The sequence below is a fragment of the Lycium barbarum genome, chromosome 1 (genome assembly GCF_019175385.1).
Source record: "Lycium barbarum isolate Lr01 chromosome 1, ASM1917538v2, whole genome shotgun sequence".
NCBI classification, from domain to species: Eukaryota; Viridiplantae; Streptophyta; class Magnoliopsida; order Solanales; family Solanaceae; genus Lycium; species Lycium barbarum.
Window position 1 is genome coordinate 133708458 of NC_083337.1, and position 66956 is coordinate 133775413.

Sequence of the window (66956 nt, forward strand, 5' to 3'; positions counted from 1 at the left end):
ATAATTTTCTAAATTCCTCAACCAACCAAATTTGCGATATAACTATTTAATAATTTTATTTCCGTAAGGGAGTCGAAATTAATACTAACAATATCAATAACGACATCCTCCACATTCTACAAGTTGAATACATTTATTTTCATTCAAAATTCTCTTCAAATCTCATTCCATAATTCACAACGCCAACAAACGAATTTATCACATTATTTTCTCCGTTCTAGTTCGGTAGAACTCTAAATAAACTTATTAGCAATGAAAAGGAACCTTAATCTTACCACAAGTGTGCAGCTACCACGTCCACCCCCTTCTTTTAGGTTGAATTTTAGCTCAAATTGGAGGCAACGCAACGTAGAACACTTTTCTCTTCACGGGCTTCGGGATTCGGGGCTTAGATTTTGGTCAAAATTGATCTTTTCTCTCTAAGCTCTCTTCTCTCTTTTTCTCCAGAATTTTCCGGGTGTTTTTTTCTGAAAAATGAGGAGAAAAGGCTGATATATCACTTAAATAAACATGGGTCATGGGCCTAACCCGGTTGGGCCCGGATTGGGCCTAGCCCACCTCCATATCTCCTTATCCCGACGTCTCCTGTGGACCCACAACCTATGGTTGGAAAGCTAATTCAATTATCTACAACTTCTATTTCTCGGTAGTTTTCCAAATTCCAAACTTATAATACCGTGCTTTCTCCTCGAAGTCAGATCACCCGAAAACGTTACTTAAAAATATTTGTTTGGAGGACTTCCACTTTGATTTGGCTCAAGGGTCCTTCTTTAGTTGTGTTTAACTTCACATATGTGATTCATATAACTTGTCACGTGTTCCTAAAAAATCTCGATGTGTGGGCCCCACCTCCGCTTACGAATAATCCGACGTACAACAAAAATACGAAATATAATACTATCAATGTGAGTTTAAATTATGTAGTAACAACGTGATTGTCAATGTTTGAGGAAGCACGTGTCACGCTCAGGCTCTGAAAATGCGGGGTATAACACCCACAGTCATGGGAATAAGGTTTAGGATAAAAGGAAACCTCAGGGTCCTGAAAGAGAAACAGGGTAGGGTGAGGTCATCACCTCCCCATCCCTCTCTTGAATCTTGCTTTCAGTAAAAAGGGAACAAAGGCCCCACTGGTCACTACCTCCAATTCATGCGTAAGCTCACCTTTTACTCTCCTAAGGAAACCTCAACTCTCTACCTCATCCTTATGCCTAGTGGTAGCCACCAAGACCTTGTGGTTAGGGCTAGTTTGACACTGCCTTTAAATTAAATTCCATCTAAACACCTAGTTGACCACAAAAGTTAACAATTTCAATCAATTCAGTCTAGGGTCTCAACTATGCAAACTATTTTGAATTCCTTCTAGACATTACCACTTTGAAAAAATTGAACATCTTAATCATTATAAGCTTAAGTTAGACTAAACACCAATACTTAGACTCAAATAGCTCCTTTTACTGGTTGATTAATCATTTTTAACAGTGAAAGATAATATTAGGGTTCAATTACATATTTCAATGTCACTGGACCCCTTTAAAGACTCAAACCTGGATCATATACTGAAAGGGAAAAGTCTGATGACATAAAAGTCAAGACTAGACTCTGTTTAAATGAACAACCATGACACACAATCATCCTGGTTGTATCTAGGTGTCCTAACTTATTTTAAATGGTTTTACAAACTTAATGAACCTACATTGGCCTCTAATGGACCTCTTGGGAACATGCTACCAAATAAATAAACCTTAATCCCAACCTTCATTTTTTAGAACTTCTATGTCATATTCTAGAGTTCCATTTGTTATATACCTACATTCAATATATAAGGTACAACTAGTCAAGGTCATTTTTAAAGCCAATACAAGCATACATAAACAGACTATGGTATACTTAGGCCCATTCAAATGTAATGAGACACCATTTAATCTTACTCTAGTGCCTTGACCACATCATGAGACTCCTACAAGTACCTAGACTCTTTAAGCTTTATTTTAGTCCAATCATGATCCTTTATTTATCCTAATCATTGGCTTGTACCACTAACCATGACATTTAATTGATATAGACAAAGTATATAGACTTAAGAAAGCAGATTGAAGATTCAGATTTTGCACATTCTCATCAAGAAAGCTAGCTACCACCTTAAACTATTCAAGATGGATCACCACAGTACCTTAGCTATCTCTCACATTCAAATTGGATTAGTATTAGTCTGAAAGTTCACTAAAGTTACTATTATTAACCCTGTAACCAGATTTTGTCATGTTTAAGGAATGAACAGCCAAACTGGAACTTCAACATCTAATAAAGAATACAACAATCTGTACATCTCTATCTATAGAGTAACATTAATAAAATTATCTAGGCTCACACATTCAGTCTATAATAACAACCATTATTAAGGTTAAACATGTCCTTTATGAGGATAAGAAAGTAATCCCTATTTCCAAACATCTAATGAACATTGAGCCTCATTTAGAGCAACACATTACTACTTAATTGAACCCAAGACAATCTAGCCACAAACTAACATCAAACAGATCATTATCACATAACAAAACTACTGAAAATTAACAAACATAAGCAAAAAGGATAAAATGTTACCTTTTTAAAGTGCAGTCGTGGTCAAGATTGAACTTGAAAGCCTTTTGTGCTTCCAAAACCCACACTCAGCCACAACAAACTCAAAACAAGTAAGAAACAATTTTTTAGAACTAAGAAAAACATCAATTTAAGTCAAAGTTTTAAAAATTTTATACTGAGAGGCCTGAATTCGAAGTTTCTAGCCTCTTTTAGTTTTTTCCAATTTTTCAGACCTTATTTCTTCACGGTGAGGGTGGGGTTTTATTTATAGAACATCAAAAATTGTTCAAACCCTCAAAATACCGATGTGGGACAACTGATCCTTCCCAGAAAATAACCTTGCAAAGCAAATCTATGGCTCAAAATGACTTAACAACAAATGAATGGCCAGATCTGAGCTTTATTCGACTCAATCCAAACCATTTACCCCCAACCAATGGAAATCGATTAAAATGAACACAATATAACAAAATAAGATAGTAATAATCAACTTTTACTAGATAATTTCAAAGAAAAAGCAAAAGAAAAAAGGGTCTATTACCGATTTTGAAAAGATCTAGGCGAAACAAGTCTTGGAATTAACTTGTTTCACGCAAATGATGCTGTAAAAGCTGTGTAGATTATACTTGCTCTGTGATTGTACCATTTTTGGGACGAGAGAGAGAAGGAGAGATAGCCGGCGGCTAGGGTTTTTGCAAGAAAAAGGGAAGAGAGAGAGGGGCAAAGGAAAAGGGTCGTTTGGAATGAATAATAAAAGGGGATATACCCCTTTATCTGCATCAAGATTGGGCCGGGTCTTAGCCTGTTTTGGGCTGGACTCGGTCCAAGTCTTAAAAATAAGACTGGCCCTCCTTTTTTTTGTATATGATGCTTATATATATGTGTATACCTAATGTATACACATGTATATAGAGAAAGTAGGCAATTTGATTATTGGTAATAATATTTTATTTATAAATAAATTAGGACATAATTGACTTCTTAAAATAATTTAAAAGCGGTCAACTGTGTAAATGGGCTTAAAATTGCGAATATGGCCCCAAATGATTTTAATCTAGTTGGTTATTTTAATTATGGCCACATTTGGCCTCAATTGATTTTAATCTAACTGGTTATTTCACTTATGGTCATATTTGGCCTAATTAACATATTTTACAATTAAATTGCATTAATGACCTTACTAAATTTGAACCAATGAATTTGGTTATTTAAATTAAGGCCATTAAGATGCTAATTTTATAAAAATGACCCCAATTTCCTTAACCCATGAATTGGTTAAATTAATTGTGGCCATAAGAAAATAATCAAATAATTTAAAAATCAATTTGCAATAATGACCACCTAATTGATTAATTAAAACATTTATAGATAATTATAAATAATTTTGACAAATTCCATTTATACAAAATTAGGGATTAAGGGATGAAATGGTTAATTATTTAAATTACTCAAACTCCTCGAATTGAAGGGAATAAAGTATTTGCTAATTTTGATTTTTGACAATTTAAACAATTAAATAAATGATTATTATTTTTAAACAAAATGCCTTTTTTCTTTTATTAAATCTAACAAGTATCTCATAAATGTCATAAAAAGTACCAATTAATTTCTAAATAAATTTGATGTCATAAAAATCTTTTACCAATTTAAAGGGGTTAAATTTTGACTTAAACAATTTATATAAAAATCATTTAAACACTTCAAGGTGCATCGCTCATTTTATTCATCATCCAAGGACTCTGAGTAATGAAAATAAATTACGGGAGGTCAAAAATTAGGTGTCAACAATTTCCCCTTCGGTGTTCGGGGATGACGGGACCATCCCTGAGCAACGAAATTTGACTCACCCTAATTTTTGACTGACCCGACTCATTCCACTCTTCATCTTCATGCAATTTTCACATACGTGGCCGGACCCTAGTTTTTAGATTTCCTACATATCTCAGGTTATATGAGAATTCAGGCCACTTGTAGTTCGACTCAACAAAAGACTTTTAATGTGATTCGGAAGGAAAGTCCTGAGGTCCCCAGTGTTGTGAATGGGGTTCCTCCGGACGACTGTTTGAATGTGACTGACTCTCTGGTCTTGAGCCTGCCTACATATCCCTGGTCTCTGGGAATCAGGTCACATGTAGTTCGACTTTTCGGAGAAGAGTATGTCCCTTATGCAGGAATACCTTTAGATTTCCCAGTGTGTGTCTGACCGGTCACAGTTTTTAGTAAAGAAAAATAAAAACAAGACAAATTGTGGCTGAATCTGAGATTGGATGGTCTCCAAATCCTGACCGGAGAGCTTGACTCTCATGGGCACCCTATCTTGACCGGCTGTGTAAGAAAAATTTCACATTTGCTCCACAATTTGTCTGGATCTGGTTTAGTAAGTTGGCTCCTTGCTAGCGGCTATGCGCCTTTTTCCTGGATTTGACAATATGCAGATATTCTTCATGGAATTTTAGATGAAATGGCCTTCTCAGCTGTTTGAATGAATGTCCCTTTTGGCTTGTTTGAATGAATGGCCCTTTTGGCTATTTTATGAATGGACCTCTCGGCAATTTGATATGAATGGCCCTCTCGGCAATTTGTTATGAATGACCCTCTCGGCAGTTTGTTATGAATTACCCTCTCGGCAGTTTGTATGAATAGCCCTCTCGGCAATTTGATATGAATAGCCCTCTCGGCAATTTAATATGAATGGCCCTCTTGGCAATTTGATATGAATGGCCCTCTCAGCAGTTTGTATGAATGGCCCTCTCGGCAGTTTGTATGAATAATCCTCTCGGCAGTTTGATATGAATGGCCCTCTTGACAGTTTGTCTGAATGGCCCTCTCATCAGTTTATATGAATGGCCCTCTCGGCAGTTTGTATGAATGGCCCTCTCGGAAATTAAATAAATGAATGGCCCTCTTGGCTGCAGATGACATATATGGCCCTTGTGGCTGGATAAGCTTTCTTTCGTCCATTGTATTGGCTATTGACCCTTGTGGTTGGATATGCCCTTTTGTCCTTGTCATGAACCTTTCGGTTGTATATATTTTTATGCTCATTCATTGTGACCCTCTTGGTCTGATATATCTTCGTTATTCGCTCTTTGTGTGACCCTTTTGGCCAAATGTGACTTTACGCTCATTCATTCTTCGCATGACCCTTTTGGTCGAGTATGTCTTTATGCTTATTTGGTTTGTGACCCTCTTGGTCTGATATATCCTCGTTATTCGCACTTTGTGTGACCCTTTTGGTCAGATTTGTCTTTACGCTCATTTATTCTTTGCATGACCCTTTTTGGTCCTTTTCTGCTGGGCTGAGTTTTGCCTTTCGCCTTTGCTGTGAGTAAATCGGTTTGTGGCGTGCCTACTGTCCTGTTAAAAAAGAAAAACCTGCATCCACAGAAAATTGTGAGTTTCCTTGAAAGTTGATTAGCATCGTTTTCCTCCTCTCTAGTGTCTCCTCTTGAAGCTCCTTCGAACCCTCTTGGGCTCGGTATTTCGAGAGCTGTTTTTGGGATGTAATTATGCTATTTTTTTGAAAATCTAGAGTAAAAGTGTTATAAAATGCACGCTGTTTTTTTTCTTTAGATAAATGTTTGTTTCGTTTTTATGTGTCATGACGTGTGTTTTCTTCGAACGATGTTTTTCGATTCTTCCTGAAGATATGATTGCTGACTTTCGCACTAGCAGAATTTTTGAGATCTTACTCAAAAATTCTGCCCCGGTTTCAGGATTTGCTCTGAGTAACCCTTTCTTTTTCTTGTTATGTAAGAGTTTTTGAGGATTCCTCAAAAATTCTGCCCTAGTGTATTGCTTTACTTTGTCTCTTTCCTTGTTGACTATTTCTGATAGGAATATTTTAGGTTCCCTAAAAAATTTCTGCCCCAGTGTAGGATTGATGCTAGCTGATTCTTGTGCTGACCCTTACAAGCTTGGCCTTGCTGATTTTTCTGCCTTATTGTGTCCGAGGTTTCCTACGGGTTTCTTGGTTTTTTTCTTTCTTTTATGACGACCGAGCTAGAAAGCGCCTATGTATCCTGTCGCAGTAGGAATTCAGGTTGAACGTAGTTCAAAATAAAATAACTGAGTTTGGTTTTTACTAATAATATGACTGAGTTCGATATGGACTGCCTATGTATCCCATTATGGGGAAGTCAGGTCATTGCGGAGTTCATTACATAGACGATTTGTTTTTTCCTATTCTATTATAAAGTACGATTACAAGGAAATAATAATGCGATTACAAGCAAATGGAATCCTAAATGTAGTATCTCTTGAGCGCGTCTGCATTGATGGTTGTAGGCCACTCTTGTCCGTCCATCTCGGCTAGGACTACGGCTCCTCCTGAGAGTACTTTCCTAAACATCTATGGTCCTTGCCAATTTGGCGCAAATTTTCCTTTATATTCCTCTTGGTGAGGGAAGACTCGCTTGGGCACGAGTTGTCCGATCTAGAAAAGTTAGGCTCTAACTCGCTTATTGAAAGCACGAGACATCCTTTGTCTGTATAGCTACCTGTGGCATACCGCCACCATTCTCTTTTCTTCTATTATGGCCAATTCTTCGTAGTGGTTTCTGACTTAATTTGCATCATTTAGTTCCGCCTTTTGGATGATCCTAAGTGAAGGGATTTCCACTTTCGCAGGTATGACCACTTCTGTACAATAGACAAGGAGGTATGGGGTTGCTCTAGTAGAAGTTCGGGCTGTCATTATGTACCCCAACAAAGCATAAGACAACTGCTCGTGCCACCTCTTGTAGTTATCAACCATTTTTCTCAGGATTCTTTTGATATTTTTGTTGGCAGCCTCTACGGCTCTATTCATCTGTGGCCGCTAAGCGGTAAAGTTTCTGCGAGTGACCTTGACTTGCCCACAGATGTCCTTCATCAAATGGCTATTCAGATTGGCACCATTATCTGTGATGATGGATTCCGGCACACCAAAACGACGTATCAGATTTTTTTTTTACGAAGTCGGCCACGACTTTCTTGATCACTAATTTGTAAGAAGTCGCCTCAACCCATTTAGTGAAGTAGTCGATGGCGACTAAGATAAAGCGATGTCCATAGGAGGCCAGAGGCTCAATGGGTCCCATGACATCCATTCCCCATGCCACAAATGGCCACGACGAGCTTATCACATGTAATTCTGTGAGGGGAACCTTGATCAGGTCCGTGTATCTGACACTGATGACACTTTTGCATGAATTTGTAGGAGTTGTGCTCCATGGTCATCCAGTAATATCCTGTCCAAAAGATTTTCTTAGCAAGGATGAATCCATTCATGTGGGGTCCGTATGCCCTGGCGTCTACACATCTGAGTAACCCAAGGTCAGGGGTCCTTTTGTACAATACTTCTTCGTTTAAGAAGAACCCATTAGCCAACCTCCAGATGGTCTTCTTTTGATTTGTTGAACTCTCTGGGGGATACTCTCCTTTCTCCAGGTAGTCCTTGATGTCAGCATACCATGGTTGGCCATCTGGCTTGGCCTCGACATGGGCATAGTGAGCCTGTTCTTTCCTCAATATGATCTCTAGCGGATCCATGTGAGTACTCTCAGGGTACTGGATCATAGACGCTATCGTAGCCAATGTGTCCATAAACTCATTTTGAGCCCTTGGAGTATGCCTGAAGTCGATACTTTGAATCTCCCGCACAATCTCTGTACCAGATTCACATATGGGAGTATCTTATCATTTTTGGTTGCCCGATTTCATTTCACTTAATTTATAAGCAAATCGGAGTCCCCGATTACCAACAGCTCTTAAATGCTCATGTCTAACGCTATCTTGAGGCCAGGATACACGCTTCATATTCCGCCATGTTGTTGGTACATCTGAAGTTAAGCTTTTGCAGTCATCGGATAGTGTTATCCTGTTTCTGATATTAACATCGCCTCAATGCCTGATCCTTTGTAATTGACTGCTCCATCAAAAAACAGTCTCCAGCTCGAGTATGGTTCTTCCACCTCTTCTTCCATAGCCATCATTTCATCATCTAGGAAGAAAGTCCATAATGGTTCGAGTTCGTCATCGACGGGACTTTCTGTCCGCAGGTCAGCTAGGGCTTGTCCTTTGATTTCCATCTGTGCCACGTATATGATGTCAAATTCGCTCAGTAACATCTGCTGTTTAGCCAATTTTTCTACGGGCATCAGTTTCCAGAAAATGTATCTTAGTGGATCCATTTTGGATATGAGGTGAGTGGTGAACACCGATAGGTAGTGCCTCAGCTTTTGAGCAATTCAGGTCAAAGCACAACAAGTTTTCTCCACGAGCATATATTGTGCCTAGCAAGATGTGAACTTCTTGCTCAAATAGTAGATGGCATGTTCTTTTTTTGCCTCTTTATCATGCTGGGGGAGTATGCACCCGAACTCATTTTCTGATACCGATAAGTACAGTAACAGAGGACACCCTTGCCTGGGCGGCACCAAGACGGGAGGGCTGGAAAGATATCTCTTGATTTTGTCAAATGCCTCTTGGCATTCTTCCGTCAAATCTGTGGGAGCGTCTTTCTTGAGCAATTTAAGGATTGGCTCTATAATCACAGTTGACTAGGCTATGAACAGCCCAATATAGTTTAACCTTCCCAATGTAACGACCTGTTTGGTTGTTATAGTGTTTTCGACATTTCCGCCCCTTTCCAAGCTTGGTTAGCTCATTTTTTATCCAAAGGGATTGTTGACACGCTTCTCGAGGTTTCTAGATTTGATTCGGGTGACTTTTTGAGAAATTTAATCTTTAAAAGAAAAAGAGTTGACTCAAAGTTGACTTTTAGATAAACAGGCCTTTTTCAGAAATCCGTCGATTCCAAGAGGTCTGAAAGGTTTTGGAACTTGTGTGTATATCTGGTCCATTTCTCAATGCACTCGGATGTATTTTGGGACATGAGTTAGGAAGTTGGATATGAGGTATCCGGGATTGACTCGGTTAACGAGGCCTCCGTTGGAAATTCTGAGGCCATGAGTGCGTTCGTAGCGTGTTTTTATGTGGGTCTGTGTATGTGGTTTGTGAGCAGATGGCCTCGGGAGTTGGTCGAGATTTCAGTTGGAACTTAGGAAAATAATTGGGATTCTGGTACCTGGTGTTCGCCAGAGCGGTGGGACGGCACCGCCGTGGTGGTAGGATGGCCGTTGGGGCGGCCAAGTATGTTTTGCCCAGACCGTCCCGATGGTCTGGGAAGACGCCGAGGTTGTGGCAACGTGGCGGTATCGGGCCTGTTATTTCATTAAGTGTGTGTTAAACAGCCCTTAGTATATCATTTATCACCATTACAAAATTTGATTTCTTGGGGTCTGTGCTAGAAGACTCTTGGGGGAAATTCTTGGTGGTAAGTCCTGCTAATCTCCTTACTAATTCATTACTGCTAATCATCTTAGAATTCCTCTCTTTATTAGTTCCTTAGTAATGGAAGATAAAAAGTCGATTTAATGGATATTCTACTTAGGCTTTTAAATGATGAAATTGATTGGGTTTATGCTATATTATGATGTATCTAAGGTTATTAATCATATATCTTCCATTATTAGTGTTGAATCCGATGTTTGTCTCGAAATCGTGGATTGAGTGAGTGCATGGACTCCGCGGGTCCCCCAGGGTGGTGCTGGTGAAAACCCTCTGTGGGCAAAGATTCGGAGTCCCGTCTGTCTGTTGGGCAAACATCCGGGACGAGTAGCACTTAGACTTTGCGAGTCACCTTGGGTTGTGCTATCGAGACGTGGAGGTATTCCGTCTCGAGTACATGTGTACACAACATTGCATGGCATTGCATTTGCATTCATACATTATTGCATCATATTGCATCATGGCTTATATTGTGATGATCTGTTGTTGCATTTATTGCTTTGATGAATGGCGTCTTTAGGCTATTCCTTGATTCCTTAGTGATTATGTTTATTGATAATATCTTGGTGTATTCCAAGAATAGAGAGGAGCATGAGAGACATCTTCGTACTGTTCTTAGGTTGTTGAAGAAGCATAGCCTGTTTGCTAAGTTTTCTAATGTGAGTTCTAGTTGGAGTCTGTGGCATTCTTGGGCCACGTGGTGTCAAAAGATAGGATTATAGTTGACCTATAGAAGATTGAGGCGGTGAAGGGTTGGGCGAGGCCCACTACCGTTACTAAGGTTCGTAGTTTTGTGGGTTTGGCCAGCTATTACCGTCGCTTTGTGAAGGGTTTTGCTGCCATTGCTCCATTTTTTACCAGATTGACTAAGAAGGATGTTCCCTTCCAGTGTCAGATGATTGTGATGAGAGCTTTCAAAAGCTCAAGCTTCTTTTGACTTCAGTCCCGATCTTAGCATTACCCGTGGAGGGTAAGGATTTTGTGGTCTATTGTGATGCCTCCCGTATGGGTTTGGGTGTTGTGTTGATGCAGGAGGGTAGAGTGATAACTTATGCTTCCCATCAGTTGAAGATTTATGAGAAGAATTACCCTACCCATCAGTTGGAGTGGTTGGCCGTGGTCTTCGCCTTGAAGATTTGGAGGCACTATTTGTACGGTTTCCATTGTGATATTTTCACCAATCACCGTAGTCTTCAGCATGTGTTCACCCAGAGGGATCTTAATTCCAGGCAGCGCCGATGAATGGAGCTCCTGAAGGACTATGACATCTCAATTCTTTACCACCCTAGGAAAATCAATGTTGTGGCCGATGCCTTGAGTCGCAAGGCAGTGAGTATGGGGAGTTTAGCTCGTTTGATTGTTTCTGAGAGTCCGTTGTCCATGGAGGTTCAGACTTTGGCCAACAATTTCATTCGCCTTGATATTTTAGCCCCAGGCAGGATCTTGGCTTGTGTAGAGGCAAGGTCATCTTTATTAGATCGGATCAGGACCCATCAGTTTGAAGATGCTCAGTTGAGCAAGATTCGAGATAGAGTTTTGAGGGGTGAGGCCAACGAGGTCGTGATTGATTCTAAGAGCATTTTGAGGATTAAGGGACGCGTGTGCGTTCCTCGTGTTGGTGATTTAATTTAGTTGATCTTGTCTGAGGCTCGTAGCTCTCGATATTCCATTCATCCGGGGGCAACTAAGATGTATCGTTATTTGAGGAAGCACTATTGGTAGCGTCGGATGAAGAGGGATATAGTGGATTTCATGGCTAAGTGTGGGAATTGTCAGCAGGTAAAGTATGAGCACCAGCGATCGGCCGGTGTACTTTAGAGGATGCCCATTCCCGATTGGAAGTGGGAGAGGATTGCCATGGATTTTCATGTGGGTCTTTCGAAGACCCTAGGCAAGTTTGACTCTATTTGGGTGATAGTTGATCGGTTGACCAAGTCCCCTCACTTTGTTCTGGTTCAGATTTCTTATACCGCGGAGAAGTTAGCCAAGTTGTACATTCGGGATATTATGAGATTGCATAGGGTTCCTATTTCTGTTGTATCTGTTCGGGGTAATATTTTCACTTCCCGATTCTGGAGGGCTTTTCATGAGAAGTTGGGTACCCGATTGGATTTCAGTACAGCTTTTCATCTCTAGACCGATGGCCAGTCCGAGCGGACCATTTAGGTGCTCGAGGATAAGTTGAGAGCGTGTGTTATTTATTTTGGTGGTCATTGGGATCAGCACTTACTATTGGCAGAGTTTACGTACAACAACAATTATCATTCGAGTATTGGCATGGAGCCTTTTGAGGCTTTATATGGTAGGAGGTATAGATCTCCGGTTGGATGCTTTGATGGGTTCGAGGTTTGATCTTGGGGTACGGATCTGTTGAGAGAGTCACTTGATAGGGTGAGAGTTATTCAGGCCAAGCTTTTGGCAGCTCAGAGTCGACATAAGATGTATGCGGACTGGAAGGTTCGAGATTTAGAGTTTGCTGTTGGTGAACAGGTTCTATTAAAGGTTTCACCCACGAAAGGTGTTTTGAGGTTTGGGAAGAGGGGCAAATTGAGCCCCCGGTATATTGGCCCATTTGAGATTGTTGACCGTGTGGGCGATGTTGATTATGAGTTAGCCTTTCCGCCAGGCTTGGCGAGAGTTCATTCGATTTTTCATGTTTCTAAGAAGTACCACACCGACGGTACTTACATTTTTCGTTGGGATTCGATATCACTTGATGAGAATTTGACCTATGAGGAGGAGCCTACTGCGATTTGGAGGTTTGAAAGTTGAGGTCAAAGGAGATTGCTTCTGTGGAGGTGCAATGGAAGCACCGTCCTGTTGAGGAGGCTACTTGGGAGACCGAGTTCGACATACGTAGCCGATATTTCGCTGATTCAAATATTTCCCCGCTCCTTTCTCTTCTTCGCTCGAGGACAAGCGATGGTTCAATTGGTATATGATGTAACCACACGTTTGGTCGTTATAGTCTTTTCAGCATTTTCATCACTTTCCGAGCTTAGTTAGCTCATTTTTTACTCGAGGGGACCACTGACACACTTCCTGAGGTGTCTAGATTTGATTCGAGTGACTTTTTATGAAATCTGGGCTTTAAGCGAAAATGAGTTGACTCAAAATTGACTTTTGGGTAAACGAACCTTTTTTGAAAATTTGTTGATTCTGAGAGGTCCGGAAGGTCATTCGGAACTTGTGTGTATATCTGCTCCGGTTCCCAATGCACTCGAATGCATTTTGGGACTTAGGTTGGGAAGTTGGATATGAGGTATCAGGGGTTGACTCGGTCAACGAGGCCTCCGTTGGAAATTCTAAGGCCACGAGTGCGTTTGTAACGTGTTTTTATGTGGGTCTATGTATGTGGTTTGTGAGCAGATGGCCTCGGGAGTTGGTCTGGATTTCGGTTGGAACTTGGGAAAATAACTAGGATTCTAGTACCTGGTGTCCGCCAGAGCGGTATTAAATGAAGCAAGAGAGAGAATATGCAGGTATTCACCCCTATTCCTCCTTTCCTCATCGTGCATTTCAAATTAGTAGTAGTAAATTAATCATGATAATATAACGTGATAGTAAGCTGAAGCAAACCGAAAGGATATACTCCCCCGTTCACCTTTGCTTGTCCACTATGAACTTTACACACCCTTTAAGAATAATAAATGAAATGCGTAATTTACCATGATGCCCATATTAATTTGTGCATAATTTTTAATGAATTTGAAAAATGATTTGAAATGAGTAATTAATACTATGGGTAAAACAGAAAAAACAATTGTTGTCTTAATATGCTAAAAGTGACAAATAAAAATAAAAATGTACTTTTAGAATATTGGACAAATAAAAATGAACGGAGGGAGTATTATTTTCGTCACTAGCAATATGTTGTGTCTACAACCATATATATATATATATATATATATATATATATATATATATATATATTTATACAAGTATATTAATACAAGTTATATGTGACTTAGGAGATCCAATTATACTATAACCAAACTATCCCTAATCTGTAGGAGACGAATTCTTCAAAGGAGTAATGTTTCAATACATGAAAACAAAACCATGAAAAAACAAAGGGGATATTTATGAGCTTTTACTTCATTGAATGATACAAAGGGACAAAATTCAATTCAATAGTTACAAGCCATTAGGAACAATCAAGAAAACTCTTAATGTCTCAAAGTGAAAATCACCAAATATCCCTATGTCAACCCATATTCAAACCATTCAAGTCAAAAGATGTCATATTCGAAACCACACCTTCAAGAGAAAAATCATCTGCTATTATAGGAGAAGACGACATGATATCCTGCCAATCCAGTGCAGAAGGCATCTCACTATATAATTTTGAGTCTTCTCCTGAAGTGATCTGATGAAGTGGCTCCCTTAGTGGACATGATGTAAAAATGTGATGGTCAAAGTATGTAGTTCGGTGAATTATTGGGTCCTCTTTGATTCTTTGAACTTGTTTAGTGGCCCGACACACTTGATCAAACTTGTGACTGCACCTATAGTCGCACCTTTCCTCACAAAAAGGCACCACAAAAAGAACCAGACTCACACATCAAACGTGTTGAATGCATAAATAATAATAAAAGTAATTTTTTTTTTAGATATATATAGATTATGTAATCACACAATTTAATACGTAACTAGTACCTATTTACTTTAGTTGACATATCTCTCATAGTACTCTATGCTGTGAAACAAGAAAAAGGTTTTATACCTTGAATATTTTGAATTAAGTATAACCTTCTGCCCGCATTTCCTCCATGCATGTCCATCTTCCGTTGTTTTAGACTCTCTCGTGCATGAATCTGATGTCTTTCTGCACAGTGCAATAGTGAAATTAGTTAAGATTTTCACTTATGAGATTTTGTTCGGTTTGTAACCAAGTTATTCTAAGATTATAATCAGGATTATCTATAGCACATTCTATACGGAATAGATACTCCTATAACTATGGTATAAAATTTATCCTGGTTTAGGAAATACCCACAACCAAACATATACTAATATATAGATTTAATCCCAAATTAAATAAAGTACCAATATAACCTACATAATTCTTCCAACCAAATGATCCTTAAAGGAAGTCAAAATATAATGAAGTAAACATAAATATAATGAAGAAAACATGTGAAGAAGCTAATGAGATTCAATAAATAGTATGTATACATAATTTTATAGCGAAGGAATATCAATTGACATCTCGACAGACAAAAATGGCTCCACCATACTATAGAGCCAAATTCATCATATTGAAGTGTTAAATTTTCTTTCCTTCTACTTTATGATTTACATTAGTGGTAGAATATTTACTTTTTTTTTTTTTTTGGTATAGAAACATTTGGTTTCCTTTTAAGTCTAGGATCTAAATTAATTACTGAATATTTAGTTTTCTTTTAGTTTAGAATCTATAAGGAAAATAACATATTTGCTTTTATTTTATTTCCTTTAGTGCTCTATAAGTAATGATGTAGTCTTTTATTTTAAAGGCAAGAAACAATGCAAGATTTAATACAAAGAAGTTTCATTCTTATTCTCTTCGATTTTCTCTCTTATTTCTTCCATTACATAACAATGGTATCAGTGCTTTCATCGATCTTCGTGGATCTGTGAGTTTGCAGGAAAAAAACATAACCGGTGAAGGCTCATTTTTTAGCTCGTCAGGGCTCCAATATTTTTAACCCGTGCTCACTTTCAATGCATAGGGCTCTAATTTTTAATTGTAGACACGTAATTTTTGACCCTCCCTGAGTTGTTTTACACGATTTTTAACACTAAATATTTCTTTTTGGCTTAATCTTGTTTTTTTTTTCCCGAATTTTATCTCATTTTAGTAATTTTGTTGTGGAAATAACAAATATAAAACAAAAATAGAATCGTAGTTAAGATAAAGAGAAAATTTTCAAAAAATATTTTTTCTTTTAACCGGATTTAAATGTATAAGTTTTATTTTTTCTTAGTCTAAAATTAGGTGGCTAAAATACTTATAAGTGTATTTAGATTTTTATTAAAACAAAATAAATAAAAAATAAAAGAAGAACCAACCAAAAAGTTCCACCTCATAAGATTCTTTCCAACAAACTAATTTCTCTCATTCCATTTTCTTGCTCACTACTTCACAATATATACACACACATCACACAAAATGACAAAAGTAGTAACAAATTTTGTCACAAAAATGGGAGAAACACGTGGTAGGGAATATATTTGTTGGGGTGGGGCCCACACAATTAAAAATAAATCGGAAAAAGAAAAGCAAGGAAAAAGGGGAATGATATGGGGCCCACGCAATTATTAAAAAAAAAAAAAAAAACCAAGGAAAAGGGGAATGATATATACACAGTGACATAAGAAAAAGGGGGCATACACAGATAGGGGTGGGAATCATTTTTGGACACAGAAGATATAGAAATAGAGAGAGAGAGAGGGACAGTGACAAGAAAAATTTAAAAAAAATCCTCACCATCCAAATACCCATGATCATAACCTTCCTCAAATCAACACCACCACCGCGTCATCTCCACCTTCACCGGAAACAACCAACACCGCCAAACCATCGGAAAACCCCAACACCATAAACCCACCTTGCTAACAACCTATCTCCACTATCTCGCCGCCAGCCCCACCGGAAAAACGAAACGAACCGGTCACCAAGCAGGCCTTTAAACCGCCGAACACCACCTGTAACCCACCATTTCTTCACCATCAAAACAACTTAAAAAACCCAACTGAAACATCTTCAAAACAGTGCCCAATCAAACACCCATTAGCCATAAACCCAATAGCATAACTGATCTAAACAGAGGAGTCGGGGTTTCGGTTTGAGGTTCCGTTCGAGTTCGGTTCAAAGCTTCAGTTCGGGTCCCGTCGAATAATTTTGTGGAATTAAAGCTAATTGAGGTCCAATTCTTCCTTTGTTCGTTCATTTCTTTCTAGTTAATATGCTATTTTATGGTGACATGATTTTGTGTTGATGAATCTCGTGCTTAATCCTATTGATTGATGGATGATTGCCGACGTTTGTTTGTTATTTTAACGAAATTGATTAAGGAGGGTTTAATTAAAGTTAATGAGAATTAAAGAAATAGAAGGTGGATTTTGATTCATTTTGACAATTAACGGACGGTTAGGCTAAAATTTAAAGAGTTTGTGCTTATGTCATTTTGTATTTTTATTATATAGATGTTAGCAAACATTTCATAGTCATGACTATGCCACTATCGGCAACAGAGACACCAATTGGCATTTTGAAGAAAATGAATATTGAAAAACTTGAAACTAACAGATACCTGGGTAATTATGCTATTATTTGCACTTCTTAACTTTTGAAATTCTATTCAATAAGTATCTTTCTGTACCTCATTATTTTTGGTCTTCGCCATCAGTTGGAGTTACCTTTTCTATGTTAGATTGTATTTACATCTTGCAAGCAATAACATGTTTGCCCTATAGCCTGCTCTTATGAGGTGAGTATATACCAACTATGGACAGATAATGAAGAAATATTCTGGGATAAAACCTTCGAGTGATATGATAATTGAATTTTTCAAATTTTTTTAGCTCTTTATCTTTTCCGAGTAATATTTTTCTTGCGTTGTAAGTTGTCTGCCTACCTAATATGATTCAAATAGATGTGTATTTACGAATAGTTTATGATAGCCAAAGTGTTCTATCAGTAAGAGCTGGTGCTTTTTAGTGCCACTTTCTAAATTCCTTTTTGGTGCTTTTAACAATTTATGTATTATTACTTGCGGAGAAGTTGTACGACATCAACAACAACATACCCAGTGAAATCTCACAACTGTGGTTTAGGGAGGGTATTGTGTACGCAGACCTTACCTTTGGGAGGTAGAGAGGCTGTTTCCGTGCAGAATTTGTTATTAGGATTGAATGATAAGATATAACAACTTAATATAACTAATTATGAGGGTAACGAAAACGAGATATAACCGGTAAGAATTTCAGAAGTAGAATCTTTTGGTCAGCTGTGAATAGAAGGCTGGGAAGGGAGGTACGCAAAAACCTTGCCTGAGAAGACTAAAGTATGAAAAATGATGGAACTGGAAGTAAGAAATGACTATGGAACTTTTAGTTTCTAGATATACATCTCTAGATGCTACTATATATCCTAAAAAGTTCAAAAGGAGGGCCTAAAATTTGTTTCTGCTGGTGCTTGTAATTTTTCTACTTTACTGTCGCGTTTAAATGATACATTGATTTAGGCAGAAAACTTAAACATTGTATGACAGAGAACATTTAAAATCCTGTTGCATGATTCAAATTTCTTTCACTTATATGGTCTCTTGGCACATGATTTGAGAAGTTAATTATCGAACCTACAGTCTATTTGCAGCTGATAGAATCGGAACACGAGAAGCAGACAAACTTATCCAAACGGCATGTCACCACCGCACAAGCCAGACAACCACCTTGCATTGTAGCTATCTGAAATTTTCTCTGTTCGTTGGTTCATCCATCTATTTTATAATCCCGTGAGCATCTGGTGTTTTGGCTCTTTCTCCTTTCAGTTTTTGCTTTTCAGATCTTTGCCACTAATTCAGTAGTTTGTTCTTGACTTTGTTCAGTTTTATTTTCCGTCTCTTAGTTTATTGATTAAGCTATCCAAGCTATCCGATCTTAACATGGTAGCTTATTGTTTGAACCATTTCAGACTGCTGGAGAAGGTTGGGTTGCGGAGATGTTGGAAGTGGCTACTTGGCTGAACTGAGTCGAACCAAATGTTACTTTGCCATGGAAGTCACAGATAAAGTATCTTTAGCCAGCTGCCACGAAGCTTCTTCGTGCTCAGACCAAAAGACAAATTTTACAATTCCTTGATCATCGTTTTCTTCCATCACTCTACAGACACTTCGACAGTGATGAGTTCTCATGTTTGGTCATGGATTCTACCCTGGAGGGAATCTCCACACTGTTACGCAGAGACAGCAAAGGAAACATTTTTCTGAACAAGCGGTGAAGTATAACCTCCTTTCAATCTTTGGAACAAACAAATTATAGTAGTAATTTCAGACTTCTTTTTTAAACTAATAGTCCCGTCACTTTCTTCCATCCACTCTTCTCTGTTAATATGTTTGATCGAAACATTTTAGCTACATATTAATTGTAAAATTTATAGTTATGGATGATCATGTTTTAAAATATTCTGCTCAAAATCATCGCATTAGTTCTTTTTTTAATGTAGAACTATTTTGATTGGTGTTACTTCAGTATAGTTTGACTAAAGGGTAATCATGGATTCGGTGTTCCTTTGTTCCCTGTTTTGACACGATAAGAAAGAAATTTGAGTTCTTAATGCTTCTCCATGCTCACCAATGTCAGTCTGTTTTACTCCCAACCACACCAAGTTCTTGATGGAGCTGATTCTAAGTCTCGGCTGAGAACTTTGATTGATTGTATGTATTCACGCAGTCTGTTGATAATGAAGTATTTGCAATTACTTGCAAATTTGAACCTCTGCACAGTCGATGGTTTCTTTAAGAAACATAAGTGACGAGATGTTCATTGAAAACTTCCCTCATATTTTGCATTAGTTAGTTAGTTTGATATTTCCTCAGACTATTTGATTGTAATTGGGAATTTCTGGAAGATGAATAAATCACAGATAATATAGTTTCTTGGTTGGTAATCTTTTCTGATATGATAAATTGATAATAGAGGTGACATTATTAGGGCTTCGCATATTGCGGGTAAAACTGATAAATCAAACCATAAAAGTTTTACTGGTTTACCGATATCGGGTTTTTGAGTTCCACGTTGAAAAGCAAAAACGATTTTCCTTAGATGTCTTCTCAGACGATGAATTTGAACTAATTCTGGAGTTAACAAGGCGTATTTACTAACAATGGAGCAATTTGGCATACCAAAGTGCAATCCCTCTTATAAAGGTTACAAGAGGTTGAATTATAGCAAGTATACAATGACTTCTTTGCAATGCTCAAATATTTATGTAAATGACATTTAATTTTGCAGTGTCGAGACTTACTGTTGTTCAACGACTAACCCTGGAGGTCCAATCTACATACATTAATAATAGAATATTTTACACCTTTAAATTAATCGAATTAAAATTCAAAGTATGAATTGATGTTTAAATATTGCTATTGTTTTATTTCAAAGAGAGGAAAATAGTTTCCTTTTAAACAAGTCTTCTCTTTTCAAAAGTATTAATAAATTTTTGCAAACTTTATATTCGTAGCAAAACACTAATATAATAAAGTTTTGAATACGGAGCACAAACTACAATGTTATATTAATCGTGCTTTGAACATAGTGTGTGTGTGTGTATATATATTTATACATAAAAACAGTGCAAACTTATGTACGTTTATTAGCAATATAATATATATATATATATATATATATATATATATATATATATATATATATTATCACTACCCAAATAAAATTATATATATATATATACACTATAATCCAAAGTGTGCGCGGGCATACGCTATCTATATAAAACAAACTCAGACACTTCAATATGAAAGTTGTGGAAAAGATATGTCCTTTTTGTTGTTTGTCTGATAGAGTTGATGGTATTCCTTTAACTAATATTGTCTACACTATCCTTCGTATAACTTGAATTCCTATCATTAGGCTCAAAGTCTTCATCTATGTTATTGGGCCCGTGCGCAGCACGGGCTAACGCCATCTAGTTTTTATTATATAGATTGGATCGGGTAGGCAAACGTTAGGTTCGTTTAAATTGTTTGTGTGTTTTTCTTTTACTTGCTTTCAATATTGTATATTCATTCTCGGGTGGGATGTCCCGGAAGAAAACAAAAATGTAAAAAATGGAGGCCTCGGTTACAGTGATAAAATTAGGGGTAATGTCGTTTTCTTTATACTCTTCTCTGTTTGGATATTCTGCTTTGTTGTAATTAATGGAGGTCTTGTTAATTTAATTATTCGGTGGTATATTTGCTCAATATATTTCTTAAACAAAAGAATTAGGCCAAGACTAATGGTTAAGGCCATACTTATTAATTAATTGTGAGATGAGCGAGACGAGATGCGAATTATTTCAAATCTCATTGTTAAAGGAAAAAAAAAGAGCGGAAAAACCTAATTTTAAGGGAGCGAGATGGGTTGCGAATTTATTCAAAACCCGTTGTCAAAAGAGTGAAAATTAATAATAACCGATAATAATAAGTCTCGGATTTTAGAGACAAATAATTGCCTTTAACGCTAGATGAGCTTTAGGCATGTTTCAAGACGTTTGTTTCGATTAAGAATGCGGTTACGCATCATTATTTCGAGACGTTTTTTTTTATAACTCAAGGATGCGGTTACGCACCTTGACCGAACTCGTTTTAATAATTAATTTTGTTTCGAATAAGAATGCAGTTATGCATCTTACTTTGAGACGCTTAAAAGATTCGGAATGCGTTTACGCATCTGGTTTAAGACCAAGAAATGTTCAACAATAAAAGTACGGCAAATCAAGGCTCAAATACATAATATATTCAAAGATTAATTTAAGTTACGTATAAGTCGATAAAGCGACCGTGCTAGAATCACGGGACTTGGGGAATGCCTAACACCTTCTCCCCGATCAACAGAATTCCTTACCCGATCTTCTGTTTTCGCGGACTAAAACTCAATTCCAAGTAACGACTCTGTAAATAAAATAATCCCTTTTTAAAACCGTCACTTCAAATGCAAAACCCTTTAGTAATAAAAACTTGCGCGTTTATAGCGCGCGGGGCCCAAAAAAAAGGGGTGTGACATCAATCATACCTATTTTTAATCATGGCAAGCAACAATCTCTCTCTAAGTGCTCCACAAATCTTTAGTGGTGAAAAGTATCAGCTTTGGGCAGTGAAGATGAGATCTTGTCTTGAATCCTATGACCTCTAGGAAGTGGTAATGGAAAATACCGGAATAGTTGAAAAAGTTCTTGTGACCATTCCAAAGAGACATGAGTAAAAAATATCCTCTCTGAAAGAGTCTAAAGATCTCTCTACTATTTCTCCTAAAGAACTAATAAGTGCTCTTCAAGCACAAGAGCAAATAAGAGCTTTCAGACAATCCAAAGTTGTTGAAGGTGTATTTTATGCAAAACACCAAAAAGGAAGAGGCGATTATCCTCCTTGCAACTACTGTAAAAAGACAACACACTCAAAAAAAAATTGTTGGTGGAGATCTATGCATTTTGTGGAAGTTGCAACCAAAAAGGCCATGTTACAAAAGTGTGCAAGTACAAAGATTCACAAAACAATTCAAGAGCCCTTATAATTGAAGCAGAAACTGAGGAGGACATATTGTTTTAGATTGCAACAAATTAAGTGTTCAAACTCAAATTGGATACACCAACTCGAGTTTGAGGGGGAATATTAAAATTTTCTTTTCTTCTACAATTCTACTTTATGATTTACGTTAGTGCTAGAATATTTACTTTTCTTCTTAGTATAGAAATATTTGGTTTCCTTTTAAGTCTAGGATCTACTTTAATTACTGAATGTTTAGTTTCCTTTTAGTTTAGAATCTATAAGGAAAATAACATATTTTCTTTTATTTTATTCCCTTTAGTTCTCTATAAGTAATGATGTAGTCTTTTAGTTAAAAGGCAAGAAACAATGCAAGATTTAATACAAAGAGTTTTCATTCTTTTCTCTTCGATTTTCTTTCTTATTCCTTCCATTCCATAACATGAAGTTTATCCAAAATAGAAATTCAGAAGTGATTTCTTTTATTGAAGTATATATGCAATAATAAGAAATAAACTTTTAATTATCGGTATTTAACCTGTTATACTATGTACTTATATTTTTTACAATCACAATTAATGTTGTTAAACAAAGTTATTTGCAAACACATCTTAGATTATCCGAGTATGTAAATATTGTTTACAACATTAACGTATAGACCTTAAACTCTAAATTCATTATATCTCACCTTCTTCTCCGATAGCAACCTCGCCGGTCCTTCACGACTTGCTTGTCCTTCTTCCTAAAATTGCTGCCAGAATCTTTGGATCATAGTAATTTGTGTCAAACCTCTCCCCCATAGTAACACCATTATCCATAGTAATTTTTGTATCCTCAGTTTGATCTGGCTCTTTGGATTGAACATCATTCTTGTAGCTACTTTCTGCTATCTCAGTATCTTTATTTTTCTTTAGTTTCCTCCTCAGCAGCTTTCTTTCTTTCCAATGATCTACATACCACAATTTTGTGACCAAATTTTCTACAATGTTTGCAGTACTTGGGTATCCCCTCATATTCCAATTTTTGTATAAAACCACTTTGAGGGGAATTCTCATGAATGAGACCAATATATACGGAATCTGGCTGGGGTTTAAGTAAATCAATCTCCACCCTCACTTTGGCCATGCTTGGTCTAGTTCTACCCCTTGTGGCTAAGTCCAACTCAAGTGGAGTACCAATTGATTGAACAATTTGTTTTATGTATTGCCAATTATGCATACAGTAAAGAAGCTTAGGAAGTTGAACCCATACAGGAGCAGTGAGGATATCTTCCTCTAGTTTGAAGTCGGGAGACCATTTTGGAAGCCACATTTGTTTTCCCGCAATTTCAATAACCCTTCTAGACGGTGTTAAAGTCGGCCTCATTTTTAAAGTCTAATAAAACGTTAAAGTTGTCATAAACCCCAAAGTAACTGACCCTTTAATCGTAATCAATTCCTTGAATTTAGAACGTAATAGATCTATTTACGGTCTAGGTTTGAGAATACAATTGTGAATTTGCGGTCTGTGCCCATGACACCATAGCAGTCAGTAGCTTGGAATAGGACCGCCGGAGCACCATTATGAGAAGATTGAATAGCCTTAGTTTGTTCTTTTTGCTGTCGCATAAAAGGAGGAACAGTGTTTGAGCAATGTTGAATACTAGCAGCATAGGAAACTTTTCCTTCAATTGAATCTGCAGGAATGCTTGTAGATGTTAAAGGAGTTTTTGCCCTTCCAGAAGCGCCAGATTGGCATCGTCCAGCGGGTCCATTGGACCAGCGCGTGTAAGAAGGCTCCCTAACGGTACTATAATGGTTAGTTTTTCGAGGAGAGAGAAGAGAGCATTTTTGGGTGTAATGTTATCTTGATCTTCTAAATAAAGTATTTTACATTTTTTTTTTTTTGAAAAAATAGACTCCTAATAACTGTAGTTTGTCTTTGGTTAACTTAACTACACTGGGTGTGCGGGTAAGTTTATACCATTATAAAGTAACTCTATTCTAATAGGACTATGATTCCTATATTAACATAATTATAAAGTAACCCTATTCTATTTGGACTACAACTCCTACAATAATAAATCTTTCTTTAATTTTATTACAACAACCACCCAGTTTGTATTAATTTGCTCTCATTGTTTGTCTAAACTCAGATTAAAAGAAATTATAATTAGAATAAAATTAGTCAATTTATGATGATGCCACAGTGCATACTTGTGGAATGTATACGTGTAATTACATAGAAGACGCCGCTAATATATAGTGTGGTAATTGAACTGATATTTCTTATCATCTATCAATGAGCATTTATCATCTTTATCTGCTTTTTATCATTGGCGACAAATAATGCTCCAAAGGCCAAAGCTTTCAAACGAAGTGCAACTATAACCAATTGCACTGAAATGTCTAAAAGACACAGCTACAGCCAGAAGCTTAAACGCAAACGTACATTGCCATTCGGCAATTGGCACCAATAATCAATTTCGGGTTCAACGCATTTATACAAAACAGGTTCCAAATATCGATGAAAATAGTCCTATTCGGTGTCGTTTCAACATGCAACCACTGCATCAAGGTGAATTGAAGACAAATTAGGCTATCAAGTGAATTTAAATAAAGCAATTAAGAGAGAGAATATGCAGTTATTGACCCCCTTTAAAAGATACGGAGTGATACGGAAGTTGTTGACAATTTATTCCTCCTTTTTCTCTTCGTGTATTTCAAATTAGTAGTAGTAAAATTAATCATGATAATACAGCGTGATATTCAGCTGAAGCAAATCGAAAGGATATTTTAGTTCTGTCACTTGCAATATGTTGTGTCTACCACCATATATATTTATACAACGTGTGACTTTGAGATCTAATTATACTATAACTAAGTTATCCTTTATCCGTAGGAGTCGAATTCTTCAAATCTTCAAATAGGTGTTCTAATACATGAAATAAAACCATGAAAGGACAAAAGGAGATTAAGAACTTTCACTTCATTATATTGAATGACACAAAGGGACATAATTCAGTTCAAAAGTTACAAGAATAATTATGAAAACTCTAATGCCTCAAAGTGAAAATCACCAAATTTACTAATGTCGTCCATATCCAAACCATGCAAGTCAGAAGATGTCATAATCGAAACCACCCCTTCAAGGGAAAAATCATCTGCCATTATAGCCGGAGAAGATGGCATCAAATCCTGCCCATCCAGTGCAGAAGATATATCACTATGTAATTTTGAGTCTTCTCCATCTGATGAAGTGGCTCCTTTAGTGAAAATTTACAAACGTGACGGTCAAAGTATGTAGTTCGGTAAATTATTGGGTCCTCTTTGATTCTTTGAACTTGTTTAGTGGCCCGGCACTCTTTATCATACTTGTGACTGCACCTATAGTAGCACCTTTCCTCACGAAAAGAGCAACACAAAAAAACTTATTACTAAAACTGACGTTTAATATTGCAAACAAAAAGATATCAATGAAAACAAATACTATGGGTTTTTACTCCATGACAGTTCCATATTTTTGTTGTATTAAAAATATAATTAAGCAAATAAACATTTGTTCTTTCCAATAGTTTGTGTGATTAGGTAAGGTGGTCTCATAATTTAACATGATATTAGATTAGATATAGATTTTGGGTTTAAATGATTGACCAATAAAAAAGAATCAAACCCACACATAAAACGCATTGAGAGCATAATTAAATAATAAAAGCATTTTTTGAAACATTTTTAGATTAAGTAATCACACAATTCAATAAGTAAATATAGTACTTATTTAGGTAGTTATTTACTTTAGTTGACATCTCTCATAGTACACGATGCGGTGAAACAAGAAAAGGTTGTATATATACCTTGGATATTTTGAATTAAGTATATCCTTCTGCCCGTATTTCCTCCATCCATGTCCATCCACCGTTGTTGTAGACTCTCTCGTGAATGAATCTGATGCATTTCTGCATAGTTTAGTGGAAGTCAGAATTTTATTAAGAGATCATTGGTTTAAAATCAGGTTATTCTATGATTATAATTAATTAGGATTAACTATTCCACTTTTTATATGGAATAGATAATTCCATAATTTTGGTATAAAATTTATCTCAGTTTTGAGTAATATCCACAACCAAACATAGGACAAATTTAATCCCAAATTTGATACCGCGATAGTCCACTTAATCTCTTCCACCAAACGGCTCCTAAAGGAAGTCAAAATATTTCAGATCTAAAGTACTATTTTCCAAGCAATTCAAGTTTTTAGTCGTAGATTATTCCTAAGTCATAACTATGAATTCCATTTTTTAACACAATATAAGGATCAAACAAAGATTTTGGGCAAAGTCCATTCTCCTGGATGCATTAAGCAAAACCATCACTTCTTCTTTTCTGAAAGTAACCATAGTCGCTGAGGATAAAATACTTTTTCATATTACAATTACTTTCTGATTTTCTATCATATTAACGTTTTAATATACATGTAGATCAAGGATGTTACATAAGTTTTTATACATAGTATCAGTAATTAGTTAATTAACTAGTTATAACAGATCATTTATTTTATTTTTAAGGTTATTAAATTAGACTAGTTATAAACTCTTATATGTTGATAGGTCATCATTTAACCCGATAGTATATTATACATACACATATTTAAATTTTTGGATTTAAGCTATATGTATTAATAGTGTAATGAATTTTTTACCTCATCAGTATAATTTAACTTGTTATACTAGTCGGTCATTTCTTTATATTAGCAATATAATTAACGTTCTTAAACAAAGTTATATGCAAGCAATTCTTAGATAATTTGATTGTGAAACTATTTTTTTCACCGTGAACGTGTTGAGCATAAACTCTAAATTCCCCATATCTCACCTTCTTCTCCGGTTGCAACCTCGCCGGTCCTTCACGACTTGCTTGTCCTTCTTCCTAAAATCGCTGTCAGCCTTCGGGATCTGGAGTACCCCTTTGCAGCCAGCAAAATTAAGTTCAGAGAGAGCTTCAGTAAAAGATGTCAAGATTTTGAGAATAAGGTCCTGAGCTAAGACTGGTTTATGATGTGCAAGAGGTTGTTGAAGCAGAGTTTGAAGTTGGACAGCAAATTCTTTGCCTTGTACAAGATGCTGTTTTATCAATCTTTTCCGATTTGTACGTGGTCTTTCAGCCACCATTTTAGTAATTAGTCCCAGTAGGTTTGGATAAGATCTGATGATGGCTTGTATGTTGGGGAGGAATTGTTCCTTTTTATATGACTGATTGAAGGAAGGAAAGAGGCAATTCAAAGGAAACACACACTCATGAAAAGTAAAAATTCTATTTTATTTTTTTTGTTTTGAAAGTGATAGCTACTTACTACTACTACTAGATTTGGATGTCATAAGCGTGACATGTGAGCATGACGTAAACAAGAAAATGTTTACTTGGTATAATTTTTTAAGGCAACCACCCAGTTCCAAAATCAATTTTCGAACGGGATATCATGACACACCATGAAATAATTACGAATTCGGACTTAAATGACGCAAAAAAAGTCAAAAGTAATCAAAGTACCCCATAAAAAAATTATCAAAGTACCTTTATCGTAATAAGTTATTGCGCTAAAGAACTTAACCAAAAGAGTCAGTTAAGTTCTTAATTAGCGTGATAAATTGTTGCCTTAAAGGCTTAGGCCTCATTTATTTTCATTAAGATAAACACGTCTGAATCTGGATGCACATCTGAATGATTAAGATGTTGTCTCTAGGTCTGAACACTAAATGATTAAAACTGTTTGTTTTTCAACATTTGAATGTGCATAATGTATTCATTTAAACATAATAAATATACAATTCAAATAAAAAATAATTAAATATCATAAAATAAATACAATTAAATAAAATATTATTTGATAAAAATCGAAACACTTCTGTTCGCTAGTAATGGTTGAGATGATTTGTAGTCATGGTGGGTGGTGGGTGGAAGTGAATGGGTGGGTGGTGGGTAGTTGGGGTGAAGGGTGGGAGGTAGGGGGAGGTAATGGGGGTGGTGTGGAGTGGAGTTGGTAGTGGGAGGTGGGGGTAGTAGGGAGTGAGAGTGGGGGTGGGTGGTGTGGGGTTGGTGGTGGGGAGCGGGGCTAGGTGGTGTGGGGTTGGTCCGGTGGGGGTAGTGGGGGGTTGGAGTGGAGGGTGGGTGTGGTTGAGGTGGAGGGGTGAGGTTGGAGTGGAGCGTGGGTGGTGGGGGTGGGGTTGAGGTAGAGGGGTGGGGTTGGGGGTGGAGCTTGTGGTAAAAAAATTCATATAAGAATACCTCTTAATGATATTAAGACTTGGTTTAAGATCTTAATGATTAAGACTTATTCAGACCCAATAAATGCTTAGATCTTAATGCAAACAAATGAACTTAATAGCCTAAGGTCTGAACCATTCAGATTCAGACCTCCAATAAGTGCATACAAATGAGGCCTTAATAGGTCTATGGCAGAACTCCTCAGTTTTTCTGTTACACCTCGAAAATTTCAAGACGTTGAGTCGTAAATAGACTAGCGCATGCTTAAGATGAATATGAAGCTCTTACGACGGGTATTTGGCAACCTTAAAATATGTACGATAAGATTTTTAAGTTATATGACTTGGTGAGACTAAGTTTGTCGAAGGGAGCGAAGTATAAGTTGCGTTTGGAGAAGATTTCATAGTTATCGAGCTAAGGGATATTTAGTAAGATCTTGAAGATGAGTTATAAGGTTCGTTAGATTGTTAAGGGAGTGTTAAACAAGTGCCAAGAAGGTGTCACGACGATTGGAGGTTAAACGAAACGACGAGGACAAATTCGGAAAAAAATTGTGGATTGTACGGTCATATATACGGACCGTATAATTTATATGGCCCGTATATCTGACCGTAGAACCCTTCCAGAGAGGGATGACATTCTGGAGGAAATGTACGGTCCATTATACGGACCGTATAATTTATACGGTCCGTATAGTAGGTCGTACATTTCGGGTCGGGTCAGAATTTCATGTTTTATATATGCACGACTCCTTTTTTTTTTCTCATCTTTCCAATTCTCCCACATTCCAAAAGAGCCTAGAACCTTCCTCCAAGTATATCAACACAAACATAAGGAGAAATCAAGGATCAAGAGGTTAATATTAAGAGAATCAAGTGCGGAAAAACTCACTAGAGTCCGTAGTAGTTAAGAATTCCATTGGTATTGAAGTTGGGGTTTCCTCTCAAGTAAAGAACATCCATCCAAGGACCATTCCTACATAACCAAAGGTGAGCTTTTCAATTTCTAGATGTTGGTGATGGTGTTGAGTAGTTGAAGAACTTGAATTAGGAACAAATATGGAATATGAACTCAAATATGCAAATAATGGTACGTTGGGTTGAAAGGTAGTTTGAGTTGTGATTCATGATGTAATAGGAATGTAATCTTATTACGAATGACGCTAATGATATTAAGGAAGTATTATATGAATGATGAACATGATGTTGCATTATAGTTATGGTTGTGGAGTATTTTGAAAGTGAATTGGGAAGTTGAATGATGTTTAACTCGAAGGAATTTACGTAACATGATACTATGGGTGTTGTTATGAAGTTTGAGAGTTGTTTTATTACATGGGAAAAGTTGTCGAAACAAAGAAAATGGTGTTCAATTTTCGTTAGCCCTTAAACGATTCAGTTTAAGCTTAAGTATACTTTCGGTTGTCTGACTTTAGTACGAACCCTTTTTGTATGTAGAATCGTGAGCTCGGAAGGAGAGCGCTTAGCCGATATAGTTAAGGAGACCTAAAGGTATGTAAGGCTAGTCCCCTTCTTTCAAAGGCATGACTTCGACACTATAATCTCTTTCCTATACTCCCTTGACCCTTTTATATCTATAAGAACGAAAGCTAAAGATCCTTAAGAGCTTCTTATGAGATATGTTCTATGATAGTGATGATAATTATGCTTTCATGAGCCCGATATTTCTATGTTTATGATTTCATTGACGTTATTCCTTGTTGTTGCCTCACCTCACGATACTAGTTCTTTCAAGGCGAGGCATAGCGATGATGATGATTCATAATGTAATCGGAGGTTCCCGACCTTACGTCACTCCGATGGAGCTATAGCTTTTACTTGAGCTCGCATGCATGCTTGATGTTATGTTATGTATGACTACACCGGGCCTAGTTGGCCGGGCATGACACCACTTCGGTGGGCGGCTTATGGATAATGATTACACCGTGTCTGTATGGCACGGGCTTGACACCACTATTGGGCTGCGTGAGATGATCACCCCAGACGCGGGCTAATGATGTCATTACAATTTATGTATGTATGTGTGATATGTTAAATGGTAAAAGTGAGCATGCATGATTCCACCTCAAGAGGCCCGCAGTTGTAGTTATCCTTCTTACTATGTTTTCTGTATTTCCTTATTATGTTGTCATATATGCCTTACATACTCAGTACATTGCTCGTACTGACGTCCCTTTTCTTTTATGCACGCTGTGTTCATGCCCACAGGTAGACAGAGAGGCGACCCAGATTCCTAGGAGTCGGATCAGCTTGCACAGGAGCACTTCCATATTACGGAGGTGCGGTTTCTGATGTATTCTTTTGTGTACATACGTGGGTATGGCGGGGTCCTGTCCCGTCTTCATAACTCCAGTGTTTCAGTTAGAGGCTCGTAGATACTTATGTGTGGGTGGTACGTGTTATGTGACCCTCATTGTATATTTTGTATATCATTATTTTGTTGCCGTGAGGGCTTATCTACATATATATATAGATGTGTTACGGATTAGTTTATAATCATTCCGTAGTAAGCCCCATTTTTGGGATTATGGAAGTACAGGTTGGGCAGAATAGTAACAGTGTGAATAGTGCTCGGTGGTTAGCTCCGGGTACCCGTCGTGGCCCCCTAGTTGGGTCGTGACAAAAGTGGTATCAGAGTTGTTCCGTCCTAGGGTGTGTCTACGAGTCGTGTTCGGTAAAGTCTTGTTTATGGGTGTGAAGCACGCCACACTTATAAACAAGAGGCTGCGGGGCATTTAGGAACAATGACCATCCTTTTTCCTTATAGATCGTGCGATAGAGCTATAATGTAAGATTTCCTTTTATCCTAATTGTGCGTTATGATTTCAGCGATGCCACCAAGGAAGAAATAAATTCACACATTATTAGGTGTCGCTGGAGAAGGTACCAGTCGAGAACCCCCAGCTGAGTTAGAACATAGCGAGGCTCAGGGTGCTACTCCCTCGCATGCCGCTCCTAGTCCTCCAGCAGCAGAGGAGCATGAAAGGGCCCCAGCCCCTTCCCCTATTGCTCCAGATCAGGACCTATGAGATGCCGTCCAGTTGCTGACGCAGTTAGTTCCCGCTCAGGCTCAGCGGCAGAGTGTGGGTCCAGGTGATAGGGCGACGAGTGCCCGAGCCCGTGATTTTATGAGTTTGAACCCTCCGGAATATTTCGGGTCAAAACCAGATGAAGACCCGCAGGGCTTTATTGATGAGGTATTGAGAACGCTGAGAATAATTCATGCTTCTGATACTGAGTCCGTGGAGTTGGCTTCCTATAGACTCCGGGATGTAGTTGTTCTATGGTATAACAATTGAATTTCTTCAAGAGGAGAAAACTCACCTCCCCCGAAATGGCAAGAGTTTGTGGATGCTTTTATTCGTCATTACTTGCCACCCGAGGTCTGTCGGGCTCCTGCTGATAAATTCTTGAATCTCAAGCAAGGGAGTATAAGTGCCTGGGAATATAGTCTCCGGTTTAATTCATTGGCCAGATATGCTCCGACCATGGTGGCGGACATGGGAGACCGGCTACATCGGTTCGTGAGTGGCTTAGGGCCACAGTTGTTTAAAGATTGTTTAACAACTTCACTTCTGGAAGGGATGGACATCTCGCATATTCAAGCCCATGCCAAAAACCTAGAAGAGCAACAACAACCGCACAGAGGTGAGCGAGATGTTGATAGGGGATATGGTAAGAGGGCCAGATCTGCCGGTACGAGTGGTGAATATAGAGGGGGTCAGAGACCACAGCATTCTAGACATTCAGGCCAGTCTGCAGCTAGTGCACCTCTTTGGTTCGCGGGTAGGATATTTGATCGCCCTATTTATCCTGGACAGGACCAGAGGAGACCCTCGGTACCACGATGTAGCCAGTGCGGCAAGTTATATTCGGGTCAGTGTCGCCGAGGCTCAGATGCTTGCTATGCCTGCGGCCAGATTAGGCATATAATGCGTGATTGCCTATCGGTGAGTGGCAGAGATAGGGCCCAGCCCACAGGTTCAGTATCAGGTTCTTCGTCGTCCGTGCGCCCCGTAGGGAAGACTTCCCAGGTTTCAGTGGGCCATGGCAAGGGCAGAGGAGGAGCCTCTAGTTTGAGCAGTCCCCAGAATAGTATTTATGCATTGGCCGGACGACAAGATCTTGAGACCTCCCCCGATGTTGTTACAGGTATATTGGTAGTATCTTCTTATGATGTTTATGCTTGATTGATACGGGTTCTACCTTGTCATATATCACTCCTTATATTGCTGGTCGTATTGGAATAAGACGCCAATCAAACCTTTCGAGGTATCTACTCCGGTTGGTGACCCCGTGATAGCCAGACAAGTGTATAAAAACTGTGTGATTGCAGTGTGTGGTCGACACACCGTAGCTAATTTAATTGAACTGGAAATGCTGGATTTCAATGTTATTATGGGTATGGATTTGTTGGCTTCCTGTTATGCTAATGTAGATTGTAGAGCCAAAGTGGTTCGATTCCAATTTCCGGGAGAACCAGTTCTGGAGTGGAAGGGTAGAGCAACATCTCTAAGAGGCAAATTTATTTCCTACCTTAAGGCAAGGAAGATGATCGCTAAAGGTTATATTTATCATTTAGTTCGAGTTCATGACGCTGAAGCAAAACCGTCGGTTCTTCAATCCGTTTCGGTAGTAAACGAGTTTCCAGATGTGTTTTCGGATGAGCTTCCAGGTCTTCCACCGGAGCGGTAGATTGTATTTACTATCGATGTATTGCCAGATACTGAGCCAATATGTATCCTTCCTTACAGAATGGCTCCTACAGAATTGAAAGAGCTAAAAGCACAATTGAAAGACTTGCTCGAGAAAGGATTTATTAGGCCCAGTTCATCGCCATGGGGAGCACCGGTCTTATTTGTAAGAAAGAAAAATGGGTCCTTGCGGATGTGCATCGATTATAGGCAGCTGAACAGGGTGACCATAAAGAATAAATATCCGCTTCCGAGGATCGATGATTTATTTGATCAATTGCAAGGAGCCAAATGGTTTTCAAAGATAGATATGAGGTCAGGGTACGACCAAGTGAGGGTCAAAGAAGAAGATATTCCGAAGACGGCTTTCAGAACCAGATATGGTCATTATGAATTTCGGGTGATGTCGTTTGGCTTGACTAACGCCCCAGCAGTGTTCATGAACCTGATGAATGAGGTGTTCAGGCCTTTTCTAGATTTATTTATAATTGTGTTCACCGATGACATCCTGATACACTCTAAGTCAGAGGTAGAGCATGCAGATCATTTGCGTACTGTCCTTGGAATTCTCCGAGCTCGAAAATTATATGCTAAATTTTCAAAATGTGAGTTCTGGCTGAATTCCGTAACTTTTCTGGGCCATATCATCTCAGCTGACGACATTCGAGTCGATACTCAAAAGATAGAGGCTGTGAAAACTTGGCCAAGGCCTACAACGCCGACAGAAGTTCGTAGCTTTCTGGGATTAGCAGGTTACTATAGAAGATTTGTGAAAGGGTTTTCCTCTATTTCAGTACCGTTGACGAAGCTAAAGCAGAAAGCTGCCAAATTTCAGTGGACCGATGCTTGTGAGCGTAGCTTTCTGGAGCTGAAAGACAGGTTGACTTCAGCCCAGTCCTGACACTTCCAGAAGGATCAGAAGGCTATGTTGTGTATTGTGATGCCTCCGGTATTGGGTTAGGTTGTGTATTGATGCAGCACGGTAAGGTTATCGCTTATGCTTCCAGGCAACTGCGGAAACATGAGAAGAATTATCCGACCCATGACCTTGAACTAGATGCGGTTATTCATGCTCTAAAGATATGGAGGCATTATTTGTACGGGGTCCATGTGGATATCTACGCAGATCACAAAAGCCTCCAATATATTTGCAAGCAAAAGGAATTGAATCTGCGGCAGAGATGATGGTTAGAGCTATTGAAGGACTACGATGTAAATATTCTATACCATCCTGGAAAGGCAAATGTGGTAGCCGATGCTATTAGCCGTAAATCCATGGGCAGTCGGTGTGATTTCCCGCCAGAAAAGAGAGAGTTAGCCCGTGAGCTCCACCAGCTAGCTAGCCTAGGATTTCTTCTAATGGATTCGGGCAATGCAGGAGTTATTGTTCATAACCTAACTGTTTCATCCCTAGACATGGAAGTAAAAAGGCGCCAGTATGAAGATCCCAAATTGAGTTATTATAGAGATACACTTCCCCAAAAGGAGAAGTCACCATTTGAGATTTCTGCAGGTGGAATTCTCAGGTATCGAAGCAGACTGTGTGTTCCGGATGTTGCGGGATTACGCCGTTAGATTCTGTAAGAAGTTCATTACTCTCGTTATTCCGTTCAACCAGGAGCGACAAAGATGTACCATGATCTCAAATTAATGTATTGGTGGGAAGGAATGAAGAGAGATATAGTGGATTTGGCTCAATGTCCAAATTGTCAACAAGTAAAAATTGAGCACCAAAAACCGTCAGGGCTATTGCAAGAAATGGAAATTCCAACCTGTAAATGGGAAGCGATCAATATGGATTTTTTTTTGTCGGCTTACCTCATTCTCGATGCAAGTATGACTCCATCTGGGTGATTGTTGATAGACTCACAAAATCAGCACATTTTCTGCCAATCCGATCTACATATTCAGCGGAGGACTATGCCAGATTGTATCTTAAAGAGATAGTGCGACTTCATGGCATTCCTGTATCCATCATTACTGACAGAGGAGCACAATTGATGGCTAAATTCTGGAAGTCCTTTCAAGAAGGACTGGGCACTCAAGTGAAATTTAGCACCGCATTTCACCCGTAGACCGATGGACAAGCGGAACGCACTATTCAAACCTTGAAAGATATGTTTCGGGCATGTGCGTTGGACTTTGGAGGTAATTGGGTGGACCATTTGCCACTTATTGAATTTACATATAATAACAACTATCATGCCAGTATCCAGATAGCCCCGTATGAAGCCTTGTATGAGAGGAAGTGTAGATCGCCCATCGGATGGTTTGAAGTAGGGGAAACACAGTTAATAGGCCCGGAATTGATCCAGTAGGCGGTTGAGAAGATTAAGCTTATACAAGACCGGCTGTTGACAGCTCAAAGCCGTCAAAAATCTTATGCGGATAATCGTCGACGGAATTTGGAGTTTCAGGTCAATGATTGGGTATTTTTTAAAGTGTCGCCAATGAAAGGTATAATGAGATTTAGCAGGAAAGGCAAACTTAGTCCTCGATATATTGGACCCTACAAGATTGTACGCAAAGTAGGTCAAGTGGCTTATGAATTAGACTTACCCTCAGAGCTTAACTCAGTCCATCCAGTCTTCCATATATTAATGCTCCGTAAATGCATTGGAGATCCTACCAAAATAGTACCCGCAAGCGACATCCAAGTCACCGAAAGATTGGTTTATGAAGAAATGCCTATTGCCATACTGGATAGGCAAGTATGGAAACTCAGAAACAAAAAGGTAGCCTCAGTCAAAGTTTTATGGAGGAATAATAACAGAGAGGAAATGACTTGGGAAGCAGAAGAAGCTATGAAGTCCAATTATCCGCATTTATTTACACCCCTAGAGGAGTCTCAAGATGAAACGCCAGTGTTTCTAGGTATGCAATATTTTTCTTTATCGCTTTTGGGTCGTGTGTGGCCATTGTTCTTGTTGTTGATGCTGTAGCCCTGTGTGGCAATGTTATTTTGGGTTGCTGCGACAGGATGGTAGTGCCAAATTACAAGGGAAACTCTGGCAAAATTTCTGCAGAATTCCTGAGAACTCAACATTCGAGGACGAATGTTCTTAAGGGGGGAAGAGTGTTACACCTCGGAAAGTTCATGACGTTGAGTCGTAAATAGACTAATGCAGGCTTAAGACGAATATGAAGCCCTTACGACTATAAAGGGGTATTTGGCAACCTTAAAGTATGTACGATAAAATTTTTAAGTTACATGACTTGGTAAGATAAAGTTCGTCGAAGGGAGCGATGTATAAGTTGCGTTTGGGGAAGAGTTCATAGTTATCGAGCTAACGGATATTTAGTAAGATCTTGAGGATGAGTTATAAGGTTCGTTAGATTGTTAAGGGAGTGTTAAACAAGTGCCAAGAAGGTGTCACGAGGATTGGAGGTTAAACGAAACGACGAAAACAAATTCGGAAAAAAATTATGCATTGTACGGTCATATATACGGACCGTATAATTTATACGGCCCGTATATCTGTCCGTATAGCCCTTCCAGAGAGGGATGACATTCCGGAGGAAATGTACGGCCCATTATGCGGACCGTATAATTTATACGGTCCGTATAGTAGGTCGTACATTTCGGGCCGGGTCAGAATTTCATGTTTTATATATGCACGACTCCTCTTTTGTTTTCTCATCTTTCCACTTCTCCCACATTCCAAAAGAGCCTAGAACCTTCCTCCAAGTATATCAACACAAACATAAGGAGAAATCAAGGATTAAGAGGTTAATAATAAGAGAATCAAGTGCGGAAAAACTCACTAGAGTCCGTAGTAGTTAAGAATTCCATTGGTATTGAAGTTGGGGTTTCCTCTCAAGTAAAGAACATCCATCCAAGGACCATTACTACATAACCAAAGGTGAGCTTTTCAATTACTAGATGTTGTTGATGGTGTTGAGTAGTTGAAGAACTTGAATTAGGAACAAATATGGAATATGAACTCAAATATGCAAATAATGGTACGTTGGGTTGAAAGGTAGTTTGAGTTGTGATTCATGATGTAATAGGAATGTAATCTTATTACGAATGACGCTAATGATATTGAGGAAGTATTATATGAATGATGAAGATGATGTTGCATTATAGTTATGGTTGTGGAGTATTTTGAAAGTGAATTGGGAAGTTGAATGATGTTTAACTCGAAGGAATTTACGTAACATGATACTATGGGTGTTGTTATGAAGTTTGAGAGTTGTTTTATTATATGGGAAAAGTTGTCGAAACAAAGAAAATGTTGTCCAATTTTCGTTAGCCCTTAAACGATTCAGTTTAAGCTTAAGTATACTTTCGGTTGTCTGACTTTAGTACGAACCCTTTTTGTATGTAGAATCGTGAGCTCGGAAGGAGAGCGCTTAGCCGATATAGTTAAGGAGACCTAAAGGTATGTAAGGCTAGTCCCCTTCTTTCAAAGGCATGACTTCGACACTATAATCTCTTTCCTATACTCCCTTGACCCTTTTATATCTCTAAGAACGAAAGCTAAAGATCCTTAAGAGCTTCTTATGAGATATGTTCTATGATAGTGATGATAATTATGCTTTCATGAGCCCGATATTTCTATGTTTATGATTTCATTGACGTTATTCCTTGTTGTTGCCTCACCTCACGATACTAGTTCTTTCAAGGCGAGGCATAGCGATGATGATGATTCATAATGTAATCGGAGGTTCCCGACCTTACGTCACTCCGATGGAGCTATAGCTTTTACTTGAGCTCGCATGCATGCTTGATGTTATGTTATGTATGACTACACCGGGCCTAGTTTGCCAGGCATGACACTACTTCGGTGGGCGGCTTATGGATAATGATTACACCGCGTCTTTATGGCACGGGCATGACACCACTAGTGAGCGGCGTGAGATGATCACCCCGGACGCGGGAGGCCCGGACGCAAGCTAATGATGTCATTACAGTTTATGTATGTATGTGTGATATGTTAAATGGTAAAAGTGAGCATGCATGATTCCGCCTCAAGGGGCCCGCAGTTGTAGTTATCCTTCTTACTATGTTTTCTGTATTTCCTTATTATGTTGTCATACATGCCTTATTTACCTCCAAACAAAACCAGTCTTTTGTACAATTTACGCAAAACATAACCCTGAGCAGCTATCCCTACTACTCCTACCTTAACTGCTATCTATCATATACTATGCATCTTGTATATTTAAATTGCTATGCAAATCATGTATCCAATTCTCCCCTGCCCTACTGCTACCTCCATTCGTGTTGCTATACAAATCATATATCCAATTCTCCCTTAACCTGCACTCGACTTTTTGTTACCGACAACTTTATATACTTCAAGTTGATTCTTGAATTTTCTCCATTATTTGATTAATGATTTGTCAATATAATTTAATTTTTATACAAATGCTATAGTCTTGAGAAAAAAGAATTCCTGTACTTCCCTTACATGTACTCAAATTTCTTAAAGTTTCCTTGTCCTTATAGACGACCAACCTTTGTTTTTTAAGTGAATAGATTTGTAAACTCGATCGGGACAAAAAAAATTCAATTAAAAAGAGCTGGATGTTTTTCCGGGCATGTTACAGATACACTCACCAAAAGCTACTCCCTCCGTCCCAATTTATATGACACCATTTGACTTGACACAGAGTTTAAGAAAGAAAAAAAGACTTTTGAAATGTGTGATCCAAAACAAGCCTTATATAAATGTGTGAATGCAAATCATCTCATAAAGTTAAATTGTTTCTAAATACAGAAATGTGACATTCTTTTTGGGACAGACCAAAAAGAAAATGGTGCTACGTAAATTTTGAGAGAGGGAGTATATGATCGCCCAGCCAAGAAGCAAGTGCAGCGCCTTGATGATAATCCGTACATCCTTGAAGTCACATACACATCTCAACATGTACAGTTGCCAATTGTCAATTGAATTCCCATACATAAGCAAGTGCCAAGCTGATGTATTCAGTTGAATTAACAGCATCCACATTTTCTCGGTTTGATTTCCAAATTGAGAAGGCAACTTGTTCATCAGTAGGTGAAAGCAATGGAACAATATTGTGCATTTTCTGAATGAACATAGTAAGAGCCCGTTTGGATTGGCCTATAAGTTGTTTTCAGCTTTTTTGAGTGTTTGGCTGGTCAGCTTAAAGTCATTTTGTGCTTAAAATAAGCTCAAAAAAATAATTGGACTCATTTGACTTAACTTATCTAAAGCAGTTGTTTTATAAGTAAAACAAAATAAGTTAGACTACCCCAAACGAACTGCCAAATTCACGTAGCAGTAATTGTATCATGCAATCAGGACGTGCACTATCTTGTTCTTATGTTGTGTTGGGTTTAAGGGATTGCCGTTAACAGTGGCAAAGTGCTCTGTGTGAGCATGTGATGTTTCTTTGTCTAACCATTTAATAAAGTATAGGCAAAAGTCATGGATTATAGCCCCCTAAATTTTACCACATTTTTCTCTGGGCTACCTAAACCGAGGGTTGTACCTATTGGGTACTTAAACCAGTCTAAATTTGATCCTATTGGGTACTTTTTTCACAATAATCAGCAAAATTAAGAGAGTGTATTACACTCTCCCTGACGTGGCAAATTTGTCCAATGAAAACGTGACACGTGGCGGTGGGGTCCATCATAATAATTAAAAAATAAATTATACACCCCCTCCCCCAATTTTCATCTCCTTTGTGCCCCCCCCCCCCCAACTGGCCGCCGCTCCCCCACCACCGACCGCAGCACCACCGCCCCAACCGCTGTCTCCCCACCCCACCAATAATTTATTTCCCTTTTCTTCTCTTATTTAGGTCTATCAATGTCTTTACAAAACCCACCGACCTTTAATGAAAGGTGAGATAAAAAAAGAGTCATAGTAATGGTGAATCTCCATTTTTTCCGGTGAACGAGTCATAATAATGGTAAATCCCCATTTTTTCCGGTGAACAAGATGGTAATGCTATTTTTCAGATCTAAAAAGAACAAAAAAATGATGGTAAAAAATAACATCCAATTCAAAAATTAATTTTATATAAATAATTAAAAGAAATGAAGTGTTATAATGAAGAAGAAGAAGAGAAAAAAAAAAGGAAGAAGAAGAAGAAGAAAGGAAGAGAAACGTACAGTGCATAAAAAAAACAAAAAGAAGAAGATGGAGAAGAGAAGAGAACTACAGTGAAGAAGAAGAGAAAAAAAAAAAAAAACGTACAGTCGGGTGGAGTCAGGGGACAAGACAGGCGGCTGGGGTTGGGGTGGGGGAGGTGGGTTACTTTTTTATTAATTTATCTATTAAATTTTATTTAAAAGAAATAAAATTTTAACCAAAAAAAAAATTAAGGATGAAAGGGTTGTCCACGCGCCCAACAAAAAGTGTAATCAATTGCTGCGCCACGTAAGCGCCACATAGGCAAAAGGTACCCAATAGGATCAATTTAGACTGGTTTAGATACCCAATAGGTACAACCCTCGATTTAGGTAGCCCAGAGGAAAATGTAGCAAAGTTTAGGGGGCTATCTATGACTTTTGTCATAAAGTATATATGGAACATGTTGTTTTGTACCCTCGTACGGCATAAGAGGGATGAATTGGAATGCTACGATTTTATATATTCACTTAAAATTTGAAGAAAATGAAATCTCTTGCTTTCTTACATTTTAAATAGAAAAAAATAGTCTTTTGAGATCTCTTATGTATTTTTAAGATCTCTTGTGTGTAAAAGATAAAGATCTCTCGTAAAAAAATCGTAAAACTAAAATAAGTTTGAAAAGAACTAAAAAACAATCTCCCTAAAATTTGTCCAACTATAGAAAATGAGATCTATTGCCTCTTATGGAAGAGGCTCCCCTCCAGTGGCAATCTCCTCCATTTGGTCCGGTTCTACCTTAATACTTTTGACACGTGGCTACTTAATAATTCAATGGATGTGATTTATTTTACTAACTCGTATACTTTTAACCATAGTTAAAGGGTAATCTCTGCAACCGTTCCCTCAAACTGCAACCGTTCCCTCCAAAGTGCTCTCTTTTTTGCTTCTTAAGAATTGATTAGACCCAAACACTTCTAAAATGAATTGTGCACAGAAAAACCCAACACTAAAGATGGGACAGATCAACATTAAGATTTTAAGAGTAGCAGAATAGGATGCTGAGGCCAGCCAATTGGGAAGAAGAAGTTAATGATCGTCGACATCGTCAATGGAAACTCAGATGAAAGCTTTAGTGCATCCACCCTTTAATTTTCTTCTACATCAGAAGACTTAGAAATTGTACTTCAACACGTTTTCTTTACTTCCAGTGAATAATAGGATGAATCTTTTCCCTTTAATTGAGCCAGATTCATAGATTTTTCAAAAGTTGAACAAGCGCGTCTTCTCTCGTTATCAATCATGGTTTCGAACATTCTTACCCATTGCAATTGGAGGGACTAACTTTTATTTACATCAGTGTATAAATCCAACACATAATTAGGACAGACCTAAACACAGTTTTGATTGAGCTACATCAGTTCTCTATGAGAGATTTGGAAGAAAGGGGAATAAATTTAAGTCGTCTAACAATGAAACAGATAGAGGAGAATGTTGACCACAGTTAAGATGATTAAGAGCCTGTTTGGATGGGCTTAAGCAGCTTATAAGTTGTTTTCAGCTTATAAGATGTTTTAGATAAGCTAAGTCAAACGGACTCAATTAATTTTTTGGGCTTATTTTAAGCATAAAATGGCTTTAAGCTGGCCAGTCAAACACAAAAAAGCTGAAAACAGCTTATAAGCAACTTATAAGTCAATCCAAACAGGCTCTAAGTTAAAAAATAAATCCTATCCATTAAATTGTAAGCTGGACACGTGTCAATATTTTAAGATACAACTGGACGAAATGGAGGAGATTGTCACTTGATGGGAGCCGAGTCCGCCTCTTATAGTTTAAATAGAAGAAAATGGTCTTTTCAGATATCTTATGTGTTTTTTTCAGATATCTTGTGTGTAAACAATGCAAATTTTTGTAAAAGGGTCATTAAACTATTATTATTATTTTTTTTTTTTTGATAATGGACTAAAAAACCATTTCTCCGGAAATTAACAATGGACTTCACAAGGTGTTTCCGACGGTTAACTGTAAAAAAAGTAAAGAGCATAACAAGTGAAAAATCACCGGTAGCTCGACGGTGTGAAAACAAGGTAACAAAATAATCACGAGTAGCCTCGAGCGGCAATATGGCATCTCAAACTAATTTTGAGCCATACAAAGTAATTTTATACGGAAACAACCTCCCTGTCTTCTGAGATAGGGGTATAGTCTGCGTACACTTTACCCTTTCCAGACCTCACATTGTGGGATTTCACTGAGTATGTTGTTGTTGTACAAAGTAATTTTATAAAACACAAATTACTTATTCTTAATTTGCTCCGATTACACTAATTCAATAAAACAAACCAAAATCTTTTAGAACTATAACTTATATTTTTCAGATCCTACAATAACGTAACAAGGAAAAGACCGACAGAACTGTTTCCCTATGTGTTTTAGCATCAGAAATCATTTTTATTAAAATATGCTAGACTTGAGAATGTATGACAAAAAATATTTAAAACATATGCCAGGCCACTAAACTCATCATCCATTATCACAGTATTAATTTAATCGTGTACTTTTTATTTGTTAACGTCAAAATATCACTTGTTTCATCCGTAGAAATCAATGAATCAATATCCAATATTGTCCATTTTCTGACAAAAACATGAAATTAAGTATATAAAAAAATCTTGCCTTTCTTTCATTACTAGCCTACAGGCTACAGCTACTAGTGCAGCAAGTGGAGCTACTTGAATTGAAAGGTAAAGTAAATGTTTGTCGTTTTGTAATCAGTCGTCTACGTGTTTCCTAAATAGCTACAGTACATTTTGAGTTATAATAAGTGCCAAATTCACATAGCAGTGTAATTGTATAGTTCAGGATACTCAGACTGTCTTGTTCTTAATATGTTATGTAGGGTTAAGAGATCGCTTGCCGTGAAGAATGGGTAAGTGCTTGTGAATAGAGAGCATGTGATGTTTCTTTGTCTAACCAGAAGAGAGTACCATATCTATTTGCAACTTTTTGTTCCTTTCCATCCACTAAAAAAATTGTTTGTATTAAAATGCATATAATTTTCTTGAAAAAAGAATAGTAATGCAGGTAAGTAATGTATACATCCACTAAATTGTCCATACTTGCAAATTTAAAACGATATTTTAAGGGCAATTTGGAGAATTACCCTTCGCTGGGTGGTCTTTAATTTTTACCCCTCAAAATGGTGGTCTTTAAATTTTACCCTTTAGGCAGAATTACTGCCCATGTAGCAAAATTTTGCAAACTAGTGATTTTTTTTTTGTTTTACCTAAGCTAGGGTTCGAACTCATAAGGGGTGTTAGGCGAGGAGTATAAATTAAAGATTACCAATTTGAAGGGTAAAAATTAAAGACCACCCCAAATGAAGGGCAATCTGCGCAAAAAAAAAGATATTTTAATTTATCAACTAAGTTAACATCAATTAAAGCAACAAATTCCTACTAGAAACAAGTTATACCCATTCTTGAAACGAGCTAGGATCATGTTGTCTTAATGTTAATCCTATAAATGTAAATAATTTTAAGAAAATGGTGAATGCAAATGTATCTCTGGAAAAGAAAGAGGAAGGAGATATAGTTTTATTTTGACCCGATGTCTGGTCGTGTACCTTTTTTTTGGTCAATGATACGTTTACTGCTTTTAATTAGGAGCCGTTTGGACATGGTTTGAAATCATGTTTGGACATATAATTTGGATATTTCAAGTTGTATTTCTCTTATAAACATAAAAAATTCACAAGTTGTGAAAACTATCAAAACATTTCCAATTCTTATACAATCTTACCAAATGAGTAAGTCATAATTCATAACAAAATTAATACGCTACTAGAAGGAATTTCTAAAAAATACAACATCAATTGATCTAACTTTAGTTTAATAAAAACGAAAATTTAACATGAATAGTAATGTAACTACTCTTTAATATAATCTTCACACATGGTACGAACAATCTCTTCACGCCGAGCATGCATATTTAAATAATTGTTAAAAAAAATTATCAACGTATGAGTCTTTTTTTACAAAATATAAACTTATGCGTCAAGTTTTATATTTAAAATTTTTGAAACCATGATTTGAAGACGAATTGAGATTTGAAACCATGAGATGAAATGCATGTCCAAACGCTGATTTCATCTCATAGTTTCAAACCGCATGTCCAAAGGCCTACTTAGCCTTCAATTCTCTCTGCACAAAGCTCAGGAGTACTCCACAGTGTTGTTAGACAACTTGACAGAAGGGTTTTGAGAGGTGTTCTCTTATACTCCCTTCAGATTAAAAAAAGAGTCTACTTAGCCATTTGCACACGTCTTAAGAAATACTAACTCCTAGACAAAAATAGGTAATTTAACTAAATTATCTCTAATTAAATATTCCCTTGTTTTCCTTGTTTTCTTCTGAGTCGAGGGTCTTTCGGGTAAGGTCTGCATACACTTACCCTCTCCAAACCTCACGTTGTGGGATCCAACTGGGTAAGTTGTTGTTGTTGTTGTTGTTGTTGTTGTATCCCTAATTAAATAGGTATTGGGATTTGATCATATAACACTTAATAGGGATAAATATGGAAAAACAAGGTTAATTCTTTCTTGATTTGCTAAGTGGACACTTTTTTTTATCCAAAAAAAAAAGACTAAGTGGACTCTTTTTTTTTTTATCCGGAGGGAGTAAAATTTACGCTTTGCTGCACCTATTAATTATTTTTACCTTAAAGATATGTTAAATTAATACTCCATCAGATCCAAAATAAATGAGGTTCTAGATTTGGACACATAGATTAAGAAATGGAAAATTTACAACCCATAACTACCTCTAAGACTTATTTATTAGTAATAGCTACCTTTTTTTTTTAAATTATTTTTGGTAGCTTAATTATTTATCAAATTACCAACTATAACTTGTTTTTGTAACTGCAGTGTATTTCCCTAAAAATAAGGTACCTCTCTCCCACTTACCCACAATTTTTTTTTTCCAAATATTTTTCTCTCACTTCTTCAATTCACAACCGTATTTTACTCCCATTATTCTTCACCATAATTAGCACGATTTCTTATTCTTCCTTATCAGTTACCCAATCTCTACAGGTAACTAATTTTAGTTATGTTATTTGTTGTATTTCTCTTCAATTGTTCAAAAAATTCATCGTCTTTACCTTTGCTTTTCATTCAATTTTTTTTAATATATTTTCAGCCATTGTTAGAATATCTTCAACAAGCTCTAACTCTCCATTTTAATGACGGATATTGATACTCCAAGTAAAAATACACCAGTGATAACAAGAAAAGCAATGGAGGATCTCCAGCCAATGGCCGAAGCTCAGCCATAACAATTCGTTTGCTAAATCTCCATGGATAGGCCGAAATAAGAGGAAAATCCTTCTTATGTTTGCTAATCATGTGGTGTTGTTTATCTTATGAGTGATGAAGAATAGTATTGATTATAGCAATATGATATTGTAGCATCATCTAGGAGCAAGAGAGTAGGTTGCTATTGTAGAAACACCATTGATGAGAGTTGTGGAGCTTCATGCCCACCAAGTGTTTGATAAAATGTTTCAGTATATTTCAGTGTATTATTTCGCTGTATTTAAATGTATTTATCTTTTTTTTTGTTGGAGTAGAGCCTATTTTTACTCCACTTTGTTATCACGATTTTTGTATTTCGCTGTATTTCAATGTATATCTGCATTTTGTATTTCTAATTTATGAAATAGTTGCTGATATATTTCATTGTATTCCATTGTATATACGCATACTACAACTTTATATTTCTTAAACAATCAACCATATTTCATTGTATTCCAGCGTATATGTTTATATATTTGGAAGTTTTCAGATCTTTAGTGGTTTTTGAATTCAAAAAGTTTTGATTGTGATAAAGGTTGAGAGAGATTCGTGAGCTGTTATGGAATACGTGAAATATGATTGATTTAATTTAACTTACCATTTTAAAAGAAAAAGAAGAATCTGTTAAAAAAATAAAGCCTATTTTTACTCAACCCAATTTTGTATTTCGGTGTATTTCACTGTATTTCAAAAAATCTATTCCATAAATAGCTCCTGATTTCACTGGAGAGTGTTTGCTATTCACTGTATTTCTCTATATTTCAAAAAAAAAAAACAGAAATACACTCGTTTTTAAAGAAAAGTAGTTACACTTAATTTTGTATTTTATAGTTATATCTAGTTAGAAGCCAATAAAAGGTAGCTATTTATGTAAGTTTCACTTAAGAAATTCCTAAAAACTAAGAGGTGTATTAATTAAAATATCCTTAATTAAGAGGGGCTTTGAAACTACAACCATTAAATTTGTTAATAGAATTAAGAATGTGTGAAGGGTAACTCATATGTGTGTTTTATTTAGTTGGGTAGAGTTTCAATGAAACAGGTTTAAAAATAAAATCGAGTTATTTTGAGAAATTTTGTTAAGATAGGGATGTATTTAAAAATTTTAATGATGAAAAAAATATTTTTAACCTAAATTTATAATGAAGAATATTTTTAACTTTTTTTTTAAAATAGAATATATTTTTTACCCTAGTCATATCATTCAAAATTGATGGATGTTGGAGTACATGTCCATATCAACTTTATAAAGGGTTTTAAAAGGAGCTAATACGATTGTCTGTCTCTTCGGTGTTCCGTACGACAAACAGGCTGGCACTCCCCATACAAATTAAGATAAGGATAATATTTTCATTTGTTTCATTTCCACCCGTCATTATGCAGAAATATTTACTACTCCCTCATAGTCGTATTTTGATTTTTGAGGGTTAATTTGATCAACTTTTAAAGATAAATTGAATTAAATTAATTTAATATTTATAATTAAAAATTTAGATATTTAAAATTATACAAAAAGTATTAAAATGGGGTCAAAATTGGATAAAAAATATATTTTAAAATGGGGGTCAAAATTTTCATAATTCAATTCTCGAGAAGCAAAATATGACTATTAATTTGAGACGGAGAAAGTATAATTGTATTCTAACTTAACACTACCATTTATTATATCCAAAAATATATGGTTGACAAATCTCCATAGAGATTGGATAAGTAACTCCGGTGGTATTTTGTTCAATGTATGTCAGTATGTGTCATGCATTATGCATTTCCCTAATTTGCATAACATGTTTAATTATCAATATTAAATCAATTCAGTCAATTTGAAGATAAATTGAAGTAGGTTAAATTTACTTTCTAAAGACTAAAATTTCAATATTTGAAAATTACATTACAAATATAGTAATAAGTTATAACTTTTATCAAGCCAAAGAATGTAGTGTAAAATTAATCAGAAGAACTTTGTCTGAATCTTATAAAGTGAAAAATGAAAAATATTCTGAGACAGAAAGAGTGATTTTTTTAGGATACTGAACTCTTTCCATATTGACAAACTGGTCAATCTTCACCTCAAATTTGATGTCTGAAGTATTGATAAATCTCTCTTTAATTTTATTACAACAACAACCCTGGTTGTTAGTTTTCTCGCATTGTTTAGCTAAACTCAGATTAAAAGAAATAGTTGTAAGTTAACAATCAGAATAAAATTAATTTACAATAATCTCTTGCCACAGTGCATACTTGTGGGTGTATATGTGTGGTTACATAGAAGACGCCACTAATATATAGGGTGATAATTGAACTGATATTTCCTATCATCTATCATGTTGCATTTATCATCGATTAGCTGATTTTATCATTAGGCGACCAAAGCTTTCAAAGGAAGTGCAACTATAGCCAATGCCATTTGGCAATTGGCACCAATATTTTATTTCCGGTTCAACACATGTACAGTACATGTTCCAAATATTAATGAAGAAGAAGTCCTATACAGTGATCGGTCACGCAACCAGTGCATCAAGGTGAACTGAAGGCAAATTAGACTATCAAGTGAATTTAAATAAGGCAAGAGAGAGAACATGCAGGTATTGGCCCCTTTAAAAAGATACAGACTGATATGCAAGTTGCTGACGGTTAATTTTATTCCTCCTTTTCTCATCGTGCATTTTCAAATTAGTAGTAGTAAAATAATTATGATAATATAACGTGATATTCAATTGAAGTAAAAAGTCGAAAGGATATATTATTCCTGTCACTCACAATATGTTGTGCCTACCCCCATATATATTTATAAAACTATAATAATACAAGTTATACGTGACCTAGCAGATCTGATTATACGAACCAAGCTATCCTCTATCCGTAGGATTACTAGTTAACATAAATAGGAGTCAAATTCTTTCTTCAAAGGAGTCGTTCCAATAAAACTCAAATTCACGACAAGAAAGAAGGCATTTGCCAACAAAAATATTTTTGTTGCCATAGATAGACTGGTGTTGCAAAAACTTTTCCCAACGGCTGTTATTGCAACGACGCGCAACAACCTTTTTGTTGTTGCCAAAAGTACTTTTTGCAACAACACTCAATACTATGACAACAAAATTAAATTGTTTAGCAACAAAAAAAAATATTTTTAAAAGATTCATCATACCAACAATAAAACTAAATTATTGCCAAATATTGAATTTTGTCAATTATATTATTTTTGTTGCCAAAAGAGCTGTTGCCCTTTTTGTACTTTCTTGTAATGATTTGGTCAAAAAAAAACGCTTGATAAGGACATTGACAAGTTGATATATCTTTGGTGAATAGAAATTGAACAGAGAGATCCTTGCAAGCAACCTTGTCACAGACCAAGTGAGAGTCCATTTCCACATGCTTGGTGCGGGCATGAAAAACTAGATTGATGGACAAATAGGTTGCACCAAGATTGTCGCGCCAAATTGTCTTGTTTAAGATTCTGAAGCTGCATATGAAGGTTGAGAATTCGAGTATTCGATGGCTACTAGAAGGTTGCCTCAAGAGTGCCCCAAACATATTTTACTGTGGATAGTCCTATAACAACTAGAATTGTATCTTCTCAGGAAAGGAGCTGATCATAATCAATTGTTCCTGTTTGATCCACCGAAGATATTCCGGATTGATGACATGAGAAGGTGGACATACATAGCAAAAAAGGTCCCGTACCTCGAGGATCAACAAAGTTTTGTGTATTTCAAAAAGGATAGTTTAATTTGTAGAGGTTAATTTTATGGAGATAAAGTGATGGGCATTGTTCAGAGGAGAAGAGACGGGTTGTTCGCTTGAGCCATGATTGTTGTTTGAGAAGTGGACGATGAGTCAGACGTATGCTCTGATACCATAATATAATGTGATATTCAGCTGAAGCAAAAACCGAAAGGATATATTAATTCTGTCACTTGCAATATGTTGTGTCTACCACCATATATATTTATACAACTATACTAATACAAGTTATATGTAACTTAGGAGATCCAATTATACTATAACCAAGCTATTCCTTATCCGTAGAGTCAAATTCTTCAAAAGAGTGTTCTAATACATGAAAATAAAACAATGAAAGGACAAAAGCTGATTTTTAACTTTCACTTCATTGAATGCTAAAAAGGGACAAAATTCAGTTCAAACGTTACAAGCCATTAGGGAACAATCAAGAAAACTCTAATGCTTCAAAGTGAAAATCACCAAATTTACTAATGTCGTCCATATCCAAAACATGCAAGTCAGAAGATGTCATACTCGAAACCACACCTTCAAGAGAAAAATCATCTGTCATTATAGCCGGAGAAGACGACATGAAATCCTGCTAATCCACTGCAGAAGATATATCACTATGTAACTTTGAGTCTTTCTTGAAGTGATCATCTGATGAAGTGGCTCCTTTAGAGAACATTTACAAACGTGATAACCAAAGTATGTGTTACGGTTCACTTTTACGTGGGTTGAGGCATAAAGGCTACTGTGAGGTTATTGGTGCACTAATTGGATTTTGGTATTTTTTAGAGTCGCCACCTAATTTATTAAAGGAAAACTAGGAAAACCGGGTAAAAGATTTTTTCAAGCAAGAGAGAAATCTTTTTGGTACCAAAGTTCGAGGTAAATGTTTTGGTGATCCCCTAAGAAAGGTTTTACGCACCCTAGTATTAAAGATCCGCAGAATACGGTTGATCTACGAGCTTCAATGTGTGATTAATGTATTATTTGCTTGAAAGTGTTTAGTTTTTCACAAAATGTCATTCATTTCTTTATCATAAACTTAAGAAAATTTTGGCCAAAAGTTCCCTTAAAATGTAGGGTTTTTGGTTTCAAAAACCTGTATAAGTGTTCAACTCACTTCATTTTCGGACCAAGACACACGCGGGATTTCTCAAGGGTAAAGTCACTACTATTTTGATCCTAATGATATGCGTTTAGTCCTTATAGGTTTTAATTACATATATATAAGAAAGTATGGAGTATATCTCCTTATTTTTTGTAATATAAGTGTATAGTAGAAAAAATGGAAAGTTTCGTTAAGTCCAATTTGATCTTATTAAAGCTCAATATGTCAAACATAGCCCACAACCAAGCCGTTTTACTCAAAACTTAGTCCAAGTGTATTTCTCCTTGATTTGTCCCTTAAGTTTGGGCTTTTGGACCCGAAAACTTTTTATCTTATTCTGAAAAGTTTATCAAAGTTAAAGGCAAAATGAGCCCATTTTTCTTGATTCTGAAAAATTCTGGATTTTAACTCCTCGGCCTTTTCTCAAAATTTTAGTTCAAGTTCTAAAGAAACAGTCCTTGAGTTCATTTTTTGATTCAACCCAATATTGAAACCCAAAAGGAAACAGTTATAACGTTTTTAAGGCCCAAAACTTATCCTTTATCATTTCCTGATTTCTATAAGGGGCAGAAAGGCCGAAAAATACAACTTAATGCCAAATTTAAGAACTTATTTAGACTTGACCAAATATTTGAACCATTTTTAAACTTAAGAACTTAAGAAACTGAGTGTTGATTTCATGCGAGTATTAGATTGGGCGAGGTTGAGAAAGCGTTTAGGCGATTTCCTAATAATACTAAGCATTTTTCCTAAGTTCTAACATTCATAGGGGTTTCAATATTTACAAGTATTTTTTACATATACAACTATATTACAAACAAATACATGAGATATATAAAGAGAAAGTTAGGCTGCTGGCCCTATCTACGCCCATCAGTTAACTATTTTCACCTATAGTTGGGCCTTCAAATGCAAATAATAGCTTCCCTTTCAGAATCAGACTCGATCAAACAAGAGAAGGGCTTCAAGCCCAACACGGTTTATGCAGAAACAAATGGCCCAAGTGGCTCGAGAGGAAGTCCCATGCATACAAAGGGGAAGAGAAAAGAAATGGATTGGAGAGTATCTATGCCTTGGCAAATTAATTATCAAGAACTTAATGAGGAACACAATCATATTATGTAGACATATATACATACATGTTTACACTTAGCAAAATAGACGAGCAAGAATTGAGGGCCCAAACTCAGAATCATATACAAGCGAGGGCCCAATCAAGACAAACAGATAAAGGAATAGGCCCAAGTTTTACCGCAATGCATACGCAACAAAGCACATATCAGTCTTAAACGATATACAAAGTATATATTCTTGTATACATCAAAGCGTACACAGGCTATATACACCTTGTATATCTCATGTACATTATCATACAAATAACCCCAGTTAAGGAAAAAAACTAAAGTAGTCATGAAGTATGGCCTGTTAAAGGAGAATATAGGTAGATAGGATTCAAACATAGCATGTTCATATCTTACTCATACAACAGACTTCATACATAGACAAATGATCAATCATTTTAAATAAGGCAGGCCTATGTTTAAGATTGAACACATGGGTGAAACAAGATAAATATAACCCTTGTTATGACATGCTAGTGAGGACAAGACACTATTTCAGACTCCTATAGCCGTTTACATTATTTTCTCTTAAACCAAAATGTGAGTACTTCCTTAAATAAGATCAAGTTCACATAAATAGAGCATATACTGTCATGAAAAGGCCTTAAAACAAGCAGACAAACTGAGCTTGATAGACACATACACAGACAAGCCTAATTGATCATAATGGCACACAACAACAAAACAGGTCAATATTAGGGAAAACATAGACACAAAAGAGGAAAAGAAAGAGCACAACAAGTCATTTTTACATATAAATCACATTTCCACTTCAAGTGAGTTATGAAAACATCCCTAATAGGTGAAAAACAATTTATACCAAACACACATGAACAACTCAGATCTCCCAGACCATTACTGGTATGTTATAAGACATGGAAGGCTTCAGGTTATCATAAAAAAACAAAAACAAATAAAGGATGTTCAACTAGGAGACCAAGGCATGTTAACTCTATGTTAAACCACTTAAAGCAGCTACCATGTTAACACAGATGAATCATAAGTTTGAGCAATCATGTTCAAGTCTAACAAAAGCATTTTTTCAAATTCCTTTTACATGTAAACCTCAACCAACTAGTTTTAAAACCTATTTCAACATTTTTCATCAAGTCTAAGCCTCCTATAAACTCTCAAGGGATTCAAAGGACATTTTTAAACATTTTGAGTAAAACAGGGACTAAATGTACTTTAAGCATACCAATGGCAGTGTCAGACAAATAAAAGCACATGATCACTCAGAAAACTATAACAACAGGTACTGAGAAAACCAAATAGGTATTTTTCAGATTCAAGAGGGATTATACTACACTCAGGCACAAGTAATTATCTTAACATAGCCTACATAACACAGATCAGGCAGATATGTCAAATTCTCAAGTCAAGGGCCTCAGAGTCCAAATTTTAGCCAAGCAAATCAACCATTTGAACATCACAAATCCTATAAGCAGATAATCAGGGCATTCAAAAGGGTATCATACTGAGTTTAGGTTAGTTGAATCTCATTTTTTTTACCAATACTATAACATACATAGACTTAGGGATACTGAAACATGTTTAAACAAACTACAGGAGCATACTAACCATCCAATAGGTCATATACAAATTCATACCCAAACTAATACCCATATTTCAAAGGCATGAGACTGAGCCAAATGGAGTAATGGCATCTAGAAATACTTTGACCTAACTGAAAACATGAAGAAGCCCTTTGCTAAATTAAACATGCTTCAGAGGTTGCAAAGTGGTCTAAATACATGTCAAGTTAAAACACATGAAGCTAAGCACAAACACATCATAGTGTCTAAGTATCTAAACTTGTAAATCAGACTATCAATGAACTAACATGATTTAGGTTGTGGATCATAATCAAGTAGTTAAAAGACCTCCATTACCACTGGACTGAACATGATTAAGTATATAAAACATGATTAAGTAAATAAAACATGGTTGGGCAAACTACAGATTGACTAAGTAAGATTAAGCATAATTAACAGCTACAAATCTGAACTAATCCTATCATTAACTAAAATCAAGCATGATTAATAACTTCAAATCTAAGCTAACCATATGATTAGGCAAGCTAATTGAGTCAAACAGAGTGTATAAGCATATTATTTGATAGACAATAACACAGATTAGCTGATCAGTATTGAGCTAATCTAAACTATATTAAACATGCATTAACATGCTTAAAGAAAGTACTAAACTACACATACATAGCTAACTAATCAAGACTAAAAATAGACTAAGAACACAGATGACACATAAACATATAGGCAAACAAGAAATGCTCTAAAATAAAAAGGAGAGAAAATTACCTTTTATGTGTGTAGCCTTGGCCGAGCTTGAAATTGAAGACCTCTATATGCTTCTTTCACTCAAGCTCAAGCACAAACAAGAAAAAAATAAGTTTTTAAAACATAACTATTCTAAAAAAATTAAAGGTTTCAAAGCAAATTGCTAAAACTGTAGGTATTTTTAGATTTTTTGTGAATATATGATGGTATTCACTGTCCTTAGAAATGTGAATTGGGGCTTCTATATATAGACCCCCAATTTTCTCAAACCCCAGATTGGAACCAATGTGGGACAAAGCTAATTTCTCAAAATTGTTTAACTCAGAACCAATTGACGGTTGAGATTGAAAACAAATAAACAATGAAAGGCTAGATTCGACCCCAAAAGATCGATCTGTTTGGTTCATCTTAAAACAATAGAAATCATGGATTTCAAACGTAACAGAACAAAACCCATTAAGGATTTTCAGATATATAGCTGTTGTAAAGCAGAAAAACAAAGGAAAAGGGGGATGATTTTACCGTGTTTGGCTGTGCTACAGTGGAGAGAGGGTAAAGCAATTAATGCTTTACCCCATTTGGTTGAGCATCCTCTGCATAAAGCAAAAGCGAATTCAACCTTTGCATTTTCAGGCCGATCACGAGGAGAAAGGTGAGAAAGTGGGGCGGCTAGGGTTTTCAAGGGGAAAGAAGAGGGAAAGGGTGTGTTTGGTTGAAGAGAAAGAGAAATGGGGGGGGGGGGGGGGGGTATTACCCCCTTTATCGTGGAGCTGGGCCAGGTCAGGTCCATATTGGATCAGACTCAGCTCATAAAAAAAATGAAATAGGCAACCCAAGTGCCTATGCCCCCATATACATGATATATGCGGATATATGCATATATTCGTGTATATTCGTGTGTATAGAAATGGTAAAATATGAAACTTTACTAAAATAGCCAAATCAAAAATGCCTTGTCAAATAATGATTTCAATTATAACCGAACTTAACTAATTAATTGATTAAATTAACTTAAAGGCAGCGACTAATATTGTGATGAGGAGTTTGCAAAATTAGCCTTAATTGAACAAAGTCATGGAATTGGCTATCCATTGATTACTTCAATTGTAGCCTCAACTAAGTACATAGTAAACAATTTTCAATTAAATGCAATGTTAAGAATTTAGTAAAACGGAGTAAAGTGCTTGCTAATTGATATTTGATAATTCAAACAATTAAATAAATAATGATTTTAAACTATTTCCTTGATTAAATTTAGCAAATATATCATAATTGTTGCAAACTAATTTCCAAGTGATTTATAGAATAATAGAAATTATTTTACCAAATAAGAATGGTAAAATATTATTTAAATAATTTTATAAAATCATTTTGACTTCTAAAAATACATATTTCACTCCATTTAATATTCACAGACTCTGGGTAATTAAATTAAATTATGGGAGGTCAAAAATTAGTTGTCAACAACTGCCCCTTCGGTGTTTGGGGATGGCAAGGTCATCCCTGAGCAACGAAATTTGACTAACCCTAATTTTTTGCTGACCCATCTTCATATCACCTCTTATTTTTATGCAATTTCAAATATGTGGTCGGACCATGGCTTTTGCGTTTCCTACATATCTCAGATTTCATGAGAATTCAGGCCATTTCTAGTTCATCTCAATTATGACTTCTAAATGCAAATTTAAAGAAACCTCAGGTTCCCTGGTTACAAAACTGAGAGGTCTGATGTGATTGGTCGGAGCGTGACTGACTCTCTGTGGTATTGAGTTCGCTTACATATCCTGTTTTTGGGAATCAAGTCACTTGTAGTTTGACTCGATCGGAGGAAAAGGATATCCCTTATGCAGGAATTCTTTTGTGTGCGCCGGTATGTGTCCGACCGGTTGCGAAATAAAAGAAAAACAAATAGGTGTATAAGCAAATAGCTGTTCTTGCATGGCTGAGTGGGGAGAAGTGTCATTCCAAGTCCTGGCCGGTGAGCTTAACTCTCATGGGCACCCTATCTCTACCGGCTGCATAAGAAAAAGTTCCACATTTGTTCCGCATATGTCTGGATCTGATTTGATCAGCCGGCTCCATCTAACGGCTGTAAATCTGCTTCCACCTGCTGAGTAATGTTGGTTGATTCTAATGATGAATACTGCGATCATCTGACTGGGTTTACATCGTCATTAATCTTTGGAGCGAATACTGCGGTCATCTGGCTGGATTTACATCGCCTTTAATCCTTAAAGCGAATACTGCAGCCATCTGACTGGATCTATATCGCTTTTAATCTTTGGAGCGAATACTGCGGTCATCTGACCGGATTTACATCGCTTTACCCTTTTGATGGTGCCATGTAGCTTGTATGAATGGCCTTCTCAGTAGTTTGTATGAATATGTCCCTCTCGGCAGTTTGTATGAATATGGCCCTCTCGGCATAGTTGTTTGAATATGGCCCTCTCGGCATGTTTGTATGAATATGGCCTTCTTGGCATGTTTGTATGAATATGGCCCTCTCGGCAGTTTGTATGTATGGCCCTCTTGGCATGTTTGTATGCATGGCCCTCTCGGCATGTCTGTAAGAATGGCCCTCTTGGCATGTTTGTATAAATATGGCCCTCTCGGCAGTTTGTATGCATGGCCTTCTCGGCATATTTGTATGAATGACCCTCTTGGCATGCTTGTATGAATGGCCCTCTTAGGAGCAGGAAAATAGATATGCAATGGCCCTCATGGAAAGTAAGAAGATGTGATGGCCCTCTTGGCAGCAGAAAAATAGATATGCAATGGCCGTCATGGAAAATAAGAAGAAGTGATGGCCCTCTTGGCAGTAGGAAAATAGATATGCAGTGGCCGTCATGGCAAATAAGAAGAAGTGATGGTCCTCTTGGCAGCAGGAAAATAGATATGCAATGGCCCTCATGGCAAATAAGAAGAAGTAATGGTGATCACAGACATGGCCCCTTCGGCTAAATTGTCTTTCTTTCGTCCTTTACGCCGGTTGTGACCCTCTTGGTCAGGTATGCCGTATTTTTTTACTACGACCCCATCGGTCGAAAATTTTGCCGTTTGCAGCCTTTTGTCCTTTGTGAGCCCTTATGGCCAGGTGTTTGCCCTCATGGCATTTTTTTCCGTTTGTAGGCCTTGTGGCTAGATATTTGCCCTTGCGGAGTTCAAATCCTTATAGCCCTCGCGGCTAGATATTTGCCCTTTGTGGCATCAAATCCTTTTTATAGCCCTCGTGGCTGGGTATTTGCCCTTGTGGCATTCAAATCCTTTATAGCCCTCGTGGCTAGATATTTTACCCTTGCGGCATTCAGATCTTTATAGCCCTTGTGGCTAAATATTTTTCTGAAAGCCTGATCTTAGTAGCGGTCTTGACCTTCTTTTGGCGAACAGTATTCTGCACATGAAGCAAAGTTAGAAAAAGGATCATCCTCCGATGTCCTGGGGACCTGCATCAGAAATGGGTTAGTGTTTTCCTATTTAAAGTTTATTCGTGTCGTAAGCGTTGTTTCATCTTCGGCTTTCTAGAATCAAAACCTCTTCGACTACGGTATTTGAAAGATGAATTTATTTTCATTATGCAAAAATTGGTTTTCTAAAGTCACCATAAAGTTATCTATTTGTAGGGAAATAAATGCATTGTTTTGAAAGCTGTAAGGTTAATTGTCATAACATGTGCTTTGAATGAGGGAAATCCCTTCTTCATTGACTGGGGTTCTTCGCTTCCTCGCGTAGAATTTTTGAGACCTTTTCTCAAAAATTCTGCCCCAGTTTAAATCTTGATCGACGAACTCTCGTGCCGAATCTTCCGAGTTGCTGGAAATTTTGAGGTCCCTTAAAATTTCTGCCTCAGTTTACAGTATTTAATAAATGAAAATTTTTGAGAGCTTCTCAAAATTTCTGCCCCAGTTTGAAACTCTGGCTGGCTGACTCTTTGTAGTGGATTGATGGCACAAATTTTTGAGATCTTCTCAGAAATTGCGCTTCAGTTGGGCGTGTGGCGATCCTTGCGTCCTTCGTGAAGCCTTATCTCTGAGGCTTCCTAGGGGTTTCTTGGGTTTTTCTTTTGGTGCGACAGAGCTCAAAGAGAGCCTACGTTTCCTGTCACGACAGGAATCAGGTCGAATGTAATTCGGGATAAAAGTAAATGAGGTTTTGGATTTTACTAATTATGCGATCGGGTCCCATATGGACTGCCTATGTATCCCACTGTGGGGAAGTCAGGTCATTGCGTAGTTCATATTACAAAAGTTGTTTTGTTTTTCCTGTCTACTATGAAATGGTTACAAGCAAAAGGAAATAGCTAATACAAGCAAATAAAAATTACAATTACAAGCAAAAGTACTATTACAGACTGAACAACTTGTCTTCATGCATAGTAGCGCTTGATTGCGTCTGAATTGATTGGCTTTGGACACTTTTGTCTGTCCATTTCAGCTAGTACTACCGCTCCTCCGGAGAGTACTTTGCGGACCACATAAGGACCTTGCCAGTTGGGAGCGAATTTCCCTTTGTATTCATCTTGATGCGGGAAAATTCTTTTGAGCACCGTCTGCCTAATTTGAAAAAGTCGAGTCCTGACTGGTTTGTTGAAGGCTTTTTCCATCCTTTGTCGGTATAGTTGATCGTGGCATACGGCAACCATCTTTTTCTCGTCAATTAAAGCCAATTGCTCATATCAAGCTTGGATCCATTCAGCATTGTCCAATTCTACTTCTTGGATGACCCTTAAGGAAGGTATCTCGACCTCGGCAGGTATAACCACTTCAGTACCATAGACCAGCAGGTATGGAGTTCCTCCTGTTGAAATTCTGGCTGTAGTGCGGTATTCTAGTAAAGCATAAGACAATTTCTCGTGCCAACCTTGGTAATTGTCTGTCATTTTTCTCAATATCCTCTTGATATTCTTATTGGCTGCTTCTACGGTTCCGTTCATTTATGGCCGATAGGCTGTCGAGTTCCGATGAGTGATCGTGAATTGCTCACAGATATCCTTTATTAGATGGCTATTCAGATTGGCCCCATTTCCAGTTCTGATAGACTCAGGTATGCCGAATCGGCATATGATATTGTTTAGCACGAAATCGGCTACCACTTTATTTGTCACTGACTTGTGTGATGTCGCTTCCACCCATTTGGTGAAGTAGTCAATGGCGACTAAAATGAATCGATGCCCGTTTGAGGCTGCGGGTTCGATGGGTCCAATAACGTCCATGCCCCAGGCGACGAATGGCCAGGGTGAGCTCATAGCATTAAGCTCACTCGGCGGAACCTTGATTAGATCACCGTGGATTTGACATTGATGGCACCTTTGCAGATACTTGCAGCAATCATTTTCCATGGTCATCCAATAATATCTAGCTCGGAGAATCTTCTTGGCCAGTACAAATCCATTCATATGGGGTCCACATGTCCCAGCATGTACTTCTAGAAGTTTAGTGGCTTCGCTGGCATCTACACATCGAAGCAAACCCAAATCCGGTGTCCGTTTGTACAACACTACTTTGTTCAGGAATAAACCATTTGCCATTCTTCTGATGGTCTTCTTTTGTCCACTCGTGAATCCTTCGGGGTATTGCCATTTCTCCAAGTATATTTTGATGTCACTGTACCATGGCTTACCAGCCGGCTCTGCTTCTACGTGGCAGCAGTGGGCGTTCTCTTCCTTCAAGCTTATCCTCAGTGGATCGATGTGACTGCTTTCAGGATGTTGGATCATTGATGCTATTGTGGCCAGCGCGTTGGCAAACTCGTTCTGAGCTCTTGGAGTATGTCGGAATTCGATCTTTTGAAATTTCTTGCACAGTACTTGTGCCAAGTTCACGTATGACAAGATCTTTTTGTTTTTGGTGGCCCATTCGCCTTGTGCTTGATGAATTAGTAGGTCAGAATCTCCAATGACCAGCAATTCATAGATGTCCATATCCAGTGCCATTCAGAGACCTAAAATGCAGGCTTCGTATTCGGTCATGTTATTGGTACAACTGAATTTGAGCTTCGCGGCCATTGGGTAATGTTGCCCATTTTTTGATAATAAAATTGCTCCTATTCCGGAACTCTTGTAGTTGACAGCTCCATCGAAGAACAATCTCCAACCTGCAGATGGTTCCACTGCTTCCTCTTCTATGGCCAATACCCCTTCGTCTGGGAAATGAGTACGGAAGGGTTCAAAATCTTCGTCCACAGGACTTTCAACTAGCAGGTCGGCTAAGGTTTGTCCTTTAAAGGCCTTTTGTGCTATATATACAATGTCGAATTCGCTCAACAGCATTTGCCATTTGGCCAACTTCCCGATGGGCATAGGCTGACGGAAGATATACCTCAACGGATCCATCTTGGATATGAGATGAGTGGTATAGGAAGACAAATAATGTCTCAATATCTGGGCCACCTAAGTGAAAGCGTAGTAGGTTTTCTCCACTAGCGTACATCTTGTGTCACAGGCTGTGAAATTTTTGCTCAGGTAGTAAATGTCACGTTCCTTTTCCCTTCTTCATTGTGTTGTCCTAACACTCAACCGAAGGCATTTTCAGCAACCGATAAATATAGCAACAGTGGGCTCCCGAGCCTTAGTGGTACCAAGACTGGTGGATTGGACAGGTATCTCTTGATAGTATCAAATGCCTCTTGGCACTCTTCTGTCCATTTTGTGGGAGCGTCTTTCCTTAAAAGCTTGAGGATGGGCTCCACAATGATGGTGGATTGAGCTATGAATCGTCCAATGTAATTTAACCTTCCCAGGAAACTCATGACTTCTTTCTTGGTTTTGGGAGAAGGTAATTTTTGGATTGCTTTGATCTTTGTTGGGTCTAGCTATATGCCTCTTCGGCTGACTACGAACTCCAGTAATTTTCCGGCCGGTACCCTAAATGTACATTTAGCCGAGTTTAATTTTAAGTTGAATTTTCGGAGCCTATCGAAGAATTTCCTCAAATGAGTAGTATGCTCCGAATTTTCCTTTGACTTGATAATGACATCATCCATATATACTTCAATTTCTCGATGAATCATGTAGTGGAAAATGGTGGTCATGGCTCTCATGTAGGTTGCGCCGGCATTTTTTAGGCCGAAAGGCATTACTCTGTAATGGTACACCTCCCATGGAGCGATGAAGGCTGTTTTCTCTGCATCCTCTCTATCCATTAGGATTTGATGATAACCGACGATACAATCCACAAATGATTGTAGCTCGTGTTTGACACAATTATCTATGAGTATGTGGATGTTAGGTAGTGGAAAATTGTCCTTTGAACTGACTTTGTTGAGATCTCTGTAATCTACACAGATTCTTCTCTTTCTATCCTTTTTGGGTACCGGCACTGTGTTGGCCAACCAGGTGGGGTATGAGGTTACTTCTACTACCCCGGACTTGATTTGATTTTCTACCTTATCCTTGATGGGGATACTGAGGTCGGCTTGAATTGTCGGGTTTTCTGTTTTATAGGAGCGAAACCCACATTGATAGGTAACATGTGGGATACTACGCTGGTACTTAGCCCTGGCTTGTCAACGTATAACTATGCGAAGATATCCACGTACTCCTTCAGTAAGTTTATCAATGCTTCTCTTAGGGGTGCCTATAAGTGTGCACTTATCCTTTTTTCTTTGACATTCTCTTTGTCACCTAGATTTATGGCCTCTGTTTCATCCATGTTCGGTTTCCGCTCACTCTCTAACTGCTTTACCTCTTCCATGAGACCCCCGGGAAACATTGTGGTCTCATCGTATTCCTCGTACTCTTCTTCCTCTATGCTGCCCGACTCATTCGTTTCGCAACATGTCATGACATTTAGGGTTGTTTTATCATTTTTATTACTGAAAATTCATGGCAAAGTATGTTAGTATAAAACAATGCATGCGTAATAAATAAATAAAATTATTTTGATTAAACCGAGGCATTCGTTGATTTAGATTAATAAAAGTACAAACTGTGGTCCTGGCTTGGATTAACGTTAAGCCATTTTCGTTTTTGAAAACATTATGAGGTACATAGAGTGATAAAAGGTGAGTAATCGGGCCTTAACCGATTCTCCCTATTTTCAAAATAAATTCATCTTTCTCTACTGAAGATCTAGTAGTGGGGTAGAGGTCCAATTGGCAGCTACTCGCCTGGATCTGCATCTCTGATTGTGGGCGCTTCTGCATATTCTTCTAAGATGACTGAGCAATCTTCTTTTTGGAATAACATCCCTATCCCTTCTTCAATGTCACCATCATCCGGCATAGGCATTCGGTTAGGAAATGACTGGTACAGGTTTGGAATGGGTTTGCGGAGATCTGCAACCTCTTGCCTCTTCTTGGTAGGTATCTCATCTTCAGTCGGGACATATCCCAGTCCGAAACGAAAATTGTCTTGGGGAAGGGGAATTGGCTCAGTGATGTCCTGCAAGTTCTTTCCCAGACCTTTCCCGGGTTCGAATCTGTTCAAGAGCTTAATTGAAGCAATCATCTTATATACTACCCGCATAGTAATCTCAGGGTATTCTATTTTGTAGGCAGCCCCCACGAGTTCCATTGCATGGAAATCCGTTCCTTTGGGTGCCGCTTCGATGACAGGTACGGAATTATCTGGGTAATTGTGCATGCTTGCTTCTCCATGTATTATCACTTCTTGTTCCTTCCAGACGAATTTCAGAGACTGGTGAGGTGAAGATGGCACTGCTCCTGCTATGTGGATCCATGGCCTCCCCAAGAGTAAATTATAGTTGGCAGGTATTTCTATAACCTGAAACTCGGTAGTGAACTCTGCTGGACCTATTTGAATGTCCAGATCAACTGCTCCGGTGGCATCACACCGACCTCTGTCAAATACTGTTATATTAGTGTGGCTCTGACGAACCTTTCCAAGGTCATATCCCAGCTGTGCTAGGGTAGACTCGGGACAAATGTTGAGTCTCGCCCCGTTGTCGATCAACACACGAGTCACTACTTTGTTACGGCACATGATAGTGATGTGCAGTGCTTTGTTATGATCTGTGCCTTCCTTGGGCAGCTTTTTTTTTCGTGAAGGTAATTTGGTGTTCTTCCATAACATGGGTGCCATTTCGGCCAGATTCTCACTACTCGTCCCAGCTGGGACATGGGCTTCCTCCAACACCTTCACTAGAGCCAAGCGGTGTTGGGGTGAACTTTGCAAAAGTGCCAACATCGAGATTTCGGCCGGTGTTTTTTTCAAGTGCTCCACAATGGAGCATTCTTTGGGCTGCATCCGATGCCAGAAATCTTCAACATCACCCTCAGTAATCGCCCTTTTCTGATTTCCCTCTCGTCGGGGTGACCCTTGGGCTAGATCTTCAGGAGTATAACACCTTCCCGATCTCGTAATTCCGTGGGCGGCAGTGAATTGGACCACAAATTCTTTTTGAGGCGGTGCAGGGGTTACTCGGGCCACATGCGCAACAACTGGTGCAGGGATTAGTACTTTGAATTATGGACGTTCTTATAGAGAAAGTGACGCCACTGTGCGCTCAAGCTCTTTCACAGATTCTAGAATTGTGACACTGCCTGCGACCCAGTCCTTGTCTCTTTCTATCATATGAATTACATTGTTGCCATGGTTTAGCAGGGGATTGGTGTTCACATTTGGAGGAGCTGTTTGGAGCATAATCTCCTTTCGGTCAATCATGTCTTGTATCTTGTACTTGAGATTAATGCAATCTTCAATACTGTGTCCTATGCCATTAGAATGGTAAGCACATGTCCGGTCCGCTCGGTAAAATCGATTCTTTGGTCAACGACCTTTGAGGGAAGCGTTTGGATTATCCCGACCACGCTCAATCTTTTGAACAAATCAGTCTGCGGTTCCATTAATGGAGTGAATACACGGGCAGACTTCTCTTTGAAGTTCTGACATGGCGCATTGTAGGTATTTGGTGGTGGCTGATTTTCATAGGTATTGGATTGGTTATTTTGTGGAGGACGGTAAGCGAGTGAGGGAGTTTGATAATTTAGCTGTAGAGCTTGGTAATACAGGGGAGGTGATTGGAAGGTATTTTGTGTGGTTTGGTAATTCAGGGGTGGTGATTGGAAGGTCGCCTGAGCGTAATATACGGGCGCCGCATTGTAAGGAGCGGGTATGTAAGTATTTAGGGGAGGTGAAACATATGCTTCCATCGGGAATTCTTCCCTTCTTTTGGGTTTTGGGCTAGGAATGTAGGATATGCTTGCCACGTCTTTCTTCTTCTTTCTTATAAACCTGGTTGAACTTGACCCAACGGACTTTCCGGTCATACTTAAGATTCAACCTGTTTTGAGACCATATTCTATGGCCTCTCCCATTTTGACAAGTTCGGAGAATAGTCTTCCGGCCACTGAAAGCATTCTGTCATAGAAGTCTGTTTCTTGTGAACGGATGAAGACTGACAAACAATTCTTCCAGTGCCAGTGAGGGTGGTTTTCGTGGACCGTTCCAACATTGCGGTCATCTTCCATTCAAGCCTTTCTTCTTGTTTTTCCTACTCAGCCTTCCACGCCTTTTCTATCTCCTCATAGTGGTCGATTTCTTGATCGAGCGAGAAAGTATTTGGGGTGGTAGGTGTATGGAATGAAACAATGGGGCGATTTGGGTGAATAGGGGTAGTTTTGGTAGTTAGTAGTGAGATGGTGCTTGGTTGTATAGTGATACCGGGGTGGGTATTTTATGGTGTTTGGAAGGATGGAACAGAGTGGGTGGTTCCAGGAATTTGGGTAGGTTTAGCGATGTTGGTGTATGGTAGGAAATATCAATGTGACCCTCGTGAATTGGGGTGAATAGTATGGTAGTCACAGTGGACTGGGTGGGAAAGTGGTCGGGTAACGGTGAATTCAGAGATGGAAAGAATAGTGGAGGCCTTCTTTCTTCAGCAAGGGCCTCTCGGGCAGCATTAGCTGCTTTGTTTCGCGCCACTTCCTCTTGAAGAGGGGCGATTTTCTCAAACATCATTTTCATGACGTCTTCAGTAGATGATTACTCAAGTAATTCGTAGAGGCGATTCTCTGAGAGCAATGTCAGTAGGGCTAGTTTCGTTCCTTGATATACCAGTCATCGTTTCTTTGCCTTTATCTTGTTGGGATAGGGATGCTATTACAGCTTTGGATCTGGTGAAGTATGCCAGTGTGAACACGAATCAACCTCTTTTTCTCTAAGAAAAGAATAACTTAAAGGCAAATAGAGTTAGTTCGTTAGGTAATAGAAGATAATCAAGATATCACACATAGATGGCAGTTAAAAACAGTTAGCACATAAATAATCATATGTTTAATTTAAATGCTCGATTGATCTCTTGTACCGGGTTTTGGATACTTGGGCTTTGTTAAGTGGGAAAATTTAATATTTATAATATATAGGGACCGAGTCTTATGTAGACTGCCTACGTATCCCTCCGCAGGAAATCAGGCCCTTTTGTAGTTCAATTTACATAAGATAAGACTCCCTACCTTAAAACCTACCCGTGACCAGGACCAATAGGGGCTTCCTGTGTATCCTTCCTCAGGAAATCAGGTTGGTGCAGTTCCGTTTACATAAAATAGGCGGGACAAAATTGTATCATAAAATAGGCGGGACAAATATGTATTAAGTACAAAAAATGAGATCGCCTAGAACTACCCAAAAGGTGACCTTTCTTTTGAGGTCAAAACAGGTTATTTGTCCGTTCAACCCTTTCCCAGCCCTAAAGGGCATAAATTCTAATACTGAGGCGGGAGCACCAACCAAATGGCGCCTTAGTGGATCAGGTTCTCCATCTCAAACTTGAATGTGTCGCATTCGTCTATGTCGTGCCCCAAAGCTCCAGAATGGTACAAACACATTTTGCGGGGGCCAAACCCTTCAGTTTGAGCCCTTCTGGTTCTGATCGGGTTAATCTTTCCGATGCTGATCAACTAGATATTGTCGTGGACCAAAAGTGACTGTCGGCCCCACATCTTGGTGATGCTTTTCTTATCTATCAGTTCGATGAGCCTTTTCTTGAAGGCCAAACATTCATTGATGGTGTGCCTTGCTTGATCCCGGTGAAAAGGGCATCTCTTGTGCGCGAAGATCGAGGTACACGGTGGCAACCTGTCGAAGCTGACTATCCCTTTGCTTCGAAACTTGATAATCACTTCCTCGCTTGTTACGTGTTTAGGCAAGATGCGGTAGGGACAATCTAATTCCTTGAGTGCAATATCCCACCATTCGAGCGAAGCTGGTCGGACATACTATATCCGTTCCTCAGGTTCTCCTCTGGGACTTGATGGCGCAGCAGAAGTCCCTTCCCTTTTGGGCTTAGTGACGCTGCAGAGGCAGCCTCCCTTGATGGCTAACTGCGGGTCCGATTTCATTTCTTCCTCCTCGGACTCCTCAATTATCGGGATGTATTCGGGAAGGATTTCTTTTCTCTTGTCCAGGACATTCTCTTCTTGAATTTCGATTGGTTCCTTGGGTGGACTTTCCACCGAATCCATCAACTCATCAGCCTCTTTGATCTTGGTCTTGACTGCTCGGATTTGCTTTTGCCTGAATCTTTCGACGAAGCAAGACCTCATTCTTGAATCTTTCGGCGAAGCGAGATTTCATTCTTTCTCAAGCTTCCAGCTCTGGTGCATTCTTGGTGTTCATCTTCAGATTTTGAGAAGGTTTCTAGACTTAGTACTGGTATTTTTTGTTTATTATTTTCTTTGGGGGGAGTGGACGGTACTTGAGATCAATTAAGCATTTAAACGAAACATATGAAAGCAAGTAAGTCACATAAAGCAGTTTATAAAATTACACTACTCGCGTTCCTAAATGTACTAACTGTTTGAAATATATACGTGCCATTTGAATCAAACCATTGCCCCATAATCATTAATAATAATATATTTCCCCAAAGGGATACAAAAGATAAAGTAAAGACAGCGCATAAAGTAAATCAGCAAAAGCGTCCTCCGGTGGTGGATGATGAAGCCCGATCTCGATCGGTCTTGGCCTTCTTCGCCTTTCGGAGGGTAGTTTGGATATGGAGATGGGCCGATGTCAAAGTGGCTTCCATCAGAAATCCCTTTTGTGTGAAGGTCAGTGGAGCAACATCATCTAAAGTCTTCTTCATTCGATCATCGAGCTCAACCAAACAGTCATTAGTAAGCTTCAACTCATGTCTCAGACTCTCTATGACAGCTTTATCATGCTTAATCTTCTCCAAATAGGCGACTCTGTCGTCAGCTCTCCTCTGGACCAAACGGG

General features: G+C 37.8%; 1 protein-coding gene and 2 long non-coding RNA genes across 3 annotated transcripts in view; 1 reads left to right on the top strand and 2 right to left on the bottom strand.

The window, feature by feature from the left end:
- The window catches only part of LOC132604251 (uncharacterized), a 5200-nt gene extending 1926 nt beyond the window's left edge, over window positions 1-3274 (bottom strand). Inside the window, exon 1 of the long non-coding RNA XR_009568692.1 lies at window positions 2605-3274. This is a non-coding gene — a long non-coding RNA (uncharacterized LOC132604251). The remainder of the gene's footprint in view (window positions 1-2604) is intronic.
- Window positions 3275-16279: 13005 nt separating this feature from the next.
- Window positions 16280-19121, top strand: LOC132638203 (uncharacterized). Its single transcript, XR_009581629.1, has 3 exons — window positions 16280-16824; window positions 18267-18416; window positions 18596-19121. It is a non-coding gene; the product is annotated as an uncharacterized LOC132638203 (long non-coding RNA).
- Window positions 19122-25112: 5991 nt separating this feature from the next.
- Window positions 25113-59711, bottom strand: LOC132614410 (uncharacterized). The gene is made up of 4 exons (XM_060328864.1): window positions 59086-59711; window positions 27011-27448; window positions 25993-26094; window positions 25113-25537 (listed from the first exon to the last, which is right to left on the bottom strand). The coding sequence occupies exons 1-4, from the start codon at window positions 59709-59711 to the stop codon at window positions 25330-25332; spliced, it is 1374 nt and encodes a 457-aa protein (XP_060184847.1). The 3' UTR covers window positions 25113-25329.
- Between the last annotated feature and the right edge of the window lie 7245 nt (window positions 59712-66956).

What these genes read in the sequence shown, in the direction of transcription:
- LOC132614410 (XM_060328864.1), bottom strand. Translation starts at nt 59,711, where the DNA reads ATGGCACTGGATATGGACATCTATGAATTGCTGGTCATTGGAGATTCT. An exon ending in GGTTGCAACCGGAGAAGAAG is followed by an intron (nt 26,095 to 27,010) that starts GTGAGATATGGG and finishes TAAACTATGCAG; the next exon opens with AAATGCATCAGATTCATTCA. An exon ending in CTTAATTCAAAATATCCAAG is followed by an intron (nt 25,538 to 25,992) that starts GTATATATACAA and finishes TCGTGAGGAAAG; the next exon opens with GTGCTACTATAGGTGCAGTC.